This window comes from Vidua chalybeata, chromosome 1 (assembly GCF_026979565.1).
Source record: "Vidua chalybeata isolate OUT-0048 chromosome 1, bVidCha1 merged haplotype, whole genome shotgun sequence".
Classification (NCBI taxonomy): domain Eukaryota; kingdom Metazoa; phylum Chordata; class Aves; order Passeriformes; family Viduidae; genus Vidua; species Vidua chalybeata.
The window spans coordinates 129,913,669-129,984,640 of NC_071530.1; the positions used below are offsets into that span (position 1 = coordinate 129,913,669).

At 41.1% G+C, this 70,972-nt stretch overlaps 2 protein-coding genes and 1 long non-coding RNA gene across 10 annotated transcripts; 2 read left to right on the top strand and 1 right to left on the bottom strand.

Annotated features, from left to right (window-relative positions):
* Positions 1 to 5,135: 5,135 nt before the first annotated feature.
* Positions 5,136 to 22,763, top strand: NDUFAF6 (NADH:ubiquinone oxidoreductase complex assembly factor 6). 3 transcript variants are annotated; one of them, XM_053958369.1, is made up of 9 exons: positions 5,136 to 5,275; positions 8,720 to 8,819; positions 9,731 to 9,853; positions 11,878 to 11,934; positions 13,500 to 13,602; positions 16,096 to 16,229; positions 18,011 to 18,112; positions 22,051 to 22,107; positions 22,609 to 22,763. In XM_053958369.1, exons 1-9 carry the CDS (start codon positions 5,136 to 5,138, stop codon positions 22,735 to 22,737), a joined length of 945 nt encoding a protein of 314 aa, XP_053814344.1. In that variant the 3' UTR covers positions 22,738 to 22,763. The 3 variants fall into 3 exon arrangements, with proteins under 3 accessions (XP_053814344.1, XP_053814353.1, XP_053814361.1); XM_053958378.1 differs by lacking the exon at positions 5,136 to 5,275 and having other exon boundaries at positions 8,725 to 8,823; XM_053958386.1 differs by lacking the exons at positions 5,136 to 5,275; positions 22,051 to 22,107 and having other exon boundaries at positions 8,725 to 8,823.
* An 8,526-nt stretch (positions 22,764 to 31,289) lies between these two features.
* LOC128792857 (uncharacterized) lies at positions 31,290 to 37,986 on the bottom strand. The gene is made up of 2 exons (XR_008432580.1): positions 37,900 to 37,986; positions 31,290 to 33,140 (listed from the first exon to the last, which is right to left on the bottom strand). It is a non-coding gene; the product is annotated as an uncharacterized LOC128792857 (long non-coding RNA).
* On the top strand, positions 37,292 to 58,280 carry PLEKHF2 (pleckstrin homology and FYVE domain containing 2). Of its 6 annotated transcripts, none has more exons than XM_053951680.1 (2): positions 37,292 to 37,631; positions 54,898 to 58,280. In XM_053951680.1, the coding sequence occupies exon 2, from the start codon at positions 54,912 to 54,914 to the stop codon at positions 55,659 to 55,661; it is 750 nt and encodes a 249-aa protein (XP_053807655.1). In that variant the 5' UTR covers positions 37,292 to 37,631; positions 54,898 to 54,911; the 3' UTR covers positions 55,662 to 58,280. The 6 variants fall into 6 exon arrangements, with proteins under 6 accessions (XP_053807655.1, XP_053807646.1, XP_053807637.1 ...); XM_053951671.1 differs by lacking the exon at positions 37,292 to 37,631 and adding an exon at positions 37,634 to 38,028; XM_053951662.1 differs by lacking the exon at positions 37,292 to 37,631 and adding an exon at positions 38,200 to 38,257.
* Positions 58,281 to 70,972: the final 12,692 nt, after the last annotated feature.

Genomic DNA, 70,972 nt, shown 5'->3' on the forward strand with positions numbered 1-70,972 from the left:
AAATGCCTGAGGCCTCTCTCACCATCCTGTATCTGCTGTCACTTCTTTCCAGGCTTGTCAGGGATAAGTCCTAGTGATGCAGTTTCTCATTACTCACCTTCCCTCCTTCAGAGTGCCAGTCTGGTTTGCAGGGCTCCAAGCAAAGAGATATAAACAAAAGCAGTGTACACAACAAATAGACCTGCCTTCAACACAGCAGACAGAACATTTAGGTCAATTTAGGTTCTGGTGAAGAAACATTCACTTGGTGAAATCATTGTTATATTTGCAGTTGACTTCATCTGCATGCCCCAAACAAGTTTGCATGCCCTCAGCTTCCTCTCTTTCTCTCTCTCATCTCCCTCCCAACAACTTCACAAGAATTTCAAAGGAAAGGCTGGCAACTTGTTGAAAGAACACAAAGACCCTGTCCTTGCTAGCCAGAGAGAAAGTGCTGGTACCTGTCTGTCAAGAACTTGTGGCTTTTCAGTTTGCATATTTCTTGCTAACACTGTTTATCCAGGTAGCACAGATGGAGCATATCATTTGGCAAGCTTACCCCTAAGCTTTTTACAAGGATGATAACAGGTGCAAGATAAGGGATACAGATGAAGCCAGGAGTTCATTACAAATACATTTGCATCCAAAGCAGCAGTAGAAGGACTTGGCTTTACTTTATCTTAAAAGCACACACTTTGTGAATTCCATTCAAATCTTCACTGTATTTGCATTTGATACTGTAAGTGTGTCACACCAGACAACAACATGGGACCAAACTGTGTTTGTGTGGGCTTACACTCCTGTGCAAGGATGGCCAAGTAAGTAATCTCTTCTCATGGCAATATGGAAGTTTTACAATGGGTGCTGAAAAACTAGAGAAAAAATTCTGAGGAGAGTACATGGTCTCCCAGAGAGCAGGATTTTTGAAGGAACTTGTTAGATTAAAAGCAAAGGCTTCTTAAGTCTGATGGTCCTATTTTGATCCCAAAGTTGAAACTGGGCAGTTACGATGCATGAAACACTTGAAAACTTGGCCTCAAGCTCTGCATCCATGTGTTTGTGTGTTCAAAGAACGTGTCACAGCTATGGAGAGGCTCCTGATCAGAAATGGTCAGTAACCTACAGCAAGGAGAAGGACTAAGTTGATTAGCTGAAGCTATTCCTTATTCTGAACTACTCTTTGTAGAAGTCCTATTTTAGTCTGCTATCTGAAAAGAGATGAGACTAACCTAACAAAAGATAGGTATCAAAATGTTGCATAAGATGCTGTTTCACTCACAAGTCTGCATGCAGTCTGAATCAGAAGTAATTGGAAGTCGGTAATATCTGGCTTTTACTTGATGGTGTATGTAAAGTGTGTTGATAGATCCATCCGTTTCATGGGAGTATACCTGAATCCCAGGTAAAACCCCAGGAGGCTTGAGAATATCAGATGAGCAGCCATTCCTATTGAAAGCAGTGGCATATGCCCACGGTTGGCAAAGGTGCCAGTGGATAAGGAAAAATTGCTGTTTCCTTTCCCTCTGTAGGACAGTTGCTCCAGTCCAGTCTTGCAGCACAAAGCCAAGGAAGCTTGCACTGGTTCTCACTCTCGGTAAATCACTGAGACCTTTGTCTCCCACTGCTTTTTGCATACTACCTTGTACAACCTCATTTGTGCTTGAAACTGGCAAGTGAAAGAGCACAATAATAACAAGAAATAAACAAAGGTTTACCAGCAATTCTTCTACAGAGAAACATACCAAAATTTAAAAATGCAGCAGCAAACGAAGATGAAACCCCTTCACTGCAACATCCTTTGGGACAGCTTTTCATCTTCTTCATAATTAAAGATTGAGATGTTTAAAGCACAAAAAATTGAGAAAATGTGTTTAAAAGTGGCCCAGTATTTATTAGCACACACATTAATGTATTATTCTTTGGCCAGGACTTAAATGACTGCCATTAAACTAATTTTCTTAGTGTTCTCCTTAAACAAAGATTTTTGGTTGAATACTTTTAGTAGTTCAGGTAAAAATAACTGCATATACCTGTTCACTGTGGCATGGAACTCGACAGGAAACACTATCGTTAGTACACATGGATTTTTCCTTAACTCTGATATTGGAATTAATCCAGGATTATTCAGAAAAGGAAAATGAGAGAGAGGGAGAATATATCCTTGGCCATGTGAGTGTAGAGAACTGTCAGATCACTTTCTGCTCTCATTGCTAGAGACGAGAGACCCCAGTGACTGTCCCCCATATCCCAGTTAACATCCCAACCTCCAGTCACTGGATATTCTGTGGGAGATCTCTCTCCTCCCTGCTCTGTTCTCTGCATGAAGACTTTTGTGTCTACATGAGTATATGTAGACTTCCTAAACTTCAGCCTCTGTTTGGCCAATGGGACAGCTGAGGGGCTCTTTTCTCATTTCTCTGTTGACAAATTGAATCTGGATGCTGTTATAACAAAGGTGAGCTATAGCTGATCAGTATTTCCTTGACACAGAACTTGGGTTTTTTTCCAGAAATGCCAAGTTAGAGTAATAACTGAACTATTCTCTGCCTAAACTAGCCATTGCTGACACTAGCACCGCTGCCCAAGGATTTCAGAGTTTTGTCTGAGAAGTCAGTGGGACAAAATATTCTGTAGGAAGTACACATCAGAGAGGTGGTCACCTTTCAGCTTCTGAGAGAAGTATTAAAAAAGGTGATGGAATGTACTTATAACACAGTGAGATAATGAAAAGTAAGTTTAGGGATGACTCTTACAAAGCGTCAATTTTCATCTACAGTGTTAAAAACTTGCTAAAACATTAAGCCAAATCATTACTCCAACTGAGCTGCTGGCACAAAAAACTAACTTACTAGAATCTGTACAATCTTGAGGAAGATTTTCAATAATTACACATGACACTTAAAATATTTGTTTAAAGAAAAAAGAAGTACTTTAATAAGAACAGTAAAAGTACAGAAAAATAAGAAACAAATGACTGAGAACAAGGTCAGGATTAATATTTTATATAAATGACCAGTTTATTCTTTTCTTAGTATGAGTTTAAATCAATTCAGCACCCTTTTTGTTCAGAGACTAAAAAAAAAAGGTTAATATTTTATAAGATTTATTTATAATACCCTTGAGGTTTAGAGTATGTTTATGTAACCCTTCTGCCAGGAATTGGCAGCAGCTGAAAGAGCTGCATTCGTTTATCTAGGGGTTCTCCCTGAAAACTTAAACAACAGCAGTTTCAGCCTCCACCCAAAGCTAAATGACCTTCTTTGGGTGCCCTGACAAACAATAAATCCTGCTCAATGCATAGCAAGGGTTTAAAACAAGGTTCAGAGTTTCAAGACAGAGAGAACTTTAGACATGAGAAAAAGGGAAGAAGAAAGGTTCAGAGTAAACCCACAAGGGCCATTAATCAATAAAATAAATAATGTTAAAGAGTGATCCCTAACCTCCTTCTCTCCCTCATCTCTCTGACACAGAATAAAGGCTTGCTCTGATTTCCAAATCAAATGCCTTGTCCCTTGACCATCACTGCCCACTCAAAACTGTCCCTGTGTTTGCTGCAGGGCTTCACTTTGCAGCTGAGCTAATGAACAAATGTATTACTGCCCACAACCCAGGAGAGCCCACCCTCTCCCCAGCCCACAGCCCCTTGCTCAGCTGACCATGCAGTGAACTAACTGAAGGCACCAAACGGGCAGGAAAGGAACTCATGAAAAACAAAGGTGAGCAGTGGATGTGTTTCTGCTGGTTTAACTCCCTGTACTATAAAATGAAGATCAAAGTTGGCACCAAGGAAGAGGATGGTACAGCTGGGGCTAGAAAGAAGAGCCAGACTGCTGTTGTGCCTCTTCTTGCAAGAGCTAGAATGAGCTAGTTACTAAGAGGTTGGGCTGGTGCAGTTTTAAGATGAAACTGCTTTTAAGCATAGTGCCATTTTTGTATGAATCTGCTGCCTTATTCTCATATAGGCCAAACTTTGAGGAAGCTGTTCTGTCCATGACTACATGGCTAACAGAGCCATTGTGTCTCTGGTTAAAATCCAGCCAGCCTGTATGGTGAGCAACCCCTCTGCCTGCTAAGAGGAGGAAATAGGGCTTCTGCTGCAAAGCTTAAACACATTTTACCAAGGATGGAGACCTGGGGCTAGTTTTGCTGCCTGGGCAGAACTGCTCTGCTTTTCTGCCTCACACAGCACACCAGCCTGAGGCTTTACCCAGTCCCACAGCAACTCCTATGCCCAAAACAGGGAGGCTTTTACAATTCAACTTCCTTGAGTTTTTTGGGCACCAGGTTTAAAAACTTAATCACAGAATCAATTAGGTTAGAAAAGACCTTTGAGATCATTGAGCCAAATCTGACCAAACACCACATCAACTAGATCAAGGCACTAAGTGCCATGTCCAGTCTTTCCTTAGATATCTCCACGGACAGTGACTCTATCACTTCTCTGGGCATCCCATTCCAATGTCTAATCACTTTTTCTGTGAAGAAATTCTTCCTAATGTCCAACCTAAACCTCCTCTCTCACAGCTTATGCCAATTTCCTCTTGTTGTGTCACTTGTCACCTGGGAGGCCAACCCCACCTGGCTACAACCTCCTCTCAATGCATAGAGCATTAAGGTCCCCCCGAATTCCTTTTTTCCTAAACGCCTTCATTTCCCTCAGCTGCTCCTAATCAGGCTTGTGCTTCAGACCCTTCACCAGCTCCACTGCCCTCCCCTGGACACGCTCCAGCACCTCAATGTCCTTCTTGTAGTAAGGAGCCCGGAACTGGACACAGCACTTGAGGTGTGGCCTCACCAGCGCCGAATACGCTCACTGCCCTGGTCCTGCTGGCCACCCCACTGCAGATACACGCCAGGATGCCCTTGGCCTTCTTGGCCACCCGGACACACGCTGGCTCATGTTCAGCCAGCTGCCGACCAACACCCCGAGCTCCTTTTCCGCTGGGCCTTTTCCAGCCACTGTGCCGGAGGAGCCTCGGGAGGCGCTGGAGGCCGAGGCGCGGGCGGCCCGTGCCGGGCGCCATCCGCAGCGCACAAAGGCCCGCGCGCCCCCGCAGCGTCCCGGCCGCGGGCGCCCCCTGCCGGCGGCCCGCGCGCGGCGCGGGGCGGGGCGGCGCGGCGGGGCCACGGCCATGGCGGGCACCATGGCGGGCGCCATGGCGCGGGCAGCGCTGCGGCGCGGTGCGCTCGGCCGCCGCCTGGCGCGGCCGCCGGCGCTCGGCGGGAGGACGGCGGCGGCGGGCTGGAACGGCCCGGCGGCCGGAGGAGCGGTGCAGTACTGCGCCGAGCTGGTGCGGTGAGTGCCCGCCGCGGGGGGCTGCAGGCGCGGGGGTGCGCGCTCCGCAGAGCGGGGCGGCGAGTCCGGCCTGGGAAAGCTCGGCAGCGCTTCCCACCCGACGGGAACGCTGACGAGTTCCCGGAAAGGATGACTGGGACTGCCCACTCCGCCCTCGGGCTCTCCTACCCCCGAAAATAGCCCGTGTGGCCGGCGGCGGTGGGCCGGCGGGACCACGCCGTGTCGGGAGCATGGAAGCCAGGCGCATATTTAGGCTGTGTGAATGATTCAGCCTGCACACAGAATCACTGATTAGTTTGTGTTGGAAGGGACCTTAGGAGATACCCGGTCCAAACCCCCGCCCAGGCAGGGTCACCTAGAGCAGGTTACACAGGAACGTGTCCAGGCGGTGCTGAATGTGCCCAAAGAGGGACGCTCCCCCACCACCTTCCTGAGCAGCCTCCCACGGCAATACCCTCCCCTTCCTCCCGGCCCTTCGTGGCTGCGTTTCTTCAGAAGTACTGAACGTTCTTGTTTCCTTGTATCGGTGTTTTGGAGAGCGAAATCACCGAAGTGGATGTTTAAAAACATTGGGTGTTTTCAGATCTTGGCTACTGAGAACTAGCCATGCTTCCTGAGTGCTCCTTGGAAAAATGGGCCAAAGGACATCTGACAGCTGGAGCAGCTCAGTACCTTCTCTATCCTAAACGCAACAGGAAGGCTATGTTTCCAAAGCATCTTTTTTTTTTTTTTTTTTTTTTTTTTTTGTCAAAACCAAAATGCTCTAAGAGGAGCAAGAGTGCAGTCAGACACTTCGAGGTCAGGTCACTTTTTGTTCTTGGATTCTGGGCCGTAAACAATGTGTAGGGCCCCTTGGCTGCTTTGGAGTTCCCAGGAATTCAGTTCTTTGTAAAGTAAGATGTTAAACAAGTCTCTTAGTAAAGACCTAGGTAATTTCTCTTTGGATACTGTTGTTCCAGATGATTGACAAAAGCTGGGAGGAGGGTTCCATGTGTGTATAGAAAGAGTGGAACAGGATTATCTTCTTCAAACTGGTGCTTGTAAAAAGACAGAAAGGTGTGTGTGGTCTTCAGTAATGTCTGAGGTAGGGAAACCGAGGGAAAGAAATGGGACAATCTTAAATGTTCAGTGCAACACTAAGAAGCTGAGCTGTACATATACACCAGAATGGATAGCCACATTGCATTTTTCATGATTTTCAGAATACAGCTTTCTTTTCCTAGTCATTCTACCCAGGATTTGTTTCCCTGATACTCAGGAGACCAGAGGCTGTGTGTACAGCCAATATACAGGTAAAGTTAACATCTGCAGGTGAAATGTTTCCAGTAACAAGCAATTGTGAACAGAATAGTTAGATTCCAATGAGATGGTTGAATTAATACTTTTTTTTATATGCATTTTTGTTAAATGATAAAAGGACTAATTAGAAAAATATATAAGCATTCAGAATAGTAAAATGAAAGGTGGTTATGCTTTTGGCATTATTTAATTGAAGCTGCTGTTCCCAGTAGTTCAGCTATTGCATGGAAATAATAACTACAAAAAGAAGTGGAAGGAATTGTTATTCAAACAGAAATAAAACACTTGGGGCTATGCAAGTGTCAGCAACTCCCTATTGCTGAATTTGATTCTCCAGCACATTAGGAAATACAACTGAGTTGTGCTTTAATAATGTATGTTTGTTTTTGCAATATGGAAGATGCTTTTTCTCTTCAGTCTTCCTTTTTCTTAAACAACTAAACTCACTTCAAGCTATTTGACTAAAAAATGTTTTCCTTCTAGGTATGTTTTATGTCTTTTACTGTCAAGGATGCCTGTTCTCAAAGACAAGCTTGTGGATTGATAGCTTTATTATAAATTCATTATATGGAAAGTCCAGTTATGACCATTACTAATTTTTCTTCTGTCTGTGGGTTCATATATAGGCTCATACTTATTTTAAAAAATTCAATTATTTATCAAAAAACTCAATACTTGACTTAAGGTCATTCCCTCCTTTCTACATTCCTTACACTAATACATGAAGAAGGTTGGGGTGGAACATGATCTCCAGCAATATCAATTTTATTTTACTGAGGTGTAATGGATTTGCTGCGCTAAATTTTTAAGCTTGGAATAATTGAAAAAAAAAAAACAACCAAAATCCCACCATGTCAACAGCATTACCAGAGGGAAGACAATTTTCTCTGTTGTGTTGCTGTGTAGTTTGTGTAATGTATTTCTTTGTTTCCTTTCTGAAAGTAGAGGTGGTTCTGGGTTGTGTGAACAACACAGACAGACTGGAACTGGGAAAATGTGGCTGTAAACCATGCAGCTCTGTCTAGGGTGGACAATAATGGGTGTTTCTACAATTAATCTTGAAAAAAATACTAGGTTTTGAGCTGATAATACTTTTCAAAAAGTGTCTTAACTGAGGGAGGTTTAATGTATCTGTTCTGTATTATGAATGTGTCCTTTAAAGCCTACTACAGCTCAAAAATGTAAATTTTTTTTGGTTGATATTTCTGTATTTGCATCAAGGTCTAAAAGAGTCTGACAACAGTTGTGGAAACAAAGCATTTGCTAGTTTTCAGCTGCTGTGTACTGTAGGGTTAAGCATCTCTGTTAAACTTCACTTCCTTTTTGTTTGATGCTAAAAGTAGCAACCCTAATAACCCTTGGGTTTAGTTTGGCTTTTTATTTAAGATCATATTCAAAAGAAATATGAGTACATGCAAGAACAGCAAACTTAATGAAAATGAGTACATGTGTTTTCCTTGACAACCTGCTTTCTCCACTCTCCAGGCCAAACTTGGGAGTTTGTCTTGTTCTAAGGAAGAGTCAGGTTTCAGGCTTATCAGAAAGTACACAAAAATGTTGTTCAAAACAAGCAGTTTAGCTTTTCAAAGGTGGTCAGGTGTTTTTGTTAGCTGGAGTGATTTTGTAGTTCATGATTCTGAGCACTGTGTTTTTAATTTTGTGGCACACCCACGTGGCCAAACGAAGGCACATCACTCCAGGTTGGCAAGGAGTTACCTGCAGCGAAACTGCCAACTCCCAGAGGTTTTTGAATATAGTTGCCAGTAAACAAAAACTTAATCAAGCACTATTCTGCCAAGCTCCAAAGCACAGTCTTTTAAAGAAATGTGGTTTCGTGTTTGGAACAGAAATCTGCAAGTCGGACAGTCTGGATTCTGTTTGCAGTTCTGCCGCAGCCTTGCTCCATGCCTTTAGCCAGATATCTTGAGATGTAGATTTCAGAGGTGCACTGAGAGTTCAGACAGCCTGCCTTCTCACTTGGAGTTAGTCTTACTTTAAAACAAGCCTAAAAACTGCTACTTCTGCAAAGTCAGAGTTTTGAGCTATAACTTACTGCAACCCTTTCAGGAGTTTAGTGCTAAGGAATAGCACATCCAATTGACTTAGAGCTATAAATAACAAATGTGCATTTTGATTCTTTTATAGGAAGCGTGACTATGAAGGGTTTCTGTGTTCTCTGCTGTTGCCTGTGGAATCTCGAACCTCTGCTTTTGCCTTGAGAGCCTTTAATGTGGAACTGGCTCAGGCAGGTATTAAAATACATTTGTGAATTCTGGAAATTTAAAATAACAATTTTGATATTCTAAATTACACTTGTAAGTACTCTTTCTGTAATTGGTGGTGTTTTGCCAAGGTCAACTTTTATACAGTCAAGGGCCATGAATAAATAGTGCAGTAAAAACCTCCAGTTTTGAATGGCCCATGGAAACGACCCAGCCTGCCCTATTATTTTGTTTATGTGTATAGTTTTTTATGACTTTTTTCTTTATGCATTTTAAAATCAAATTATAGTAAACAGTCAGTGGTTCTTGATACTGTTATGTGATTGCATCTAAATCCTGGTTTCACGTGCAGTTAATGGGTAAAGTGCAGCTAAATCCTAACTGTGGAAGGTTGGTCAAAAAACGGGATGCTATAATCAGGACCAAGTCTTTGTTGGGAGAAGCAAGGTGACGAAAAGGCTGCAGGAGGGAAGTTTGTTATTAGAGAGCTGTGGGAGAGGAGTCTCTCCAATTTGCGAGGTGGCCAGAAACTGCCAGTGCAACCAGGAAAGTTGGCAGTGCTTGCCAGAAAGGAGTGATCCAGAAAATGAGCTGACCAGGCAAAACCCCTGACCAGCTTCTGTAGGCTGTGCTTCTGGCAACCCATGGTGTGCCCTCCCTCGCTGCTGTCACCACTGCTTTTATTCCTTCAGGGAAGAAAGCTAAAGTGAGGGTTGCCCAGCACTTAATCTCTGTGGGTTTTTAAATCAGGTTGTGGTGAAGATTTTTTTATTTGCTCTGTGTAGTGTTCCTAAGCTTTATGAGGAATAAATATCAATTCAGAACTGAGCTCTTTCTCTGCTGAGTTTGACTGTGCTCTGTGTCTGTCTTTTCAGCATAGATAGGCTAAGTGTCCTAAGGACACTGAATTTCACTCCAGATGTATCCTTTCCAGATTAAAGACTCCATAACTCAGAAGATGACAGGTTTGATGCGGATGCAGTTCTGGAGGGATGCTGTGGAGGACATATACAGCGATAACCCACCACATCAGCCCGTTGCTACAGAGCTGTGGAGGGTAAAATATACCTTTCTTGTCCTAAAATTTGCTTTAATATTACTGTGGGAGGTAATGTCAGTATTTTGTGTGTGCTGTGCTGCATCCATTCTAACCAACAACACTTTTTCCAGCACAAATCCAGAACACAGCACCATAAAAGTGCTGTGAAGAAAATTAACTCTATCCCAGCCAAAACCAGTAGAGTATTCAGATAGAAGTAATTCTGACTCCGGGATACCAATTGCAACCCTCTCCAGCAGCTAAGAATGCCAGATGTACTCCTTTCTCACAGAACAGAAAATTGGTTTTGAAGTGGAAGAAGAATGGTCTTTGGTGAGATTTCACCTCAGGTATGATTCCTATAAAGGAAGACCAATATAATACAATCCAAACAAAACTGCTTGCAAAATAAGATGATGAAAAATAATTCAGAAAGTATTTTTAGGAGCTCTGATAGCTCTGAGCACTGCAGAACACTGGAGTGAACTAACAATTCAATGTGACTTGGTGACTTTTGCAGTCAAGATGGGATTTTATTTCCATATTTCAGCAAATACCCCAAGAGTGACCTATTTGAAGCCCATGACTTCACAAATGTCCAAGAATGTCATTGCAATTCTTAAAGAAAAAGGATTTGGAAAGACACCTGAACTCACAAGTACTGCAGAGCTGTTAATAGAATTAATGTGTCTTTGCACAGCATATTCTATGTATATTCCTTTGTTGCTGTTGAGTTTATATGAGGACAGTGTGGTTTTCCAGAATAAATGTATGTTATGATATTTAAATGTGTTCCTGAAGTTTTGTATATCCCAGAACACTTGCATTTGGGATCCAAATTTTTATGCACTAGTAAAGAAGATAAATAGCCTTTAATAGTATTTCTAGAATTATTAATAGCTCAGCTCTTGGTGACTATAATATAAACTTACACAGCAACTGTATGATGCGTGATCTTTTCTCTTTATTTTGAATGTGTGGAAAGTGAGACCTAATTCTCTGTTCATTTCTGTGGAAGAAGCCAATTTTTTCAGACTTTGGAGAAATGAGGACCCATGTGTTTGAATGGATGTAATGTAAAAATAGGGTAATTTAGCATAGTTGAGTTTGGTCCTTTAAGTCTTGACCTGTTAGTATTTCAAGGTTTTCATTTACAAAATGATTCTTGAGACGAACAAGTGAGACTAAAAACTGACATTTGTAGTTATAACTTAAAATTTGCCTTTTCATATACCAAGTACTGTCTCAAGCAGAATTTATAGAATCAACGAGATCTGGTCTTGTCAAAACTTGAAAAAATACGTACTAATATGATGGATGTGAAGAAGAATTTGAAAGTGAGCAATAAGGACTAAATTGTGAGAAATCTGCTCCGTAAATTTTGTTTATAGATGTTTTTACGTGTGGTTGTAGCCTTTCTGAAAATGTGTTCTGAAAAATTCAAAGTATGGAATTAAGAGGATTGAAGGTAAGATGATAGAATGAAATGGCACAGGAAGGAAGTCAAATATAAGACAAGAACCAAAAGAAGAATGCGTGAATATGAGATGCTGTGCGATATTTTTTTAAACAAACCCATAATATTAATTGTATTGCTTTGTTAGCATTATGTCTTTACAGTATGTATTGGTATGTTGTACTGACATTTTCTTGAGAATTTACAGGGGAAATATTTTTATTGCTAGACAATGGAGGAACCTTTGTTCTTTTTGGAAAGTGAACATAGTTATCTGCAAATATTTTGTGGGAACATATGACTCCAAGAATAAATTAATTTTATAGACATTTTTAAAGAAATGCTTTTAGTTTGCTGGCGTGATGTCTGGTATTTCATTTTCTGTATGCAGCTAGTTGCAGTAAATGCCAGTTGAAAATTTTTGCATTTGAAGAAGATTCTCATTTTCCACTGACTTACCACTTTGATTTAACCCAGTGAATACAATTCTTGTATTAAATACCTAAAATGTATTTCAGCCTTCGGAATGCAGTACTACCATCACTTTGTATATATTAACGTGGAGGTTTTATTTAATAATTTTCAGGCTGTCAAGAGGCATAACCTGACTAAAATGTGGTTCACAAAGATCATAGATGAAAGAGTAAGTATTTACCCTTCAGAGTCTGATTCTAACTTTAGTCATATTTGGATTTTCTTTTCCTTATTTTTATAGGTTTGCATGTAAAACAAAAGCTTATGTAATTTTCCAGACGGTAGTATTTCTCTTTAAAAATGATACTGCTACATTTTTTAAAATTCTTCCTTGATGCTACTCTTCATTGTTTCTATTCTTTCTGGCAAAAATGCTAATAGAATCCTTTGTTTATTTTTGTCTTAAATTGATGTAATTTGTGGATATAAAAATCTCAAAAATTAAATTACCTATCTGAACCCTTCTGCCACACTTTCATGCTACTCCTTATCATGGCTGTGGAGTTTTTTCTAAGCAGTGGTGTAAACTGAAGCAATCAATTACATGAAGTTTAAAATAGCCACCTTTTTTCCTGGGAAAAAACAAGCTTAAGAACATCACTGGCACAGTAATGTTGCTACACTCTGACACAAGGACAAGAATGAAAAGCAGAGTGCAGGAATCTCCTAAGCTAAATTTGCTGCTAAAGTAAGCGTCTCGTGAAGCTATGAATTGACCAGATTGATGGTCACTTACTTGCAGAGGGTCATTACTATGAAAGACTTCAGACTTCCTTAATGTTAAGCCTTTTTTAGTCTTTAAGAGTGGTATGTTTCAACAGAAACCACTAGGACAGGAGGAATGCTGGAGGATGTTATAGTTTTGGGTGTATTTCATTATTTTGGGTGTATTATTTATTATCAACAATAAGTTGTTCAGAGGGCTGGAACACCTCTCCTCTAAAGAAAGGCTGAGAGATTTGGGGAAGAGAAGGCTCTGGGGAGACCTTAGAGCATCTTCCAGTACCTAGAAGGGGCTTACAAGAGCTGGAGAGGGACTTTTGATAAGGGCATGTAGTGATAGGACAAGGGAGAATGGCCTTGAGATGAAGAAGGGTATGTTTAGATTCTGAGAAAGAAATTGTTTACTGTGGGGATGGACAACAAAGTTTGTGTGCTCTCTATGAGGTGTTTAGAGGTTGGGTGGACCTCTGAGTACGTGGTCTGGTAGAAGGTTTTCACGTCCATGGCAGAGAACTTGGAGCTAGATGATCTTTAAAGTCCCTTCCAACCCAAACCATTCTATGATTCTGTGAATCATAGAGCTTTTCACATGACTTTAACACTTCTGTGCATTTCATAATTTATATTATGTTTTTAAAAAATACATTCCTATTTATCTAAATTTCTCTGCTTCACATGCAAATTAAATATTAAAATTGACAACCCTATAATGTAAGAATACCATATAATGTTTTGGTTTTGCTGTTTCTTTTTTTTATGGAGAATTCTAATTTCATATTATTGCAGAAGGTTGTATTTGCTCCTTGGCTGCAGTTGAGCATAGTTATTTGTTAGGCTTGCTATTATGAGCTTTAATGACTGCTTCTATCTGAGTTTATACTCTCTCTCTGTCTCTCAATTTTGTCCTTTTTTGTTTTCAGTAGTGCACTGGATTGACATGACTGTAGTAATAAGCCTGTAGGAACAGCAGTTATGTTTGCGTTCTACTGAAGCTCCGTGTTTATGTTCCAGGAGAAGAATTTGGATGATAGGGCGTACCGTAACATCCAGGAGCTCGAAACATACGCTGAGAACACTCAGAGTGCTCTCTTGTACCTCACCTTGGAAACGCTGGGTAGGTGTTTTCCCCTTTCTAGGTTTGACTCATTAGTGCAAGTACAATATTTACTGATATTTCAAAAAGCCCTTTCTTTTCCCACTGGAGTTTAATTTCAGTAAAAGTTGTCCTAGGTAGAACTTCAGATATCTTTTGAATGCTGAACCATAAATGTGGAATTGTACTGCAGCTCTCCTAGAATTCTGTGCTTTCCTTGGAAGCTGCTCAGTGCAGAGCTCACTGAAGTGCAATTTCCTACTGTTCTTTGTTCCTTTGTTTTCTCTGTTCTTGCTCCTCTTACAGATTGTGGAAGATTCAGCTCTTCACTGTGTTTTGATTGTCCTACTTGTCAGAATACAAAGTGCTGTAGATATCCTGCAGCTGTTGTTCTATATTGCAGTGATGGACACTGATTATCTTGAAACAGCCAGCCTTTGGTAGTGTTGTAAATTTGGGTCTGAATCCTCTCCTCTTCCTAGAAGTAGGTTAACTATCAGTAATTGAAGAGCTAGAAAGAAATGCAACAAAGATGATCCCTGTGAGCAAGAGCTACTGTCTGTGTCATGTCTAGTGTAAGAACCACAGATTGGGAAAGAACTGTTCATTTGTAGTGAAGAAAAGGGTAATTTTCATATAGGTGTCTAATGCATTATGGAAGTATTCCTAATATGAGCTCTGATTGAAAAAAAGGGTGAAAAATATTATTATTATTTAGTGTTTAGTATTGTAGTAGCAATATTTTCCTCTTGCTTATTAGACTAATCTGATCAAAGGCAAATACTGATGTTAAAATTAAAAAAAAATAGAAAAAAAGAGAAGTAAAAAGAGAGAGATGGTGAGTACATTCTTTGGAAGAATTGAGGAACTTATTTCTTAATATCTGATGTTTGCTTCCTCAGTAGGAAATCGGTGAAATGTTGCAAATGTCTTTCTGAACCTCTTACTGAAGAAATGTAGGAGTATGAGAAATGTCAGTGTCTTCCATTCTGAGAAATCCTGAATAAGTTCAGTCATGCTTGGATCACTCACTCCTCGTACAAATCAGATAAAACTGTCTTTGAAAATCTGTATGGAGACTCTGGATATTCTAAGCGTTCTATTGTCATATTTAACTTCTCTTAAATATACAAAGGTAACAAAATACCTAAGCAAAAGTCTCCTTCACTGTGTATTAAACAGTTAACTTTTGTTATTAATTTTTCCTCACAAATTGAGAAACAAATCAAATACAGCCCCTTTCTTGGTGTTGCCCATCAGCAGTGTTTTCTAGACTAGGTGGACCTGGTTTCATTCAGGTCATGTTTGCTAAATTTCTTGTGCTTTTTAAACTCTTATTCCTGACCAGTCTCCTGTTGTATCTCTCCCATTGTGTACTCTCCCAGTCCTAGTGCTGTTTTATTCTTGCTGATTGCAGGTTATTTCTTTTGTCAAGGTCATTTTGGCTGGTAATCCTGTCATCTGAGGTCCTGATACTTTCTCTCAACTCCTGTCATTTAAAAATAATAATATTTGTGCTCTCTAACTAATTACCTAAGTAGTTAGTAAATAATATCCGTTGATTCCTCCAAGCCACACTTTGCTTTCTGCTGCCATTGCCAAAATCAGTCCCTCTAGTGTGGGTGTGGTCACTCTTTCACAGAGGATTCTGAGACCCACTGAAGACCCAGACAGGCTTCTGCAGTGAATCTGCTACCCCCAGTGTTACTTCCAGATGTCAGTTAGCCCCATTGATCTGTAATTGCTGTATCCTCATTTCTTTCTTTGTAGAATGATGTTTCTGTTAAGAGTTTTTATAAATTTTAATTTAAATTTTCATTTTATCCTGGTTCAGCTTTATAATCAGTCTAAGCCAAGCTTGTATGATCTTTCCATGAAGAGCGATGGTGCTACTCGGCCCCACTCATCTCCCTCTTTCAGTTCTCACAGTTATGTGACTGTGCAGTAACTAACATTAGTTTTCTGTTGTTTTGGTGATCTGATTCAGTTTGCCTCATTGCTCCTGACAGCACAAGGGAGGGGGCAGAAATATGGGTTTGGGGGGGTGAAGCACAGGATCATTCTCTTTGACTTCACTACACTGATGAATCAGTTGCAGCTAATCATGAAACCACACTGTAAGCATTAATGCTTGTCAGGAATCTCACACTTGAATGACTTTCTGGCAGGAAAAGCAGTTCTTGGAATACTGTTGTCCTGGGAGAGGATATGCCAATGAATGCAAGTTTGTGTACCAGTGTGTTATATCTGAATAGGTGCTGCTCTGCTAAGTATACCATTTGCAGATACTGCAACAAGAGGCATCTTGCTCCTGGATGTGGAAATGAATGAATTTTCCTGCTGTTTTGCACCTCTGAGATGAGCTCTCAAGGCAGGTTATGCACATGGAGAGTTCTATCATGGACCAATGCACTTAGCTTTCCTAAAGCATGACTGTGATAGGCATCAGAAAAGACCGTATCTCTCAAAAGGCCTGACTGCATGTTTCTAAACGTATTGTTTCTGTAATTTTAGGTGTGAGGGACATCCATGCTGACCATGCAGCCAGTCACATTGGGAAGGCACAAGGCATAGTTACCTGTTTAAGAGCAACTCCGTATCACTGTACAAGACGAAAGGTTTTTCTTCCCATGGACATTTGTATGTTGGTAAGAGAAGCAGATAGTCTGAAATTGAACAGTATAGTTTTTCTAACTCTGTTTCTCAAGGCTAGGTATGAGATCCTAATTTATTGTGCCAGAAATAAACGGTATGTTTTTTCTTTATTTTTACTCGTTCTGCTGTGGCTTGCTAATTGTCATGGTTTTATATCTTTTGGGAAGTGAGAGGAGTGATCTTCAATAAACTTCAGGAAACTCTAGATTTCCCTTTGGGGTTTGTTTGTTATTATTAAATGTATTAATATTTTAGGTTTCAGGAATTTTTCCAATAATGTATAAAAATGCATGTACAGAATGGGTCCTGGGGGTTTGTGTTTTGGGGTTGGGTGTGGGTTTTTTTCTTTTTTTTTTTCTTTTCCTATCACCGTAAAGGAAGCACTGTGAGGAATTTTACTTTGTGTGTTTCTTTTTATTACCTTTTCATAATGTGCTGGTGGTTTGTGGTTTTTTTCTGTTCCATATTTTACAGTTATAGGCCTATATTCCATACATTTCTGTAGGAGACGGTATGGCCCTCCAATTTAAACTGTACCTCAAATTTGCACTGCAATTTAGCAGATCTTTCAGTTTAGGTAAAATGAGATTAGAGCTCAGAATTTTTCATTAATGTTTCATGGGTTAATCTGTAGGCATCTCAGCTGTTAGTCCTTAATTTCCAGTCTTTATTTTTAAATGTTAATGCTGTTATTTTTCAACTTAACCAAAATGTATGCAATTAGGGTGATGCCTAAGCTGGTTGTGCTAGTATTTTCTGAATATAATTTCAATAGAGTTAAAGGTTTGGATTGGAAGTTTAGTAATGTAAGTAGCTGCAAAAAATGTAGATATTAATATATGTCAGGGTTATAAGACTGCAGAAAGGAATTGCACTCTCCTTGCAGCCCTTCTGGGACTGCATGTTATGGGAGGCCTTCCAGGTTTTCAGCTTTTCAAACATAGCCTGAAAATTCAGTCATTCCTTGCCATGGAAGATGTTCTGCAGTGAAACTGTAAAAACAGCTTGTATCCCTTCTGTGCAGACAGTCTTGTAAGCGTTTCAGCTGCTGGCAAGAAGTGTGGAATTCTCCTGAGTCTGTACCTCCTGTGAAGCCTTTCTGTCCACCTCCATACAGCTCTCACATGCCTGAGTGTTGTTGAGAGGAGTGGGCAACTGGTGCAATTCTGAATATGCCATATTTTGTCTTAACATTGGTCACTGTAGTCAAAGAATAAATTTGGAGCTGGCTTGTTGGGGTTTGGAAGGGCTCTTTTTCTGGTGCTTCTGGGGTTGGTTGGTTGGTTTTTGGAGACGGCTTTGTTTGATGGTTTGTTGGTTGATTGGTTTTTTTCTGAGCCTGGGATGTGCACACCAATCCCAAGATTCAAAAGTCAGCATGGCTTCTGTGGTAGCTGTTACTGGCTTGCTTCTCTTAATATTGATTCTTCAATTATGGTTTTAAAAATTGTCTATCTAAACTGATCTAAATCCCCCAAACTTTGAAATCTGACTTTGTTATCTTACTGACCACAAAATTTTAGGAAACAAACTTGTGCAGATAGTCTGTACCAACTGTTCTCTTTGTTCTCTGGATTTTTTTTTCCAAGTGTCTGACCAAAAGAAAGGGAATTAAAAAAATGAGAGAGCAGTGGTAGAACACTTAGGCTGTTTTAGTTTTTAGTCCTTAGCTTTGTTGCTGGGACAGGTTTTTGAGAAGCAAATACGGAAACTTGATATTCTTAGAGGTTTTTTTTTTTCTCCTTTTGATTTTGGTTTTCCTTCCTATGTCTAGCATGGAGTTTCACAAGAGGATTTCATAAGAGGCAAGCAAGAAAAAAATGTGAGAGATGTAATTTATGACATCGCCAGCCAGGCCCATATTCATCTAGAACATGTGAGATTCCTTTCCTTTTATTTATCTAAATAAACATAACTGATGCTAGTCTTCACAAAGCATTTGTTGTTAGAAGACTTAAAGCTGCATACTTAATTTCAAATATTTTGCCTTTTATTATTTTGAGAGTTTACATTAAAAAAAAATCCCACCATGCTAAAGATTCAAATATTACAACTACTTCTGTATTAATATTATCTTAATGTACAGGAGACAGTTTACTCACAGCCAGGTCCAACTTCATGTATATAAATGCTGCCTAAAATAATTATTACTGGAACAGAAACTTTAAGTAGACTTCTGTAAATGCAGCTATGTGCCAGCATGGGATGAGCACCATGGAAAGAACATCTGCATATGGTATTTCACAGCACAGTGGAATGGCTGCCAGGAAAACAGAGAATGTTGCCTTTAACTGCTGGTTCGTGTGTGTGGGAGGGGGGATTCATTCCCTGACATGACCAGCCATGCCCAAAGCTATGTTGAGAAAGGTGCTTTCTGTTTATTTCTTTTCTGGCATGCAGCCAAGTCAATTAGGAAAGTCTGTTTGGTTGGAACAGTGGATGATGAGCCCTGAAGAACTGCAGAGTCCTACTCTATTTTTTCTTACATGCTTTTATTCTAGTAGCATTATGAGATGCTTGCCTAGTGCACAGTACAAAAGCAGAAGAATGTTTTATTGGCAATGCTTTGTCTTCTTCTAGCTGGAAAACAAAGCACTACAAAGAGTTTCCTATGTCTACAAGTACATGTACACTTTGAGTATTGCGCCCAGTGGTTCCAGTCAAGGTAGTCTGGAAAGATACCACTTCACAGTAAAGAAATGCCAGATTTATCTCTGCATTTGCACTATTCAATTACAACATTACCTGTGGTCACAATATCTTATGCAATCAGAGAGCCCTTCATCTTTTTTCTGAAAGTCAAATGTGGCATCCCTGGTTTGTTCAGTCAGTGGCTACTAAGCTGATTAATGTTTTTGTTTTATGTTAATAATGTGTATATGTTACAACAGCCCTCCGATACCTAAAGGGAGCCTCCAACAAAGCCAGAGAGGGACTTTTTACAAGGGCATTAAGGACAAGGGGAAATGGCTTTAAACTGAATGACAGTGGGTTTAGATTAGATGTTAGGAAGGAATTCTTTATTATGAGGGTGGTGAGACACTGGCACAGGCTGCCCAGAGAAGCTGTAGATGCCTTATCCCTGTAAGTGTCCAAGGACAGGTTGGATGGGGATTTGAGCAGCCTGGTCTAGTGGGAAGTGTCCCTGCCCATGGCAGGAGGCTTGGAACCAGATGATCCCTTCCAGCCCAAACCATTCTATGATCCTTTGTACCCTTCAGCTTTATTTTTCATACACTAATTATAATTCATATTTAAGGCATTCCTGTTCATGTTGTTTAACCTGATGTTTCAGTTTTTGTGGTCACATGTCCAAGAAAACTGTTTATTCCATTTAGAAGCAGGGAACAGAGACAAAGTACAGCATCAAATCTGTCAATTATCTTTGTTCAAGCTGAAATATTTTGATTTTTTTTTTTTAAATTCACCACCCTTGAACCCATAATGTACAGTGTATAAAACCCATTGCCTTTGGCTAAGAAAAATGCCAAGTCTATGGCCTGAAATGCCTGATAACAGGGATGGGAGGCATGGAAAATGAGTAATGTGTATTTATTGTCCACATATTTAAATTTGGTTGCTGGTATTGTATGGAAACTTCGGGACAGAAGCAGGAAGAGAATTTGGTTCTTCAGAACCTTTCAGGCAATTTGATAATTCATAGTGCATTGGTCCCCTGGTTCCCAACATGAGCCTACCAACTTCTGAAGAAAACAGGCCTCCTTTCTTCCCACTTCATTCCTAGAGCCCTACCCATGTTATGCACTGGGAGGGTCCTGTGGAAAGTATGCAATCATGTGATCATGTAATTGGAGACTAAAGAGAAAATTATAAATACAAAGAAACCAGATTAGGGCAGCATTAGCATTTTATTCAACTGAATGTTAATCCTGGCACTTCTCCCATTTTTCTCCCCTCTTTGTATGTTTTTTAACGGGTGGGTCACATAATCTTAATTAAAATATAAAAAAATTCCTCTCTGAATACTTGCTTCTAGTCTCCCATCATCAGTGAATTGTTGACAGTGCAGGAACTGTAGAGTGTTCAAACCACTTGAACTGACCATAGCTGGCAGCAGTAACAGTGTATTGGCCTCCTTCATAATCAGATGGCCTCTGTTAATGCAAGGACCAGGATACTTTCTGCCTAATGGATGAAATGGGCTTTTGCTGGCAGCATTTGCTGGGTGTTTCAGGACCTTAGGTGAATCTAATGGGCTGGTGCCTTTAAATGCATCTGTTCTGCTGTATAAAATCACCATTTTGTTTTGCCTGAGGGTCTTCACAACCACTTACCCTTTGTTTTAGTTGGGATTACAGGGTAGGGTAAAGTTCAAACCTGCAGAGAGGTTTCAGCTATCTCAGCATTTGTTACACAAACCATATATTTTAGAGAATGAGGGTAACAATTACCACCCCCATTTCACAGCCAGAAGACATCTAAATCTGAAATGCTGAATGGAGTCTCAGCCATGTCACGTGAAGCATATTGTAGTCGTGTGGCCCTTTATCGTGAGAAAAAAGTTTCTGGAGTATGGTCAGGTCTTCCTGACACTGCAACTGCTGACCAGCAGGTGGCAAAATATGATAATGAAAATTGCAGTTTTCCTTAGGAATTGTGTGTTTTATCAGCATAAAAGCATATAACAAAATGATCTGTTGGTCCCCCAAAGTGTTCCCTTTGAAAGCCTACAAATACATTTACACATTCTCCCTCTTTTTCTTCAGCACCCCTTCCCCAATTCCTCTTGTGAAAAAGGGTCTCCCTTTTGGCTTTTTGCATTTGTCTCTTGTCCTACATTATTATGAGACTCAGTTTATCAAGGGAGATAAAATGCTTTCTGAATGACATGTGACCCATTCTGGGTTGTAAAGGTCAATAAAGACTACTTTATTTTTTCATATTACAATTAATAATAGAAGGGCAGAGCATTAGATCAGGGAAGAACATTTTTCTTTAGGTGTTATTATGTCTCAACATTTTAAAATAATTTGTCTTCTGAAAAGATTGATAATTTTTTCCTCCTAAAGTTTCAAGCTCATTTTCTCAGTTGTCTGGAAAGGTCAGTGAAAAACTAAACTTTACAAACTCAAAACATTCTTATCAGTATTTATAGAGAGTTAGTTTGTTTTAGGCTGTAAGAAAAGGCAACACAAGAAGGGATTTTTTAATAGACAGGCATTACAGGAAGACTTTTTCAGCTCTGTTAGATGTACTGACTTGAACATGAGTTTAAACTGCAGATTTGATGCAGCCGTGCTTTAGATTTTCATATGTAGATACTGAGGAACTGAGATAATTTCAATATCTCAGATACATAACCAAAGCATTTACAACAACTGGACTCCTGGGACTGATGGCAACGTTGAACCAAAAAAGATGCACTCAGAAAAATGCATTTCTGGTCTTCCATACCAGAATTTTCCCCAATTTCTGTCTATTGGGGGAAAAAAAAATGTTAAACTGTATTTACTAAACCAGATGCAGCTTGGGACTTTGTTGGAACAAGTCATGCTAATGCACCTTGCTTTATAGTATGTAGTCTTGAGGTCTGTCAAATCATGTAAGTATTTTTGCAGGCCACTCCCAGTATTACATACTGTTGTGTAACTACTTTTGTACACAGCTTTCATGGAATGAAATGTTACAATTTCAGGATGTCAAAATAAAAAGGGATAATGCTGGTAATACAGTGTGTTGCCTATAAGCATTATATAAAGTACTTGATGTTTAATCAGAAATGCTAAATTCTTCTGATAAGTACTTTTTTTTATGTTTTGTTTTTCCCTCCCACCTTACCCCATTTACTTTTAGGCTAGATCTTTCAGTAAGAAAGTTCCTGTGAAGGCGTATCCTGCTTTTTTCTGTACGGTGGGTGTGATATATACACTCTTTAAGTGATGGACTTATGACTGGGCTGATAAATTTGTGAAGATTATTCAAATTAAGCATGGTGAACAACCACTTCACGTGTCTTATTTTGGGAGGATGTAATACCTAAAACTCATAGAAATCATGTGTGCCTGACTGTAGAACCTTACAATTTTGATCAACACTTCTAATCCTTCTCTTTTAACTGCATCATTCCATCCAAGATGTCTATTTATTCATAGACTGCTGTTCTAATGCAAGAGCCCCAAAACCTGTCTATTTTCATAATTTGGTGTTTGGTCTACTAAAAGATAATACTTCTCTTCACAAAACTTGACTTTATATGTTTGGAATGTGATGATTACACTACCATTTAATAGCACAGGCAAACTGTCAAGCCTTTTTTGCAGTTTCTCATTCAGTTGCTCATACTGCTTTTTAAACTCAGTGCCTAATTACTTGTGTGCACCATGTGTATTAAGCTTTTTTCTTCTTTTCTAGGTTGCTTTAGATGATTATTTATATAACATGCGGAAAGTGGACTTCAATATATTTCATCCAAGCTTACAAAAGAAGAGTACATTATTACCATTGTATTTGTATATTAGATCTTGGAAAAAAACATATTAAAGTTTGCTTGGTTATTTTAATATGGATTCAGAGTGCTGAGTTTTTTTTCTTTAATGTCTTAACTTGCTAGAATTGCGAAGTGTCTGACTTCACACTTCTGCAAAATGCAGTTCCAGGGAAACAGCAGATGCACATGAATTGTAGCTGTCAGCTTGCTGGCAGTAGCTAAGTTTCTTCTTGGAATATTAGGCTGATATCTCTTTTTCACTTGTCTGCCAAGTCATATGTTCTTGTCTGAGATTGCTTTTCTTGTCTTTCCTGTAATAACAGCAGTATGACAGAATTTTTGGACAAATACTGTGCTAATGGATACTTCTGACAGTTCTGATTTTTTGCCGAGGAAAGGAAATAGAAAAAAGACTGCTTTGTTTGTGCCCAAAAGCAGTTACAGTAAATGCCCTATAAATCAGCTAAGTAGTTCTATTTAGTGCAAGGAGCAGGCTTCCTGCAAGTAGTGGTGATGCTTCAAAGTTGGAAGAATGAGCATGTATATTTGAATGCAAGAAAACTGTAAGGAAAAGCTTTAGCAGAAATTATTTAACTGTGTGTTGACATTGAGCATTGAAGTGATTAGAGGTAGTGGGAGGATAGCTTTGCAACCAAGGAAGAGAGCCCATACATTAAATGTATGGATTAGCATGGATCAAACAAAATACATGTATCTCTGGTATTTTCACTCTGCTCTTGGTTAGGCTGTGTCTTCCTCCTGGCCTTGTCTCTGTTGTTGCCTAGAGCTGTCATTGCAGTGGGTTCAACTGCCCCTTTGTTCAGTATTCACATGTCTCTCAGGACATACTCCTGTGTGGCTTCCCTGAATTTCTTTTCTTTGGTACTGTGAAAACATTCCTGAATGTTTCAGGTAATTTTAGTCCTCCCTCTCTCTAAAGATACTGGTCTGGGTTTTTTCATGGGAAATTACTAGTAGCTTTGTACTCAGCATCTCTTAGGATCAAGGTAAGTATTTCTGTTTGTTTTATGGTAAAACAATGCTTCCTAACATTCAGCTTGATTGAGTACAAATCCAGTAGTTTGTTCTGCCCTCATCCTTATTCTAGTAAATAGCTGCTTTTCCTAGAGATTTTTTTCCCCTTAAATCAGTGCTAATCACCCCAGATGCTTGGCTGTATAACAACATCCTGTATTTTTGTGTAAAATGCTACATAATGAATTTCTGTGAACAAGATTTGTGGCTTTTTTATCACAAACTGTCAGCGTGGTAGAAATCTTAGGAACCTGACATTAAGTTCTTCATTTGGTGATTTTGCTTTACATGTTTGAAGTTGGTTTGTGATACAGATCTTGGTTAATCTGCGGTTTTTTGTTCCTGAGTAAGACATTTCTCTTTGAATTTGTTCAGCTCAGGATTGTGGTTTCTTTACTAGAGGTGGAATAATCAAGGTGATGCAAACCAAGAAGAATCAGTATGTACTGGACTGGGAGCATACTGGCTGTTTTCTTAAGGTAAAATCTTTACAGGTTCTGTCCACTTTTCAGATCAGCTGCAGTATCATATCACTGGTGTTCCTGAATGTGGCAAAGAGGTCTGGTGAAAAGAAAATGTTTAATTCCTATGCAGGCACTGCAGCTCTTTGTGCCTCCTGTTGCTCTTTGTGCCTCCTTTCAGAGCAAAGGCTTAGGCTCTGTTGGTGCTACCAGGCCAGCTGCACATTCCCTCTGTTTATTTTGTGATCTGGAGCAAGCATTACAAACGCCTCTTTCTGCACTTGCTCACGTTTTGTTCCGAATGTGCTGAGTCAGGACAGTTGAGGCAGACCTGTCTGTCCTCTCAAAAGGAATCCCTCTCTTGTAAAGTCTTCTCCCAGGCAGCTAGCAACAAGGTAAGAGGACACAGCCTCAAGTTGTGCCAGGGGAGGTTTAGGCTGGACATCGGGAGGAATTTCTTTGTGGAAAGGGTTATTAAACATTGGAACAGGCTGCCCAGGGAAGTGGTGGCATCATCATCCCTGGAAGTGCTCAAGAAACGACTAGATGTGGCACTTGGTGCTATGGTTTAGTTTACAAGGTGGAGATCAGTCAAAGATTTGACTCAGTTTCAGAGGTCTTTTCTGACCTAAATGGTTCTGTGATTCTGTAATAGTTCCTTTCTCATCATGGCAGGTAAACAGCAGCCCTCCTATGCCTTGACCATCCTCCAGCTCTTCAACATAGCAATTTCCCAAATTTTCCTCATAGCAATATCCTCTTGGAGGCAGGTCCTTCTCCAACCTTTTCCAGTCCATGCAAAGCTGTAGCTAGGCCTGTTCTTGACCCTTTCCCCAGCTGTAGCCTAGGATGGCAGCTTCTTTCCTACAGGGGACTGGGGTAACCTTATAACACTGTGTATGCACAATTCTAACACTGGATTTGAAAGAATTTGAGAAAAGCAAGTATCAGTATTTTGTCCAGGATGAACTTCAGGTCACTAAACTTCACGTTTAAAGTCATCACTACTGAAATCAGTCCTTTTATGGTTCCTATACATAAAAATATGCAAACAGCAAACCAAAACAACCCCACCCCAATCCATCATAAAAACAGTTAAGACATTAATAGCCATCATTATTAGGAGGTTGTCAGTGGGCTATTTTAAAATGTAAAGAGCCCTTTTACATTAAAAATTAGGAAGAGAAACTAGTCTCCTTAAATTTAGTTTACTAAAAGCAAGAGGAACAGTCTACACCAGCTGTGGAAACAAGTCATAGTCCATTACAGGCTGAATTATTTCACAAGCTAAATATCCCTCCCATAATTGTTTGAATAGGCATTGGTTAACAACCAACTGAATTTGCAATGGTACAAGTATCAAGAAAATGTCCCACTTCAGTATTAATAAAATTGAAATCGGACTTTCTCTAAGCTCAGGGTAATCAAAAAATGCTCCCCATGTGTAAATTTTCTTTGCTTTCCCATCACATACTTGTGATTCTCCTTCTACCTGAGAATACCTTGCATGAGCCATAGGGTGTACCTGCAAATCTGCAGTGACACAAATGTCTTAAGTCAATATTTCTCTTTATTTGGAATACAGTATCAGTGAAGTATCCCATATCTGGAATAGGTATGTCTCTGAAAAAACAGAACTGTTAACCATTTTTTCACTAGGAAATGCTTGACCTTTACTTTCTGGCAAAAGTCACAGCTCCATAAAAACGAGAAACTTGGATACAAAAAAAAAACATGCACTAGGGGAAAATGTCATGTTGCCATTACAGCACTGTACGGTAGAACTCCAAGTAATTTAGGTTAGGAAAAACATTTTGCATTGCAAACTTTAGGACATAATTATTCTATTTCACATGTGACTCTGGGTCTACACTGCTTGAAGTACAACTTTTTTACCTTACACTGTTTATTACTGGGAAGCTACTCATAGAAGAAATGAAAGCCAAGAGATTATTTTTCAATTAGGTACTGTTTGAAAACCAAACTACAGAATCAAAAAAACCAGCAGCTGCTGAAAAACATGAGTTTGGCCTACATAACTAGAGGGGCAGCAGCATTATGCAAGAAACTGATGATTTGGGAGAGACACAACAGAAGTAACAATGGATTCAAGAAAGTAAAAACCTAATAAATACTGTAACTGTCTTTGGGAAGACAAAAGGAGCTAAAGGTCCAGTTTGACTTTCACTTGCTATTTGAACCTGCATCTTCAGAAGTTTGAGCTCAATCCAACATTTCCCTCTCCTTGCTTAGGTGTGACTGTTTAGGAGATGTGATACTCTTATTTCCAGAAAGAGACTTAGCCACAAGTATCACTTTCTTTCATTTTTTGGCGCATTTTTCAGTTGTCTTTGACATTTTAGTGTTCTTTCACATGAATATAGTGGGAGGATGCAAACTGAATTTTCCTGGGAAAAGAAGAATGAACACAGTTATCTGAACCATTTATATTGAGCTAAGAAGAAAATTCTGACTTGTTGAGGCAAGTATATTGTGTAATTCTCCTGACTCAGCTAACAGCAGGTAACAAACCACTTCTACACCACGAAGTAGCGCTCAGGAAAAAAAAAAAAAAAAACAAAAAACAACAAACCAGCTTTCACAGCTAAAGCTCCCCTCCCATACTCTTTTGGACAATTTGAGCTTAATAGCCTTTGAAAAAATAATTGCAGCAAAGCTTTTCATAAAAACTTAGTGTTTCATGAAAAAAACAATAAACCCCTTAATTTCAAAATTAGTTCAGTGACCATCCTCCAAAACTCATCTATAACATGTGATGAGGAAAAAGCAGAGGTACTTAATGCCACAATCTTTAACAGTAAGACCAGCAACCCCCAGGGTACCCAGCCTACTGCGTTGGAAAAAGGGAGCTATGTTCGTCCTTCTTTTCCAAGGAATTTTCCCCCTGGCAACATACAATGTTTCACTGGATGCTAAGACTGATGAAAAAAAAGACTGTTTATTAGAGGTACTGTAAAACAGTTTAATATATCCTGATAGTGCTGCTGCCTACACAGGTGTTTTAGGAATCTGTTGAGCATCATTACTTTCTGTCACTTCCCTACATGCCTGAGGGCCCCAGGTTGGATTTGACACCTGAGGTGCAGAGAAACTTGCAATGAGATGTGCAAGAAGTGGAGGGGTTGGTGATTAAACTGTTTTTACATGGATTTGAGCATGCCCTGCAGTCAGCTTTTATTTCTCACAGGCAGTTGCCATCCATTTGCGTTCATAATATGCTACAGTACTGCCTGTTGCTGCACAAAATAGTCTTCTAGAATTGCTTCCATGAATGATTCTATCATGTGAATAGGTACCTAACTTTGGTCTAGGCAAGGTAAGGTATATCTAAGGGAAAAGAGGGGAAAAATTTAATCATATCATTAAGTTGTGAATGTGACTGTTATCTGGTTTTCAGGTGAGAACTAGACTTGGTCATACTTGCACAAGACTTTGCTGGAGTCATGCCCTTCTCATTTTCCTGGGATAGAAACCCCATTAAATTGTATGACATAATAAGAAAATCTTTGAAAGCAATTTTTCTGTTCCTTCTCATGCCACCCATATCAAAGCATAGACATCTCTTCTGCCTTTTTCCCTCCCTCATTTATTTACTTTCTTTTCCTCAGCCTCTGATTGGCATCTCTCCTTTCTCCTCTGAAGACTCATTCAGGGCCAGCGTTAACCTGGACCTGCAGTCTTTCAGTTTAAATTTGCACTTCTGGCACAGTAACATAAAATATTCATACTGGTTTACTCTAGAGAGAAAAAAAAAAAAAAAACACGTCCATCCTCTTTGCCTCTTTTCTATCTTCCTTTTTGCCTCATGGTGATTTTGCTCATGTTTTCCAACAAACTCACTGACTGCCCCATGTCAGACACTCATCTCCTCCTATACTGTAATGATATTCTTCTTACTAAGTCCTAAATGCCTTTCAGGAAATTTGGCACCCAATAGAAATGGTGTTGATGTCTGACAAGATGTGACAGTTGAGTCAGGCTCTTGGCACACGTCTGGCTCTCTGCTATCAGCAGCCTATGCAAAATCATGGTGAAGTATGGGACAAAGTAATAATGAAAAAATCCACATCATTTGGTTTTTTTTTCTGCACTTGGCTACCGCATAATGGAAACACAGTGACAGTTCTGTTCAACTGAAGTTCAGAATCTCACTTTTAGACATATATTGTAGAAATAAAATAATTGGAAACAACTGACACCAGATCTGCAGAACAGTGTATCTTTTTAGACTTGTTAAACAGGAATTTTAGGGTTTTTTGGTGTTTGTCTTTGCAGACAGACTAGCTTGACTTGTTCCTGAATGCATTTTTGGCCTCTGATCATAATCTGAATTGATATAATTTCTTGCAGTAATAGCAAATAAATCAAACACTCTATTAGAAAGCCAGTGCAATTCAGGGAAAACAAAACATCAGAAAAATAAAACAAAAAACCAAAACAAGTGCATATTTAAGTCACAAGCCCTTGCTTTTGGCATGCTGTGGTCTTTTCAAAGTTTTCAAGTGGCTGCATGCAAAGAAAGGTTTGAGTTTTTTATGCTTTCTTTACTCACCTGAACGGCTAACTTTGTCCGTTCTTTCACACTAACTGTTTTTGATTACTTAGAAGCACAGAAGCTTGTCTGTTTGGTTTTTGTGTTTAGTTTTAGCTAATTCTGTATGCTTTGCATTGTTTACCTTGTAGGGTTTACCTAGTAGGCAAAAATCACAAAAGTAGTAAAAATCCCGTGTTTGTTTCACAGTATTTCCTTCATGGAAATATTCTTTGGGATGCCCTTTGCTTTTTTATTCTTATTATTTTTTACTAAAAGCTAGTTGTTTAATGACTAGATCTGGTGCCCTTACATGAAACTAGTCTGTATAAATGGTGATACTTAGAGAATAATGCATGTGCTGTGATGTGTTGAGAACATTGCATGCTGCAAGAATTGTGGTGTTCAGTGTGTGTGAGACAGTGCACATATGTGGCCAGAAAAATGGGTCAGTGCTTGTCTCCTGGACACCTTTATATGACTGCAGTTGTCTGGAAGAATTGATAATTAAAACCCATCCCATGTCCTTTGAGCTGCATGAAGTATTAAACACCAATTGAAGAGATGTCCTCTCAAAATATGTATTTTTCTCATTTTCTCCCAAATCAGGGAAAAGGAATTTAGCAGAATTTACTTAGAAGTTACTTACAGATTGGCTATATGATAATTTAAACATTATTAATGTATTTTTTATAACCATAGGACTTATTTGTGTACTCAATGGCATTGGCTGGTAACTGATTAGCTGAGAAGACTGAATGTTTCTATTGGCTGAAATAATGTTACCACAGTTCTACCATGAACTTTTTGGTTGGAGTGATGATCTTTATTTCCAATCTTTAGATGTATCAAATATGTTAGCTGAAAAGTTCCTTTACATTTTCTGTTTAGGTCAGATCTAGTCCCCTTCATTTGCTAGTCCCTGCTGAGCCTGCTGTCAGACTTGTAGTTACCAACACAGAAAAAGGACATATTTTTTTCATGGTTCTGAGTCCTGATGGGTTTTTCCACCTAAAAAAAATATGTAGATGGCATTGAGAGAAATCATGAATTCCTAGAGCCTTTGAAGCATAAGAGCCAGCCCTACCTGTAACCTCTATGATAATAACACTTTTCTAGGACTATAAACTAAATGCAAGTAACATGAATGATAAATTAATTTCTTAAATGTCTGCAGTTTTAGCAAGTAATAAATACATCCCATCTCCCACCCTCTCACAGTAGTCTCCTCTTGATGGACCATTTTATACCATTTACTGGCTTGAATTACTGACTTCTTTCCTAGCCAGTAACTTCACCCAGAGAGAAGTTAGTGGCTGAGGTGATGTGATAGAAAATATGAACCCATTGGACTTGGACCATTTCTTCGAGCAAAGATGTTCTGAAGACAGGCAGGGGAGGGTTAGAAATCCAAAAAGCCTCCATTTAAGTGGCAGTAGATGAGAAGGTGTTTGAGCTGCAGAGATGAGGCAGAGATGCCACTGTCAGTTGTCTCTGTATGATTTTCCAAGGATCCTCAACCAACAACCTGGTGAGGTGTTGTGAGCACACAATATTGTCCTGCAATTGAACCTGCAGGTTCAAGCCAACAACAGTAACAGCAAGGAAAGTTCATTTCTAGGTATCAAAAATTTTTTTTTTCTAGTCTGACCTACTTTCTTACATCTAGTGACCATCTGCAGAAAGAAAATTGTTGCCTCCTCCTTCTGGTGGTGTGGCTACAGAGAGAGATTTAGCCTTCAAAAATGTCAGTGTTTAGTTTAATTTGGAGTGTTTTGAAATGTGGTTTATTCTTTAACCTGGAGATTGGTGACTCTTCACTGTTCTAGAGAGTGGAAAAGAGACTGGTTGAAACATCAGATCCAGCCATCCCAACATCTTCAAAGATTTCACCAGTGAAATCCCCAAACCAGACAGTATTGTTGTGCACCAGAAACTTCTGGCACTGTTGAACATTTCTGGCACTACTGAACTTCATGCTCTCAATTCCAGATCGTGTTCACCCATGTTCACTTCCTTAGTTTGGCTAAAAACTAATTTATCAACAATGGCTCTAATTATTGACAGGTAATGGAACAGTGTTTCCTCCAATCATCCCTCTCTGCTGAAAAGACAAAGGGAGCTTTTCAGTGAGCAAATCTGCAGATTGGAAATATAAAAGACACACAAACGCTGAAGTCTTCCTCTTGAGCTTCTGTAACATTTCTATTGTCAGTATTCTGATCAGTCAGAGTCATCACCAGTAACACACAGTGCAGTGAGCATGCAGATTTGGACAATAAACAGTAAAAATGGGTGTCAGGTACCAGTAGGGGCCAGTATACACCAGTTGAAATCCATCAATAGGTCTGGTAGATCAGGGAGTGGAAGCAGACTGACCCTTCTGGTGTGCTTTACACACACAAAGCAGCAGCTGTCCTGCCTTCAAGCAGAACCTTTCACGTGTTGTCAGGCGTTATGTCAGCAGCTGAAAGAAGTTTTGGTGTAAGCATATGCAGAGGCAGAAAAAGAACCCAGAGCAAATTTGGGAGGAAAAGAAAAAAACAGGGAAAGGGTGACTGTTTGAATTAATGTAATTTATTTTGTGCGTGCAGATAAATGTAGCCTCAGCCTTTGCAGAGTCAAGCTGGAAGGCAGATTAGCAGTGCCAGTGCTGGAAAGTCAAGGCAGCAAGAAAAAGAGAAAGAAAAAGCAGCAGCAGCACAGACAGCAAAGCATTGGAAATGGAAAAGAACTGGAAAAGAGCTAAAACCACAAACATGGGGAAAAAACAGAAGAAGAGCAAAGAAAAAGAGAAATATGATCAACAGGTGAAATCTTGTCACTTTACAGAATGACAGATGATTTAAAAGTTACTCAGTTTCTCATTCATCAGTCCTTCCATCCCTGGAGATATGTCCTAGTTTTGAACATGCAGATCCATAGGAGACACAAACCCATCAAGACATAGGTGTGTTCTGACTGGACTCGACACCAAAGGACACAGAGCCAGTGCATGGGGACACTCAGGAAACACACATCCCTCTGGCATCAGTCCAGCATTTACTGATTAAGGCAGGGACACAGTGGTGGAACAGTGCTGGTTGAGTGGGGGGTCTCAGGAATGCTGGCTCAGCAGGCACAGGGTACTGGGATGAGCTTGCCAGGGTATGGCCCCCAAAGGGGTGTGTATATGGGGCAGTAGGTTGGAATGTAGCATGGGATTCCAGGGTCCCTGGGTTGGAATCAACATCCTTGGAGAAGCTCCTATGTCACCTTGTGTCTCCCTGGTTGCCTTCAGTCTCTCCCAGTCATTCCAGGACCATTCCATAGTGGTTTTTTAACACCATGCACTGTCTCTTCTTGTGGACAGGGAGGACAGGAATTGTCCCGGTCCAGGGACAGCTGGGGCTGGAGCACCTTGATCTAATTTCCAGCTTCTAGTGCTAGTTTCAGTCTAGTGTCCTCTCATGTGCTGCCTGAACATGACAGGATAGGACTGGAGCCATGAGGAGGCTGCAGGGACACCCCCTGACTCAGACCACCCTTGTTACTCCAGGCTTGCCCCCTGGAGCAGGCACTGAGTCCCAAGAGACACAGAGTGCTGGTGTGGGAAAGCTGGGGTGAGTGCAGATCTTCTTTATGGAAGAAATTGTGGGAATGAGAAATCCAGAAGTTGAAGAAAATTTGCAGTTGCAGGTGAGCTCCTGGAAGACACAACAGTGGGGCTCAGCAGGAAGTCCTGTATGGCACCGCTGCCGGAATAGGGTGTGCAGCAGGAGGCACTGAGGAGTGTGGGACAATTAAATTGCTTCTGATTTCTGCAATGAGTTTGAGCAAGCAAGAACGGACCCAAAACCAAGTAATTGCAACGTGGTGCTCCTCCATGAGTGTCATCCTCCATCTTGAAATGGCTCTGCCAGAATGGGATCTGATTATCACAACCTTTCTGCTGTCAAAGCCATCCATTAGTGCCAGAAGTGTTCCAACAACTGAGCTAACAGAAAAATACGATTTTCATTCACTGGTTTAGTAAATTTTCTTCAGTTCCACATAACCATTTCCACCGATCCCTCAAAAAGGACAAGCTTTTAATGAAAAGATGCTGATTTGCAAAAGACTCATTTTAAGACATTAAATACAGACAAGATAATACAGAGCTTGGGCTGATTTCAAGCTTCGTGAATTGTTTTCAATTCTCATTTAAAAATCATCTGAAATTCACTAGCACTGAATTACTACTTGTCAGGTTCAATGAAGGTGTCACAGCAAGTTAAATAGGTTGTAGTCTTCTTGATGACATGTCTTGGGACATGTCTTGATGACAAGACATGTCCCACCTATGAACCTGGTCTTGTTTACTGGCACATATGGGAGCAAGAGCATCGATCTCATCCAGGAAAACAATTGAAGGTTACATCTGGTAGGCCTACAATGAAAACACAGGAACACTGACATCAGGAAAACATCTCTGTTTGAAAGGGAAAATACATGAAAAACATTATGGTTACAAGAGCACTGGAACTGTTTAGTTTGGGGTTTTTTTTGAGGGGGATGGTGGTGCTTTGCAAAATTTTCTTGTTTGCATTATTAATATTTCCCAATACATCCCAAGATTTCAGACCCCCAAAACCCCACTGGAAAAGCAAACACTGACAGTCCCATTTCAGTGGAAGGACCTGACAAAACATGAAAAAGAATTTCTTCTTGACCACAGAAAATTAGTTACAACTCAGAACATATGGCACATTTCAATCTTATCTACTCAAATAATAAATAAAACTGTCATTCACATTCTCCTACCCATTCACTCAGGCAGTTGACACCATTTCTCATTAAAAAGATTACTCCCCCATCACCCTGGCTACATTCATTAGCAACTGCACAAGCTACCAGAGTCTTTCCAGTCTCTGGTGTACCATAGAACAGTAAGTCTCTGCAATTGAAAAAAAAAAAAAAATCACACAAGAAAACATCATAATGGAAAAGTGCCTATTATAACCCCCATCCCTAAACAACACACCTCTGCTCTCCTCAGCAAAACACTTCATGGATAACAAACACAGCGGTAACAGCTAAAGTGTGAGAAAAGTCAAAAAGGGCTCCTACACAATTCAACAAGGCAGCAAATTACATTAATAAAGAGGATAATGTTTATGTACAAAATATTGAGAAAAGATAGTAACATCCCAGAAGGACACATCCAAAAGCTGTGACATACCAACAGGGGTGGTTGCAACACAGTGGAGCCAAACAAACTTCCAGTGCAGAAGCTGAGACCAGGAAAACTCAGAAATCACCAGTTCTGCATATTCATTCTAGTTTTCACAAAAGACAAGATTTGAGAATAAAGCATTTAATTGCCCCTTAAATAGCTTTAAATTTCTGGGTTTGGTCTCCCTTTGCAGGTGATGAAGAAGTAATCTAAAGCTGGGAAGGTATTCTGCATTTCTGCATTTCCATCAGCTAGAAAAACCAAGATGCTGCTGCTTCAAAATGAATTTCATTTCATAATGAAGCAAAAGACAAATATTTTAATTGTTTGTAATACTTTTTAAAGTTACTGAAAGCAAAGCATTTTTTTGAATATAACATGACTGAATTTTGCTGACCAAGAATATATAATGTTAAAAATTAAATCTCTAGTAATTTCATTTTGTAACAGAACTCAGCTGTTACTCCTCTGTAAGAAGTGGACAGATTCTTATTTTAGTCCAAGCACAACAAAGACTGCAAGGTTCTAATTGCAAGTTCTATCGATTGTAAAACTGATGCTTGAGCATTTGAAAAAAAACCCCAGAGTCTGTGGAAGAGACAAGTGGACTTCCATGAAGCACACTACATTTGACTACCAGTAGGTAATTCATTGTACGTGAAACTCTAAAGGAAAAAATCTTCAACTCCATCTTTGAAAGGTACGACACTTTTAAAGGATAATCTCGCCTCACAGTAAGTCTCTGAGCCTACATAAATGCTAGTTTTTATGTGTTTTTTTTTTTTTTAATACTTTTTAATTTTCTTAAACCTACTTTTTACTACTGCTAAAAAAAACCCCATTCAACAGCGCTGAAAATTTTGGAGCATTTTTATATGTTAAAGAAAGCTACAACCTCAATAAGGTTCCATCAGAATTTCGATGTCAGCACAAAGGAAAGCTTCACAGCAATTTAATTGCTTGAGAGAAACCTGTAAGCCAAGGGGGTTGTAGACAGCCCATTATTGGAAGCTTTCATAAATAGTGTAAATGTCTCACTGACATGATGAAGTAAAAATCCTTACTGAAACAACTGTTTGCATTGGCTCAACACCAGACAGATTCGCTTCAATTTTCATGTGATCCCTGTGAAGATTTGAAGTGAAAATGCAAGCGCTGGTACAGCTGTGTGCAAACAGTGTCCATTCAAAAATCATAAGGCAATTCAGGAAGCACAGTATAAGACATGTGTTGCAGCATATCACTGCTTTCATATTTTTTGAAGAAGACATTTCCTCCACCCTTAAAGCACAGCTCTGGCATAACTGACAGTAAGATTATAATTAGAGAGCAAAAATAAATGTCATTTTAGACTACACTATGCTTTGGAATAATTTTTTTTTCAGCTAAATTAAAATTACGATTAAATAATCACTCTATGTGAAATAGTAAAATAAATTAGTGTCTACTTCTTCCAGTAGAACACCTCATGATCTCCCATCCTTTCTCATCCTTTGCCTTCTATGGATCTTCTCTGTACAGCCAGTTTTTTACAAGATTGCTTCTGCAGTACTAAGATACAAATTTCACATGTAAGAGCAAAGATAGATAAATACAAAAAACCCCCATTGAAACTGACACACATGATCTGTATGACATTTCAATATAGTGAACACAAAGCAAGAATTACTGGCACTTAGCCAAGTTTTTCAAAACTACTTAAAAATTAGGTCAAGTGTTTATTTTTTTATAGATACTTAGGAAGAAGTGTTTGCGGATTTGCAAACAAACCATTTTCATATTTATTTTCCACTCTTGCTAAACAGAGTAAAAAAAGAATTCTGAAGATATAGGAAGTTAACAGAAAAAAATTATGGCAGGCTTTCACAGCACTGAAGTTGCTTTGCATGATAACATTGTCACATTTAGTTCCCAGCCTTCCTCAGACAAGAGGTTACTTATTCTCTTAACCCAAGTTAAGGTCTTGTGCTGATTTTCCATGACTACACATGGTAGGAAAAACATCTCACTGCTGTTAGTTACACTTTGTAAACCTTTCAGAAAACAATGTCAGTTTGCACTTCATGAAGAGAATTAAAACACAGACACACAGGCAGAAACACTAGGACTGCTTCACTTCGCCTGTATCCAACTTCCTGCTGCATCTTAACTCGACTGGGTGTTATAAAATTATTTGTAAGCATGAAAGAAAAGTTAATTACCCACAAAGCTGCTTCTGATGCCAAGAAAATTGATTTAGACAACAAGTTAAATCTACAGAAGTTTACAATACAAAGAGAAAGGTTCACAGCAATTTTCTTTTTGGTTCACAAGAACCATTCCAGCCCATACATAAAAGATCCTCTGGCATGAAGAGCTCTGTGCAACTGGCAGCTGCAAAATGAAGACACCTGTGGCCAATTTAAATATTGTCTGTGACCGAATTCTTTACACATGAAGCACCGGCCAAACACACCCTGCTGCACACAATCTGAGATTTGTGGCTTAAGCCACAAGCACCTGTTTCCAAAAAACTCATGTTAAACGGCTTGGCCCACACCTTATATAAATCAGTGCATTAAGAGTAATTACATGACAGCTCAGGCTGACACACTGGATGGAGTTGAGGGAGAAGTGGGAGACCAGATTGTCGTGCTGTAGGGTGCTCGGACCTCCACGTCCTGCTCCCTATTCCCTCTCCTGTGTGCCTCTTCCACAGCAGGAGAAACCCAGCTCAGTGATGTGGCTCTTGCCTATCTCTGTCCCTGTCTCAGCTGCAATAGAAAATTCAGCTGAAAGTCAGAAAGTTCAGCAGTTTCATGATTTCTACTGGAAAGCCCCACTACCTATTTTTAATCTGCAGAAAAGCCAACCATATTATTGCTCAATAATGTGAAATTTGAAAAATGAAACTACCATATAGCATGTTAAAAAAAACAAAAACAAAAAAACAAAAAAAAAAACCAAAAAAAAAACCAAAAACCAAAAAAAACCACCCATTGGGCCATTTTCTAGCGCAGAGCTTGGCATCAGAGCAACACCATCGAAGTTAATGGTGCTGTACTCTTCAGAACCTTCCCAGCCACCCTTCCCCTCTGACAGCATCCATCAACGGCTGGAAATCCTGGAGGATCAGGTGAGTTGCCGAGCAGCCGGCTAGATTTGGAAAATACTGCTCTGGATGACTCGATGTGTACACACAAAAAATTCTGACACAGAAGGTGGAAGGGGCTCCTTGTGTTGATAGTGTTTCTGGTGGGAGCCCTTCTGCCATAGTTTCTCTAGGCTGACCAGCAACTCTTCAGACTGAAACATGTTACTAATTCCCTTCTGTGTGCTGCGTAGAGAGAAGCGCTTAAAAACGTGCCTATCCTGAATTACCTCTGGGCGAGCATACTTAGAGCCACAGGCGCGAACACAGACCCGCGATCGTCCACAAAGGACTTCTCTTAAAAAAACCCCACGAGGCAGGTCTCGTGCCTGCAGTGTCCCGCTTCCACGAGGTGCCACTCGTGGGTCGGGATCGGCCGAGCCGCCCCGGCCCTCCCTCCCCGCTCAGGGCGGCTCTCCGGGCACCTCGGAGCCCAGGCTCTGTTCCTTCCCGCCCAAGATGGCGGCGGCCCCGCCCCGCCGGGCGGTGTCGCGGAGCCCGTCCCCCGGCGCGGGGTGTATGACCGCGGCCGTGCGGCGAATAGGGCAGGCGGCGGCTGGAGCGGGGTGTACCGGGTGAGCAGCGCTGTCCGGCCGCGTTCTGGGCGGTCGGGAATCGGCTTGAGTCGGGGCCGGCCGGGGGGCGAGAGAGAAACTTTCCTCGCGGAGCCCTTCTCCGCCAGGACTCCGGCCGCTCTCCCGCGGCCATGTTGGGAACCGGGGGCTGCCTGGGGGGGAAGGAGCGCCCCGGTGGGAGGCGGCGCTGGGCTCCGCTGTCCCGCCGCGGGGCTGGGGCAGCGCCGCGTCCCGCCGGCAGGGAGGGAGGCGGCGGGGCGGGCAGGACTTGGGGAAGGAAGCGACGGCGGCGGGTGCTGGCTTGTCCCAGGGCACTGAGAGAGTTGGGGTGTCTCGGAAACGAGTTCGTCTTCGGGAAAGGGGAGAAACAACAACGGCGGCGGCCCCGCGGCGTTACGTAAGTGCCCGAAACTCCTCGACTCGTGACTCCGCCGAGGCGCCTTGAGGCGGCGGGACGGGCGGGCGGAGGGCGCTTCCTCCCCGGCGGCCTGGCGGGGCCGCGCTCCCCCCGACCCTTCGCTCGCCCGGTGAAACTCCGTGTCGATCTCGGAGCGAGTCGCCTGAAAAGTGTTGACACTGTTGTGAAAAAACAGCGGAACCGCGAGTCGTGCGGCTGTGAACATAAGGTGCTATTTTTTTTTTTTTTCCTCTATGAAGTTCACCTATTTTGCGGGGAATGTAACTGGTCTGCCAGAGAAACGTATGGCTTATAAGCTGTTTTCTGAAAGTAGCTCGGGAAAAGATAGCTGCATGTTTTTCCTCTCGCCTCATTCGAAATACTTATGTTCATAGGCACCCGTGTTTATTAATTTGCAAAATTGCTCATCACGGCAAGAAGATGATGGGTGATTCTGCTGAGCAGCACGTCCTGGCATCGGCTTTGTCCCGGCATCGGCTTTGTCCCTGCTAAGGGAAATAGCTGTAACTCGAGTTTTGACATAAAGCATCAGTGCAATGGTTGTTGATAACCAAAAGGACCTTTTATATCCTTAACCAGAGATCAGGAGTCGTCTTTTGGCTGAATTGATGCAAATGGTTCCAGAAGCATCATTAAGTTCTAATTCAGGCTGTCCTCAGGCTGTGCTAAGAGTTTCTGAAAGGGTTGGTGCTTATTTGAGAAACACTCTATCTGAAGATTCAATGTGCCTAACAGCTTAAGGTCAGATGAGGTTAATACAGTAGGCAAAGTGACTCTATAAACCAGACCCACAACACAGGAGTCTGTTTCAGAACTGAGACTGCAAATTCCTCTTTCTCTCCTGAAATAAGGAGAACTTAAATATCCAGATCTTAAGTTCTGATACTTGTATATTGAATTATTTTAGGGATGCTCATCTGAAAGAAGGGAAGTATTTAAAGACAGCAGTGTAATCGGTGCTGAGATCCTGCAGATTAATTGCTTTGTGTGCAGTCATCAGCATGCAGAATGGAATCGGTTCTTTAGCACAGAAGGCAGTGCTCTTGCTTTTAGCCTCTAATCTAAAAACTGTTGACTAATCCCAGTGGGTAATAGGAATCCCAGTGTTGTAAAATACCTTTTATATTAGCTCAGTTTCTTAAATAATACATTTCCAAGAGTTTTAGTGCCACCAGTTTTGTTGAAAACAACAGTGAAAGTGAAGTGTTGTATGCCTGAGTCCCAAATTCTTCCTTCTGAATGCAAATCAGCTGTGTGCTGTTTGATGTGTCTGAGTTTTGCTCTACATACAAACCCACATAGAGGAAGTCCCTTAAAAACTAAATGAAAACTTATGTAGAAATTTTTAGTTGGAGAAGCTGATTCAGTTTCCTCTGTTGTATTCTGTGGAATACAACATCTTTTCACCTGAAAAGCAAGTTTTCATTAGATGCAGTGATGAAATATTTTTTCAGCTAGAGCTTTGTTCTGTTACCCTTAAATCAAGGGCTGAGCTTTAACCATAGTAATTAGACATGTCCCCAGAGTGACAGAAGGATCTATCCATAGTATCTTAAAGCCCTGTAGTTTACAAAAATTACCATTGGCAAAATGTTTGCTATACTCAAAAGGTATGGTGACTTCTAAGTTTCTCTGTTGTGCTTAGTGGACGCAGGATAGTTTCAGAGCCGTAAACAGATGGAACTGCAATTTCAGGTGAGGCATAAAATGTGACAGTGCATTGCCAAAAGCCCCGTGAGAGCAGTTATGGCAGAATACAAGCACTGGTTTCATACACTTAGAGCATTTTTAGTGGCTTGTCTTCACCAAAGAGGGTTAGAGGTGTTTAAGTGAAAGCTTAGGGTCAAGGCATGGCACATAGATAAGGAAGAGTTGAATTTTTTAGTACTTGCAGACCTCATTTTCTGAAAATGTGTGTTAGAATAAAATGTTGGAAGTGGTGTCCTAGCAAACTAATGGCATGCCAGTTTTTGTTCTTAAAGTGCACTTATTAATGGGTGGTGTCAAATAAGGCAATCCCAGTACTAACAACTAATATGATTCTTAGATGATGATAGGTAAAAATAAAAATTTTTGATTTTGTACTAGGAAATGAAACCTTATTCTTTACAGCTTCAAATGGTAAAAGTACGTTTGTGACTTATTTCAAACTGTGTTCATATTCAAGCTTACTTTTTTCCATTTAATTTTTGGGGTTTTTGTAAGTTACAGATCATGCTTATATATGTATGTTTTACTACTTTCCTGAATTAATTCAGTATTTGGATAAAAGTATGATATTCCAAAAGAGAATACATACAGGCAAATATGGATTTCTGAAATAGAAAAACGTATTTAAAACTTTCTCCCTAATCCAGCAAGTGCCAAGTTTGCTGTTGTAGGATAACTTTTGTCTTCATGATTCATTGGAGGACTTGTTTCTATAGTTGAGGCAGGTGAAAAACTACTCTATAGATAGGTGTGGTAGAATATGTTTACTAAAGATTATTTTATTGTTGTTGTGAACTGTAAGATATGATTATGTTAGCAAGTAGAGTCCTGCAAATTCAGGGCTGCAAGAGTAGTCCAGTTGAAATAAAAGAGTCATGAGAAGTGGCTTGATTGAGACTTGTAAGTGTCGTGGTTTGACAGGGAAGTGAATTTTCTCAAGTAGTTGGGGTCAAACCAATCAGTGGTCAGGTTTGGATACTGTTGCTTGGAGTGACCACTGAAGGTCAAACCATGACATGGGACAAATATTCTCCTTTTATGAAAATAAATTTTTTTGTGCAGAAGTGTTACTGAACAGAAGAGTACAGCCTGCCACTTTAATGCTACACAGTCAAAAATGCACACATGTTGACTTTAGTTGCATTCATAGGTAAGAGTACTGCTTCTTTGGACATAATAATTTTTTTTGTTCATTTGGTTGGTTTTTTTAGCTTATTAATGTAAATAATCTTAGGACTTTAAAAATAATGTGGGAGTGATTTTCTGTTTTTTCTCTTTGCATCGTTTTATTTTACAGTAAAACAGTGTTAAGCGTATTGTGTATGTAATGTAGCAGGATTTTGGCATTTGTCAGACTGTAAAAGAAGAAAAAAAAAACAGTTGAAAGTTAAGGATTTCAAATACAGGAATGTTGTTGCTGCATCACCCTGCCCTCCAATCCCCAGTGTAATGGGGGTTGTAAGAATGTGGGTGAATGTAATAAGATGATATGCAAGTAGTTAGTTACTGTGTGGAGAGGCAATCTCTTGAGAAATTTTACTGATTCAAACAGGGAGCTGCTAAATAGTGATAAATATGATTTTTGTATCAGCATCTTTAGCTTTCTTTAAGTGCTTCTTATGCTTCCAGTATATAATCTAGAGGTAACTGTTTTGCTTTTAAGCGCTTAGTATGCCTTCTGAAGAAGGAAAAGTTACAGCATGTTCTTTAACATCTGCATTTCTAAAGTGTACACAATTTGCTAACCAAATTAACAGTGTACCATACATGCAGCAGTTCAGGTTGTCAGCATCTTCCTTGTGCAGGTTAACTTCAGTGCAAACCTTTGTGCAGTTTTCCAATTGTCCTCTATATAGTCTGTACTCCAGTTGCTTTCATGTAACTAAAATAAATCAAACACATCTGACAAGCAGTGAAAGGGAAAAGGGCCAGTGAATGCATTTCCCAGGAAGGCCATCACCTACAGTAAGCTGCTGTGATTAAGGGGTTCTTTCAGGAAATAACTCCTTGTTTTAACCCTTCTCCTCCTGCTTTAAATTTCTCCTGCCTTAGCTGTCAATACTTGATAATGTAAAACTTCTGAGAGTGATTTTCAGTGTACTTCTGTTCTGAAAGCTGTGTGTGACAGTGATTAGTTCCCTCTCTACTCCTGTCTCTGATCTAGGTTAACAGCGTTGAGGCAAGTGAACTGCCCTTTTAACACACAGGTTATGTTTGAAAAGCTGGTTACATTGAAGATTGACTAATTTTATTTATGGTATCATTGTTATAGCTTTCCTTTTGGCTTTTATTAATAGCTGTCAGATGTTGGTGTTCTAGACCTTCATCATTCATCCATGTGTCACCAGGTAGCGTAAGGCATTGACGTAAGAAAGGTCTTATGTCCCTTGCTCAGAAAGAGAATTCAACCCTTGCCATATTGGCTTACATGTTTTTAAGTAATGCTGGATAAATATATTTTAAATACGGCTGGGGATCAGCATTGACAGGTCCATGATTGCAGCACTTCAGTGTTGTCAAGCTTTCTGAAGATCACATGTAGTTTGATTCTAAGCCCTAAGCTGTGTTTTGGCTGCCTGCACCTCTGGGATGTCCCAGTGCCAGCTCTGCACATGGTTACTGGGGTGTGAGCCATTTTTGGTACCAATTTGGGCAACTTGTTTCAGTTGTTTTAAGTAGTAGGAAAAGGATTCCCTGCAAGCAGTTGTACTTGTCCTTAGTCCGTTCTTGCTGGTGAACTAGTGGTAGAAGTTACTTGGAGCTTTTTTAATTAAGCAGTGAAGAATTTGAAAGAGTTCAGTATGTCTCTATGTTCTGTTTTTCCTACTGTAATATTGAAAATGTGCTCCAGCAGTGTTTTTTCTGATCCTGTTAGGTCAGTGATCAGCTGCCTGGCCTCCTGAAGGTATTTCTACAGTATAATATATTATTAGGGTTACCTCTTAAAGCAGAAATTTCTTAGCTTAGGTAGGTCAGGACCAGGAGAAAGTTGAGGTGATTGGACCTGCTCAGAGAAGAGAAGGTTGAGTGTTGTTACTTGGCTTGTCTTGTTTAGTTTTGTGGAAACGCTTAAAATGACTGAGCTCATAAAAGAAACCTTTTTGTTGTGCAAGTTCTTTTCCTATAACAGGATTCAAAGAACACATGCAGATGAAAAAAATTGATATAATAAAAATGAAATAGCAATGATGTTATGTTGCTGTGCTTGTAAATTGTGAGACTCCATGGGAAAACTTTGCTCTCTTTTAAAACTTGGCTTGCTAAAAGTGGAAGTCCTTTTGTATTGCAGTACTTTGTAGAAAATTAATGGCTCTGACTACTTGGTAACTCTCTCTAGTGTGGTCATGCTGTGAATTATTACCTGTCCTCTAGTCCTTGGTAGACTGTTAGTGAAGTCAGTAACTTCTCTCATAATGGTAATGGAAGTGAACTGAAGAAAACCTAAAAGAGAAAACTTTTTTTTTTAAAACACTATCTTGTTTAAGTACCTGTGCCTAATAAAAATATGTGAGCCACTGAACAGGCTGGTGTGTCACAGGTTTGCATTTGTGGGAAAAAAAAAGGAAAAATAAATTCTGTGAATCTGATAAAGGTCTTTGGAATATGTAGCTGGTCTGGTAGCTCTCAGGTGCTGAAACAAGCAGGTGCCCTGAGATCCAGGAGGTGCTATTTTGAATTGTCTGTGTCTTACAGATGCATAACGATCTTTCTGTAAATGTTCTGTACTTGTCAGTTAAAGTTGCTGTCAGAAGCATGCTGAAAAATACAGTTTATTTCAGTCACTGGAAACCAAATCCTCTTTTTCACATTGACCGTGAGACGGTCTGGGTAGCCATTAACAAGTTACCTCCATGTGTGCTGTAATAATCCATAACAACAACAAACCACACAGCCAATCTGGTTTCGGAAAATTGCTTGCAAGATGGATTTGGCAATAGTTCTTGTAGAACAGCTGCATCTGCATCTGTGTTTTTCTATACTAATGATGCTGTGTCCCCTCCTCAAAAGAATTTAAATAGGTCTTTTCTAAAATTTAAAATGTTAATGCAGCGTGTTCTCTTTGTTATGCTGGGTTGATAAAGCTGAAGTAGGATCTGGCTTACTCAGAAATTGGTCAGGTCTTTTTGACTGTTTTTTTGGGTTTTTTTTAATGTCACTCACCCAATGTCCATTTAATATTAAGTGTGTATATCTGTCAAGTAATTTGCTAGCCCAGCTGTCCAGATATGTGGCCCGGTGCTGCCGAAGTGGGCTATCACCAGTTCAGCTGTTCCTTGAAAAGCAGTGTATCGGATGGGAGGGGCACACCCGGAGCCTGTCCAGGCAGCCTGGAAGGGAGGGGTGAGTCCCTGCTGCCAATCTGGAGAGTAACATTTTGTGGGAGAGACTCTCCAAACAGCTAAACAGTTGGAGTAGGGAAACATTAAATTGTAAACAGAAAAATACATCCCAGTGTTTGGTGTAGCTGCCTGGTCAAGTGATCTTTTAGGCACCAACCCAGCAGATGGGGTTTGTGTCTCCTGGAGCTTCTTGAGGTGGAGCAGGATCCCAGGCTGCTGTCCTCTGCCCTTGACTCTTCAGGCACATTTCAAAAGTGTTGATCTGTTGTCTGATGTCTTTTATCCACTTAGAACTGTGGAAAACTTCAGAACAAATTTCAGCTTTTTGGAACTTCAGCTCTGTGGAAATTGATTTTGAAACTATACTCTGGTGTATGTCCCCAGTGCTTTGGTTAAGATGAAAGATGCAGTTTGCTAGCACCAGAAGTTAAGGTAAACCACATTTAGTGCTCCTAAATGGCAAGTCAAAATACAAAGGTGTTTTCCCATGACAACAAAAACTTGATCTGAATACTGGACTTTTTTAGTCAGTTGTTTGTTAATTAATTTTAAATGGCACACTTGTGTCACGTAGCTTATTAATACATAACTTTTTGGTATACAAAATATCAGGCTTTTCGCTTATCATTGTTTTAGGATGCTGACAGCTGCAAGTATTTGCTGTGCCTGTAGTTGCGCGGATCTTGCTTTCTGTGCTTTGAGAGATGAGTTTGTTAAAGTTGAGCATTATTCATGGTGGATCAGACCTGCCTGATCCAAGAAAATTCAAGCCTTCAGGGTTTTTTGCTGTGTGCTGTGGTTTGGGGTTTTTTGGTGTATATTTTTGGTTGGTTACTTTTATAATAATTCCTTTAATTCTAGCTATTTCACATGGTTGTGCTAGCAACCTCCTCTTTCACATCTTGGACAGTGTTAAGAATTTCTTCATCTAAATGTGGCAGCATCTCAGCTCTCGAAGTGCTGCTCAAAGCAAGTAAGCCTGTGTAGGTGCTTGGAAAATGCTCAGCTTATCAAGAGCTGGGTAAGGACACAGAGAAGGTAGTTTAGATAGCTGCTCTGTTTGCTCCAACCCCTGACTACCAGGTGGGGGATGGAGAATTATGTGTTTCTTCCCAGCAGCAGCTCTGTCTCTATCATGCCAGAAAACAAAAACAGTACCAGCTACCATGGTTTATTGTAAATAGAAGCCTGACAGTGGTAATAAGCAGCTGACTTAATTAAAAAGTTGGACATCTTACAAGAATGTTCCTCCTGGACTTCTGCAGTGAGGTATCTTCTCCCTTAAGAGGCATTCAGGGATGACTTGCTGTGCTGCAGGGGACAGAAGGGAAATACAACCCCTACCAATTGGTCTAGGAGCGCATTGAGGCCTCCTGATCATGTACTTCCCTGTGGTACAAACCCTTCAGTACTGCTTGCATTTCATTAAAAAGTTGGACCTCTTACAAGAATGTTCCTCCTTTCATGTTTTCTCCAAGCAGGAGAAGATAGTGGGAGCAGCTCTTAATGCAGTAATTCTCTGTTTCTTTCATGGGTGCCACATGTTTCTTGCTTGCAGCAGGGGTGCTGCTATTCCTGCACGTGGCCTTGTGGCCAAGGTGGTTCTTCTCATCCTTCGTGCAGGGCAGGTTTAAAACAGGCCAGACATGTCTGGTGGGACAGCCCTCTTCCGCGTGCCTTTATTTTCTTTGTGTCTCCTCTATGATTACTTAGAATTCTAACTCTGGATGTGGGAGTTGGACTTTCTGTTTACAAGCAGTTTAAGTTGGTGTTCTATTTCCAGCTGAGGTTTATGGTGTTAAATACCAAACCTTGTGAGCAGCTAATGTGCAGAACTTAGACAGTTTTGCCTGCATTCAGCAGCTCAAGGAGTGTGGTAATTGTTCAGCAGAGTAACCTGGATAGTAAAACAGCGTTGCTCTGCTCTTACTATGCTAATACATATGCTGCTTGGCAAAAATAAATAGTCTTTTGCTAAAAATAGCTTTCTGTACCCAAATGAGCTTCTGAGTGGGACAGGGACTATAAGGTCATACATCTTGAAAGATCTCCCTAGAAATTATCTCTGTCCTGAAGATAGAATTGGCATTTCTAGGCAGTCTTAACTCAGGAATCCCCAACTTATTTGGGTAATGCAAACTTGAAAAGCGATGCATTTGCCATGCATGATTGATAATAAGGTGAGGTTTTTTGTTGTTATGCATTTAGAATTATTTACATTATATGAGCAATTATTACACAACTGGTCAACTGAAGTGAAAGAGCAGTCCTTGCTTGTAAGATAGAAAATAGATTATACAAAAATTAACTGTAATTTGCAGAAAGAATTACTAAACTATGTCAGCCAGTTAAAACAAAAATTTCTACACTGTACTTTCAAGAAGAATTTTAGTGGGATTTGCTTTGTGACAGTCATGTGCAGAAGTTAAAAACAAAACAGTTAATTATAGTTTGTATGAACTGTCATTTGGATCATTATAGTAATTACAGGTTTATGATAACATCCAACCAGACAAATGGATGGATTTGCTTTCATGACTTTCATGATGTAGTTGGACATGACTGTATGCTGGTCTCAGAAATAATCTGAAGGTTTCTAAAGTTTTGTCAAGGCAGAGTGTTCACAGGCTGCACAGTATGAAGTAATGTGGTTGCTGTTACCATATTTCCGGCATGGTTTCTGCGGTTGATGCCACACCATTGGCCAACAGGTTGAGACAAATGAAGGGTTAAGATTGCTGGGTCATACTGGATATACCAGTAAGTGGGTGAGTTAGCTAATCTGTGTTTCCCCACACTGGAGCCATTGCTCCACAGGCTTGCACAATACAGGAAGATGTGTCTTCATGGCGGGAAGAAAAAAAATGCATTTATATAGAAAATCCTAAAAATCATGAGAATTATAAAATGAGACTTGGGAGAGGTCCACAGTAGCACCCTCTTTCCTGCCAGCGTGCTACTGATTGCTGCTTACACTGTTTCTTTATAGTGTTCAGAATAAAATGTTGCAAGCATCTTTGCATCTGTAATCTGAAGAAGCCTTAGTGTTGCCATCATCTTTTCTAGTGTTTTATCTTGCAGCTTTTTTGCCTTTATTAAATACCAGTATTTATTAAGAGTGTGGGAAATGGTTTGAAGATTCAACAGCTTACATTGCCATAAGGAAGAGGTTATTTGGTTGTTTTTTTGTCTGTAAATCAAGTCAAAGTTTCTGTACCACTATCAGTACCTTTCTGAACACTGCAGTCATTAACCAGGTCATTCAGAAATTATTATCTGGATAAAGACTATGCTGAAGTTCAGAGGGATCTTATTGCCTCATTTCCTGCTATCATCTCTTACCTTGATAAAGTCTCTTTAATATCTCTGCTCTTCTTTCTTTTCAGTATTGCAATGAAGCTTTTTGTTGTACTTGATACATCTTTGATATTTTATCAGGATTATCCTCTATATTCTTACCAGCTGGTTATGATAATGATAGCAAGATTGTTAAATACAACAATTTGGAGAATACTTTTTTGAAGAGAATCATTAAGAGAACTGCTTGTTAGAAGGCTGTATTTCTCTTTAAGTGACAGTTGCCTTATGTTTTAAATAGCATCCACCTAGCTCCAGCACAGGACAGGCATTTAGTTGTTGCTGTCATGTCAGCTTTTAGCAGTGATAAGACCTTTAGAAAATATTTGTCATACTCATATCTCCTATCAACATAATATTTTTGTAGGTGAAATTTTTTTTATTTGACTTTATGCACAGATTGGTCTTTATGCTATTTAATAAAAAGAAACTGGTGAATAATGCAAATATATAATTAATACTAAAAAAGCCATCAGTTAATTGTTACAGATGTATTTATGTAACTGTAGATAATTGAATGAAATACTAATACATTAAAAATGGGTTGATGGATACTTAATGCCTAATTTTCCTCAGTATTTTATTTTACATGCTTAATTATAGAAATAAAGTTTAATGAAATGCCTCTTTTTATATTATGTTTAATCCAGCTGTTGTTATTTGCCCTAACTGTCAAGGACCATAAAGGTGGCTTGTGCATTGGATTCTGATTACAGCTGATGAGATCCAAGTCCATAGAAAATGTAATTTTGCCAGTCAGGACAAGCATCAATATCATCCTTCTCTGGATGTACTGAAGGATGCAGGGTAGGAGGTGTAACTAGTGAGGCTGAAGTAAGATTTAAAACACAGTGATTTGTCTTCTCACTTGTATCAGATCTGCTGTGCATGTTTTTAGTTCAGCAATTTTCCACACTAAAACTATTTTCAGTGCATTAAACATGGATAAGTTTCCTTAAACAGATTGCACTTCAGAAATTTACACTTGTGTTTTACCTGACAGTAGTGCAAAATGTCAAATGTTGCTCTTAAGAGTAATATATATACTATTGATAGAGGTCACCATACTGTTTTACAGTACTGAGATGCCTTTATAGCTGGAAGTTTGTCCACAAAAAGTAGTGATATTACTGTTTCAGACAGAACTTTAAGTGAGGGATGTATGATGGTTCTGAGTACCTTAATTGTTGGTGTTTATGCAACTATAACTCAAATTAGCCTGTCTTCCTTGCATAGGTAAACTGCAAGAGGAAAATTGTATGAGTCTGAAGTGATAATATAATATATAATGATTACTTGAAACTTTTTACTAAAATACTTCCATGTACCTAAATGACTGATTCTGCCTGATGAACTCCTTTTAGGAAGAGTGTGATATTTTCCTCTGTGGATCCATATAATGAGTCATCTTACAAAACAGTAATTTAATGCACATTAGATTTCTGGTCTGCAAATAGTTCTTGTCTGTCTTTGGTTTACAATTTACTTGTTTCTGTCTCGCAAAATTTGTTTGTTGTTCTTCTGTACCTTTCCTATATGTTTAAGTTGTGTGATTAAAGTATAATGAAGCAAAATGAATTTCTGTTTGAAATTTCTGTTGTATTTGGAACCTTCAAGTTGGGGAGTCAAACATGATAAAACTTTTGCCTGCTATTAATAGACTTAGAAACTTTTATGAAGCATGTATGTTACCCTTAGGTAAGAAGGAGAATTGGTTAATTTGAATGTATGTGGTATAGCATAGTTGCTATGTATGTGCAGGTGTGAGAACAAGGGCTCTCTGTGACAACTGGATAATTATTTAGAAGTTTATTGGGTGGCAAGGTATAGCATGCTTTGATATAGATCTGCTGTTTCTGCCTTTTCTGTCTTTATTCCTTTTTGTACTCCTCCCTTTCTGACCCTTTTCTATTCCCTACATTTGCTTCAGTGCACCCATATCTATCTAGATTTCGCTTGGCCATTCTGATGGTGTGGTTAGTGACACTTTTTTATTGGACTTGTGTTACTGAATCTGGCTTTGAAACATCCAGGATCCTGCTGTAGTTTTAGGACTGGATGGGCCTCTTTGTGATTAGTTCTGAGCTCTTGTGCTTTTTGCAGCAGCTTAAATATGCTTCTTTTTCTTTAAAGCTGTCACCTTAACTATGAGTATTCATAGGAGTGGATAAACTGCCTGTGTCCTGATACCATGGCTCTGAGAAATACAGACTGCCTGGTTTGTATTAATGCAGTGTGTTAAATGTAGTTGTTAACAGCCTCTAATAGCTAATTGCAAAGATGATGATAGATGAACTGACAGTTATAACAAGACCAGTAATATTTTTCTCCCTTGAAGGAGTGTTGAAGAAAAAGAATGCTAAAATTAGATGCTTATTAATTAACATTTGTTAGCAGGGACTGTACACTGGACTTGATTTGTTCTTGCCCAAGACAGAAGTAATGGAACACTGCCAGTTCTGCTGTCTTGCTGGAGAAACTTGGGAATTTGGGTTGTGTCTCTCTCCTGCACACCCTCTGTGCCTGTCCAACAGCCTGAAGGGAGTGCTGGTTGTGGTGGTAGCATGCACTGAGCTGGGGTGAGGAAATGTTTTTGTGCTGAGCTGTATTCAGTCTGCATCACTGTGCCATGACAGCTTTTTCATCACATTTCTCCCCTCCAGCACCTTTGTTATTTGTGGTTCTGCTTATGGTGCTAATGCTAACTGCTACAGTGCTAATGTACTGGTAGTGAATTGGGTGTAACTATGTTAGTCAGGGTTGCATTATTTTTGGTTGATTCCTTATGTCTGTCCTCAGCTGCAGCAATTCTGTGCAGTTTAGTCTGGCCACTATCACAAGCAGAGCTAACATATAAAATAAACATTCTATTTTAAATGAGATCTGTAGAAGCATTGAGTGCTGGGAGATCATTGGTTTGGTCTCCAGGATACAGTGGCAGGAAATAAAAATTATGTGGAAAGTGACTTGTCAGTGCACAGCAACCCTAATAGAATTATTTTCCTGCTGCAGTAGTTTGGAATGTTAATAACTGTAGTAAGTGCATGACTTCCTCAGCGTGGATTGTGTTTTAGGTAACTGGATAACTTGTTAGTTCTTCAAAAATTTCAGTCTATTGTTTGATCACATTGAAGGTGGTTGTTCTCATCAACAGGATCCAAGTGTAAAACTGGACTGAAATAGAGGAGCAAGAAGATCTTTATCTTGATAACAGAATTGTTCTTTCTCTAGAAGCTTCTTGTGAATAAAAGGGGGAATAACTTAAATGTCAAAACCAGTTCTTTATATTGTAGAAGAGTTGGGGCTTTCTGTGTCCTGAAATATTTTGTCACCTTTAAATAGCATATTATGCTATGGAAATGAAAGCCTTTGCCCAGTATTTTCATCATGAAAGGTACTAAGAGTGTGTGTGTGAGAGGGACAAACAGAAGATGCTGCAGCATTTTGAGAGTTGAGATTTATTTGGAAAGGCTGCTAAACCCTGCTTATGAAGCAGCTCTTTGTAGCTACTTTTCTTACAAAGTGACCTGTTTGTGTTCTTTCGGTTTGTTTGGGGGCGGGTTTTGTAATGTTTTGATGAGCAGCTAGTATTGTGCTGCCGTCTGAACACATGAATCTGGTGTCTGTGAGGACCATCAGTCCATCACAAATGGATCTACCCTGCATAAAGGCCTCAGGACTTCTAGGAGTTTAGGAGTTTGTGTGCCAGAAGTGAGAAATTAGTCACATATGATAGAAGTCTGAATGATTTCACAGTATCCATAAACTGAGACTATGTGTAAGACACTCTCCCCTTAAGTAGGGCTGTCTAACTTTTTATTTTGAAGCCTGGTTTATTCCTCACTTGCTTGAGGAAGGATTTGGGCATGTTTTCAGCAGTTTGCCATCCATCAGGAATCACTTTGTTTGCTCAGATCTTGAGATCTTGCCTCTTCAGGGCAGTAATCCAGTGTCTGCTTCTCATGGTGGCCAGCAGTAGAAACTTCACAATAAGTTTTAGCTGGAAGAGAGGAGGATATTGCCACCCAGTTCCAGGGCATGATGATCTGCTATCTCTTACAAGAGATCTGAATATGCTTTAAGACAAAATTGTAATTTTTAAAGACTGGTAATTGATAACTTTGCTTTTGGACTGTGACATCTTGGGGTTAAAAGTTCCTTTGTGTGTCCAGACAATATTTAAATCTCCTTGGTCACTGTGCTCATGAGGGGAAGAGTTGCACTTCTTGTAACTTTAGCTCCTGTCAGTTAGGGATGTCTTCTCTTGTATTTCTGGTCTATTTTGGTCACGTTTCATGATTATTTGTAATCAGGATGTATTTTAGGTAGTTTTCCATCCGTTTCTGAACTTACTTCCTTTCTTAGAAAAGGCTAGTGAAAGTGTATGAGCATTAGTGTGCATAGGATTTCAGATGGATTTTTAATTTTTAGTTCTTTAAAAACTCAAGGGAAAAATATCTGAATGCTTATTCTAAAAAGTACAATCTCTTAATGAGGGAAAATACAAATAATGCCTTGGAAAGGTGGAATTGGCAGCAGCAGTCTCTGGTATTTATGGCCTTGAGGCTGGCAGGTGGTAATGTTTATCCATCACAGAAAAAAGTTTCAATCTAGAAGAGATGCAATTTATCTTGTCTTTCGTAATAGTCCTTAACTTTCCCAGGATTCTTGCTTAAGGTCCAGTTAGGGATTATTTTCACAACAAGCTCAAAATAGTCTTCAGCACAAATTCTGGAGCCGCATCTCTTGATTTCAAGCCATGATGATTATTAAATGATTTTGGTTGGAGTTGTTTTCTCTTAAATTGTCCTAGGGAACAGTTAATTAAAACCTTTAGATTTTTTTCTGCTCTTGTTTTCTTCTCACAGTGACTTGTATTTTGAAAGCTTTTGCAGTGGCCTTGAACTGAGTTAGCAGTTTATTTGTGGGTAGTGCAGTGGCTGAGTTGGAGCTGTGGAGCAGCGACTGCTTCGTACAGGTGGCTGTGACTTCACACCAAGAGCTTGCTTCACTGAAACCCATCAATATGGTTGTGTTTGTGGGGGTGGGGTGGGAGTAGTGTTCCCCCCTGTGGGCTACCGAAGGCATTTAACTTGCTGTAACTTGTAGATAATTTGTATAAAAGTGTAAGTTCATGAATGGTGCATATTGATTTGTACCTGCAGAAAAATGTATTTTCTGGGCTGTCCACTTTGCATTCTGATGACAGATGTCCTTTCCCACTTCATAGAGAACTTTAGACTGACCCTGTGACTGAGGCCTTGCTTTTTAAGTCTGAAGGGCTGTTGGTTCCGTTTTAATGTCTGCAAAGGCTGTTGATTTCTCTTATGTTGTTAAATGGGAATGGTTATTTGGCAGTTAATGGCAATTAACTGTCATTCCAGATCCTGGGCTTCAGCATTCAGGCACCTGAATTTGATTTTGGAGCCTAGGACAGCAGCAAGTACGCATACAAAGGCTCCTAGTTTATTTTCCATTCCCTTCTTACTGCTTTTTACTTGGCAGTTTGTATTTTGTCTTCACCTTCTGCAGATCAAAATTGTTTTGTATTTGGTGGGTTTATAATTCTCTTAACCATGAAACCAGTTAACACAATACTCATGCATTGTAACTAATGCTGTGACACATGTAAAGAAAATTCAAAAACAGTGCTGAGAAATAACTTTTAGAGGTTTTTCTGTCTTGAGTGTCAGACTTTGATACAAGATAATGTGTGCAGAGCTTAAAAAAGGTAGTTGTATCTGTGCAAGCTGACTTGTCAAACTACTTGAGTGTGAAACTAATTACACTTTAAAAGCAGTAATTGAGAATAAAATCTGTGTGTTCACAGGTAACATACTTATTTAGATGAGGCCTGGTGAGATGTTTCATCCCTAATTTGTAAGGAAGTATCTGTGCTTTGATTCATAGGAGGAAGATTGCCTGGATCAGGTTGTAGCAGAGCGATGGAGTCTGCATCAAATCTGAGCCTTGTTTCAACCCAGTTTCCTCTTGGTTGTAGGCTGAGGCTGTATTGATGGCAGGAAATGCAGATTAAAGAAGAAGTAGGTGATGTAGAGGACTTTCCAACCTGGGATCATGTTGTGAAGCACAGGTAGAAGGCACTGGAGTATTTGCTGCTCTGCTCTTCTTCACCATTCAAAGCCATGGCTGTAGCAAGGGGTGTTGAGAGCATCAGCCCTGTGCGAGGCATGGGGGAGCATCTTCTGCGTGCTGAGAAAAACTCTGTCCATAGCACTTGCCTCTGCCAGATGTCTCACTGCTCCATCAAGCACAACAGTTCAGGTTCATGGCTGTACTCACAAGGGATTTGAAGGGAGCAGATCTGGATTAGGCTGGCAGGATTTGCCTTTGCCAGACTTCTGCTTGGGAATCTGGGGCAAAAGAGGCTAAAGAATGGTTTGTCAAGGTATGAATCTCTATAGTGACTTCTTAATTTTAGTTCCCTGTTGGATGCCTTAGCTATCTCACACAAGAAAAAAAATCTTATTTTCTACTTGGGGAACAACAAGGTGGGGCTTTCATCTAAAATTGGAGCATACAGTTCATGAGCAGTTCCTGAAATAAAAAGTAATCTTTTTTAAACTTTGAGCTCATGCAGGTCACTTAGTGTTTCTCAGGAGCAATTGTGAGCTCTGTGGCTTATCCTCTGTGTAGGTTGCCTGAATGTGATAGATGCAGATTGGTTCATGTAGGTGAGGAGGGAGGGGCTGTGGGACTCCTGCAAAATGAAGGCAGCAGCAAGCAGGTGATGAGCCACCAGCCATGACTCACTCCCTGTTCCTGGCTCAAGAGTTTGCCATGAAAGCAGGTGTAGTGGGGCATGCAGGCTGTGGCCTGTACAAAATGTTTCCAGCAGGTAGATTCATGGTTTTGGCCCATGATTTGAGGTTTACATACTGGAAAAAATGAGCAGTAGTGAGCTAGCGTGGGGTGTGTGGTTTCCTATGTGAACAGCAATTATATAATTTGTTTGTTGTGTTAAAACTAATGTGGATCTCCAGGCTGCTCAGTTAACTCGATGTTTTTATAGCATTAGAATTTGAAATGATGGATGGTGATGCTTCCTGTTGCTATCTGGAGTAGGTGCAGGAGGATATACAGAGAAATATGAGCATTAAACCAGGATGCAGTAGCCTTACTAGAGAGGAACTAGTTTGTTGTTGGAGGCTCCCAAATGCAATGCTGTAGGTGCTGTCTTGTGTGATAAAGATAGCTGTCAGCTGCATAGAACATTATTACTTTTGGAAAAAAGACTAATCGGTTGCTAAAAATTCTTAGGTGTTAATACTTACTTAAATCTAGCCCAAGTCAATGCCTCTCAGCCAGCATGTCCTGTTAGATATTTTAAGAAATGTGGGGTTGGTACCTTCCTTGAGGAAGGCTGCTTGCTGTTGAATTCAGTCCTCTTCTAATAACAAACTTTTTTTTCTGATTTTAGGATACTTGTGAAAGATGGTGGATCGCTTGGCAAACAGCGAGGCAAATACTAGAAGAATAAGTATAGTGGAAAACTGCTTTGGAGCAGCTGGTCAACCCCTGACTATTCCTGGCCGTGTTCTGATTGGAGAGGGAGTCCTAACAAAACTGTGTAGGAAGAAGCCCAAAGCAAGGCAGTTCTTCCTGTTCAATGACATTCTTGTTTATGGTAACATTGTCATCCAGAAGAAGAAGTACAACAAACAGCACATAATCCCACTGGAAAACGTCACTATTGATTCCATCCAGGATGAGGGAGACTTACGGAATGGGTGGCTTATCAAGACACCAACAAAGTCTTTTGCAGTTTATGCTGCCACTGCTACAGAGAAGTCGGAGTGGATGAACCACATAAATAAGTGTGTTTCTGATTTGCTTTCCAAAAGTGGGAAGACCCCTAGCAATGAACACGCAGCTGTGTGGGTACCGGACTCGGAAGCCAGCGTGTGCATGCGCTGTCAGAAAGCCAAGTTTACGCCTGTCAACCGTCGTCACCACTGCCGCAAGTGCGGCTTTGTCGTGTGCGGGCCTTGCTCGGAAAAGAGGTTCCTGCTCCCGAGCCAGTCTTCCAAGCCAGTGAGAATCTGCGACTTCTGCTATGATCTTCTTTCTACGGGGGAGATGACTGCTTGTCAGTCCACTAGGTCAGACTCCTACAGCCAGTCACCTAAGTCGTCTCTAAATGATGTATCTGATGATGATGATGATGAAGACAGTAGCGATTAAGGACCAAATGTTTTTTCATGTGTTGCAAGTTGTGTTTCAAACCATATGGAGCTGCTTTTGGGGAAGTCTGTAGTGAGATTCCTCAGAGAAATCCTGTTCTAGCCATGAAATATGCCTGAATATCTTCAACTGCAATGTGCCTCAATCTATGAATTCTCTAGACAATAGTTGGTTTTTTTTCCTCCTCTGCAGGGATAGACTGGTGCAAATGTTATTAGAATATTTTCCAACTTCATTTACTTGAGTTGTGTCTAGGTTAGACTTTTGTGGAAGATTGGAGAATGGAATGTACTTTCTTAATTTAACAACCCATACTTTCTAGTGTTTCACATTGGTATGTTATGTGGGATTTTTTCAGAACAAGGGAGGAAAACTGTGAGCATGCACGGGATGGTGATGTTTTTGTTAATCCTGTAGACTGTCTTATTTTTCTAGCCATGGTATATAATTAATTACAAGGTCATCCAATGCACAAACCTAAATGTCACAAAACTTGGAAACTCTTGTTTTGCTGTTACTTATGACTTCCTATGCCAAGCAGTGCCTTGTACCAATTGTGCTGATTCAGGAAGAAACAAACCCTATTTTATGTCTGTATTTGCCTAAATGCTGGTATCTGAGAGATTGTTGGTGCTATTGAAAATAACTGCTGTGTTCAAAGTGGAGCTTTGACAAGGTCATAACTGCACCCTGTAGTGGATGATGGAGTCCCAAATGGTACGTCCTCACCTGTGCAGGCAGGCCTGAAGACTCTGCAGATTCTCACAGGCTTCAGCAACTTTCTCCTTGCAGAAGTTGTGTTGTAGGTTGGGATCTTGAGATGAGAAACTTAGGGAGATTCTTCATGGGGATTTATATACTTTATTTTCAGAACAGTTTCTAAGTTTTAAATTTGGTAAATGCATACAGAAATTTTAGTTGGGTGATACAGCATTTGGGTGTGCTAGCCTACATATTTTTAGAAGTAATTCCCAAAGATGTCACTAATTTTTTTTCTTAAAACACTGGTGAGAGTACTGGGTTTTTTCTTTCCCCCAGGAGTTTTATTGGCTTGTTTAAAAATAACCTCATATTTTGAACAAGAAGCCTGCAAGTATCCTTGTAAAACTAGCTTTCCTTTTTACACAGCTGACCTCAGGATAAATGTGAGATGCAACTTCATTTTAAATGTATACCCAGGACCAAGAAAGATGTATCTAAGGACTACCATGAAATTGTCAGTGCAGAAAATGTCTCTATCATAGTGTTCACTTTAATTTCTTGAATACAGAACTGTCATGTTCCCTTATAAATGCAGAATTTACACTTGAAAAGACATGTTAAACCCCCAAATATAAATTTCTGTATTTTTAGAATGATAACCTCAATTTTGAAGCAGAAAAACCTCTTTGAAATAGTTGTATGGATATAGTAGCAACTGACTTTATACAAAAAAGTGTTAAACCTTTGTATCTATAAATGACAATTTCTGCACTGTTTGCCTTGGTTGGCAATAATTGGGTTAAGTATTTATTGAATAAACAATCAATGCTGCATGTTGCACTAGTCTCCCATTCTGTATGCTGAAAGTGTCAGTCTTGTTTTGTTATAAAATTTAGCAGAGTACTTCAGAGCTGTATCCCTCCATAAGATTTCTGGTAGCTAAAGATGCACTTAGCATCTATAGAGAGGCACTCTACATTCATACTTTGCAAGACATTGCTTCAGGTGAAAATTGCATCAGTATTTTTAGCCTAGGCAATTTCTCCAAATAAGGCTTTCTTTAGAAGCACTGAAGAGTATTTGCTCTACTTGGAAATAAATACACAAAGGGAAAAACACTTTGATACAGACTTGGGACCAGGAAGATTCTGTAAAATTGCCAGATTGTATATGTTTAAAGACTAGTGATAATAAAGAGTTGCATATACTTTTTCCTTGAAAGATGAGGGAGTGGTGACCCTGCAGCAGGGAAAATGGGCTGTTCTGAGAAGGCATTTTGCGTTAATAGTGCTTACTTTTTGTACCTTTTGGTATTTCTATTTTGGGAGTGGAGACTTGCTAGCTTCAGTTTTTCTATAGAATCAAAGTCCAAACCTCTCTCATACATACTTTCCAATGACTAACAATCATTTTCTTCCTTATCCCATTGTTTCCTCTTTCTTAAACTGTCAAATATTAACTTGTCTTATTAAAGAGTCCATCTCCTTGTGTACTTTCCCCTTGGTTTCCATATGTTTTGCTTTTCAGCACCTTTTGGTGGTGGGAAAAGGGTTTCTGAGAGTTAGATCACATCCTGTATTTTGAGAATGTACTTGTATCCTACTTCATATATCTTTTTATCTGTGAATGAAACTTGCACTGTGCTGCACTGACCCCTGAAGCTGTAACCAAACCAATGCGTGTGTGTGGAATTTTTCATCTGAAATTGTTGTATATGGTCCAAGCTTTTTTAAAAAGCATTAAAAAATGTGTTTTATGGAAATATCCTATTTCTCAGTGATACTTGTTTAAAACTTTACAGAATGGACTGAACGTTGACTTCTCTTGTAGTTAAAACATTCTGAAAGGGCTCATTTCATACTTTGTAATCTTGTTCTGTCAAGTTATTTTATTTACAAATACATGGTATAGCTTTAAGTCTGTGTTTTTAATTTTTTTTTAACTGTGGGCCTTCAAAGGTGAGAGAAAATAGGGCAGCTGGTTTTTATATTGACATGTTGTTTAACAGCAGGCTTATTCACTGTCAGGAGATGCCAATAAACTGGGAGCATAAACCTGCAGAAGAAGTTTCAGGACTAATTTTGAAGTAAGTGTGGTTATGGATGTAGAAGCCACTTATGCACTTAAGGAATGATTTAAAAGAAGTATGACCAAGCACATTGCGAAGTTTGGGTTTTGTTGGACTGGTGTTGGTTGCTGGAACTGTCAGTTCCAGTCACTGGAAGAAGCTGCACTTGGAGTGGCCCAGCTCTAATGCTACAGGTGTCTGTTCTTGGTCCTGTCAGACCACCCCTGGGGGTAAGACTTCTTGGGGTATCAAACAGGAGAGAAACTTGGTACTTTTCCCAAAACTTGTGCACTCTCCAGACCATAAAATAGTGATTACGTATGGGCAGTCATTGTATTTTATGTACTTTTTGGTTGTGGTAGTTTTAATTTTTTTTTTCCAAATTCAGTGAAATAAAAGCAACAGCATGCATGTCTCTTGCAAGGCTCTGCAGTCAGTTTCTGCTTTGTTGAAGATTCTGTACTGGAAAAAGAAATGTTTGCTTTAGCTGAGTTCACAATTTTTCTCTTTACCAGTGCTTCATAGTTCATTTACTGGAAATATTAAAGGAAAGGGAAAAGTCTTTATTTTGAAGATTTTAATTGAACACTAATAGTTTTAGCTTTTGCACCTAAACTGCCATTAAGATAAATTCAGCTGTTCTCCGTTCAGATTTGATACAGTTGAATTTGCTGTTGCTGTAATCTGAGGGTCAAGCACTGCTACTCAGTTGAAACAAAGTTTAACAAAATGGGAGAGTGGATTAATGAGTGCTGAGCATGCAGTGGGGCTTTTAAGGTCCTGCCTCTAACAGGCAGATTATGAAAATCACATTCAGAAACCTTGTATTTATGTGAGGCTTTTCCCCCCAGGGGACACGCTTAAACTAATCTCTTAATGCAAATGAAATGGTGGTTGTCGTAGTTGCTGGTTAATGTTTGTGTGGAAGCAGATTATGGATTGTATTGTGATTTTTGTATTTTCCTCTAAGCCCTGAACTGAGAGAAGCATGCCTGGTTCTGTTAGCAGATACAGTCAGAAAAGAGAGTATTGATGTCCCCCCTTTCCCCTCCAATAGCAAATTATTGTAGTAAATACTGGAAAGTCTTTTGGCTCTCTATTGCATTTCGTTTGATGAAATCTGAGCTACTTGTTTGTGCCTGCAGCCGGTCTCTTGCCAGAGCTGGCTCCTGTGACTCGTTGGGTCTCTCCCAGCACTGGGAAGAATCTCTGCTCTGTTCCCTTGCCGTGATGGAGTTGGGAGCTGCTCAGGAGCGCAGCACTGGGTCTGCTGTACTGCACCGACCTGAACATTCTCTGAAACTCATTAATGAGTAAGAAATTTGAACCTCAGACTTTGGAATAGAGTTTAGTTGCTATGTAAGTTTTTTATTGTCTGTGAAATACTACATGTGCCAAGAGTAAAAACCAAAATGTTTCAACTGTACTTGGACACATTTAGGATAAAAACTAACAGAGTGAATCAGTTGAGTTGACAGTGAAATAATATGCTAAGGAGCAGAAGGCTCCTTAGTCACTTAGTGCATCTAACTGGTCCTATCTAAGTGAATGAATCTGTCCCTTTGAGATGTTTTACATTTATGAAACTCACAGTTACTTATACATAGTATTTTTAAAAGCTCCATCTCAGGTTAATTTCTGCAAACGTGGAAGGCTAGCACATAACAGTAGCAGCAGCAAAGGCCAAGGTGATGCCAAGAGGCCTGATTGCATTCACAGCCTCTTCCCCTGCCCTGTTCAGGTTCATTCTCACTTACACAGAAGGTAACTGGATTAAATTGTAAGAACTTCTCTGAAAGGAGCCTCCTTTACAAATCCTTTTAGACAAGATGATACCCCCAGACTAAATAAGTGTTCAGGCAGAAAGCAGGAGATTATTTTATTCAGATATTCTGAGGCATAATGCTAATGAGTTCAAGGGCTTAAATCTTTCAACAGCCAAATCTTCAAGAGCATTTGTTGACATTTCTTAGGTAGTCTTTTTTGCTGATGAAAAGTAGATGTGGTCAGCTCTATCACAGGTGTGAGTGTCTTGCTGCTGATTCATTTTAGCATCTGGCTGCTAGACTTACTATTTAGATTTTTGTCTCCAAAAGCTGTTGCCTTTATGCAAATTTAATCATAGGCTGTGTTGTAATAAGAGTTAGGGCTTGCTGGCTATTTTATTTATAGAGCCTGGTGCTACTGTTGAGCACTTCTAACCTCTGGGCTTGAAACAGATTTGCATAACATCAGCAGTCTCTGAGAAATGTGCCTAGCAGCAAAGGAAGGGAATGTTCTTCGTCTGTTGGAAATAGCAGTCAGTTCCTTCTGGTACCTGTTTGCCCCACTCCAGGCTTGTGCTCTCTCCAGAATGACAACTCCAAAATGAGTTGGGATATCTGGTTCCATCTGTGTAAATATATGGGTAATTTCCTGCCTTCCCTACCTGGCTTGCTGCATACTTGCTTTATCAGGGTATTGCCCTAGAAGATAAATGACTGAGGGCTGAGCCTGCCTCTCCGGTGTGACTGGGACAATGTGAGTGCTCCTGTGGCAGGTTGTGGGATGTGTACACTGTGCTGGGAATGAGGAAGACAACTGAGCTAAGTGCTACAGTGAGAAAACAAACACTGTCTGTCAGGAAAGACCTCTCAGTCTACTGAGAGCATGTAAAATGCTGTGGTGCTTACTGCCAGATGCAGAAGGAAAGACAACCAGCTTCAGTGGGAATGGGCTTTGGAGGGTCTGCAGTCTGGAAACTAAAGTTACTATTAAAAGTAAAAAAAAAGTCTGTAATAGGTCTGTGAAAGTATTACTTGTATGCTTCTGACCTGAAAGTTACTTATAATAACTTGACTTTTTGAATAGATGGGCTTTAAGGTTGGAAGGATCAACCTGGCTTTCAAACAAGAGTGTTGTGTAATGTTGACAGCACTGAAACAAGAGCATATGAGAGGAGGAGCACATGAAAAAGTCTATTTTGAATACTACTCTCTTTGGCTTTTAGTGATGCATATAGTTTGTCTCACATGAGACAATTGGAAGCAGAGGAAATTTGCCTTCTGTTGAGGTACTTCCTAGTGCATGTGTTATTTCCCTTGATGGAAGTTAAATGTTGTAAATCCAAGAAAATCTTATCTTTCTGTGAATAAACTAATCTATCTGACTTGTTGCAGGGAATATTATTGCAAACCCATGAGCATAGTGCAGTTCTGCTCATTCCTAAAACAAAGTCTTGATGTGCTACATCTTGGTGGCTTCAGGTTTACAGGTGCTGACAGCAGGTCTTGAGCAGTACATGAGTACAGTGTTAACATGGACTGTCCTTGTCACCCTTTTGCAAGGGACAGGAACAATTTGGAAAGGAAAACCTTGTTGCTGTTGCTGGTCAACATGTAGAGATTAATGCTGGCAAGTTCAGTGTGTGATTCTTAGTGGCTGCAAATGCCTGAGGATCCTTTGGTGCAGTTTTGGAGACAAGTACTTTCCTGCCGTGCTGTCCCAAAACCACACATGGGGAAGGAATGTGCCTTATCGGAAGTGCCCTGTGCCTGTCTGCCCTGGAGAAGGGTGCCCAGCATTGTTGGGTGCTCTACAGCACCTCTCCAAAAATGCAGTCAACCCTTGCTGCCCAGCTGTGCCCCTACAGTCTTCAGCTGAGCAGGCTGGGTAACTCAGAGCTGGTTAGGGGGTGTGGGGAGGATCACCCCAGGATGCAGGTGGGTTTGGTGAAGTTTGCAGTTGGTAGTACAGCAAGTGCAGAGACCGCAGTCTGCTTATAGCACAAGCGTCAGCATGTCTTGTGCCTGTCACTTGGCTCTGTCAGGTAGGTGCGGCTCAGCAATGAATACCTGGCACTGGAGCTGCTGGCTGAGGAGCTTTATCTGCAGTTTCTGTCTTGGATCTGGTGTTCTTTGTTGGTACCCATGTTAAGAGGCTGTTTTGGTTGTCAGAAGAGCGTCAGGCATGCAGGCAGTTGTCCTGCTTGTGCAAGCGTCAGTGCTGGTGTACGGGTGACTAATGCCTGGGGCCAGCTTCTGCCCTGCTGCATTTCTGGCTGCTGCTGTTCACCACAGCACGCAGTGGCAACCTGAGTGGGGTTAAAAGGAAGCTTGTTGGTCCACAGAATAAATACAGCACAACTGCTGCCAGGAGCAAGGGACCAACAGTGCAGGAGCAAGGTCTCTTCTGCTTCTCTGTCCTGGGTGCTGTCAGACCAGTGACATGAGGCCCAGACTGACTCAACTCTTCGGCTGAAGAAAAATCTGTGACCTATTCTCTTGGTCTTCTTGTACCTGTGTAAACTGGGAGGAGAAGGAAAAAGGTGTCTGTCTGCTGCTTCCTGTGGGAAGTCATGGGACAGCTGAGGCTGGTAGGACCTCTGGAGGTTGTCTGAACTAACCCCCTGCTCAAGCAGGGCCACCTGGAGCTGGTTGCCCAGGAATATGTCCTCGTGGCTTTTTAATATCCCCAAGGATAGAGACTACACCATCTCTCTGGGCAATGTGTTCAGTGCTCAGTTGTCCTCACAGTGAAAAAATGTTTCCTGACATTCAGAGAGAACCTCCTGTGTTTCAGGGTGTGCCCATAGCCTCTGGTCCTGTCACTGGGCACCACTGGAAAGAGCCTAGCTGCCTCCTCGTTGTACCCTTCCTTCAGGTATTTATACACATTGATAAGGTTCTCCTTGAGCCTACTCTTCTCCAGGCTGAACTTTTCCAGCTAGCTCAGCCTTTCTTCATAGGAGAGATGCTCCAGTCATTTATGGAGTGATCCTTGTGAAATGATCCTTGTGGCCCTTCATTGGATGCTCTCTAGTATGTCCATGTCTCTTTTCTACTAGAGAGCCCACATCTGGACTGGATTCAGGTGTGGCCTCACTAGTGCCAAGTAGAGGGGAGGAATCACCTCTCTCTTTGCTGGCAATTTTTACTCATGTAGCTGATGATACTGTTTGCTGCTGCCTTTGCTGCAAGGGCATAAATTGGATCATGAAGTGCTGGGCACATCTATAAACTTCTGCTAACTTGATTTTTTATTTCAGGTTTGCTAGTCCCACCTGTGTAGTTGTGTTCCTTTGTCCTCCTCCCCCCAACTCCCCCCTGCCCCCCCAAAAAGTTACATTTTTATGTGTTTTGAAAGAGGAAGGAAGAAATTTTTAAAGTTGCTGGTATTTTTTTTTATTTGTGCCCACATTTTCCACACAAGTATATTTACCCTGTTGCCATCCCTTTGCTCTGCCATGCATTCTCACCCATACCATATTTCTAGGTGGGAGAACTATTACCCAACCTCTTAAATACTTCTCTGTTTTCCAGCAGAAGAACTGACACTGTTTTGATTTGGCCTTCCCAACATAGTGCGAGGATTTGATTTGCTCCAGCCAGGAGTTCCCATGCCAAACATCTTGGCTGTGTTTGGGATGGTTACATCCCAGATGACGCATGGCCGCTGCCGCACCTGTGGGCCTGCCTGTGACTAAAATAGCACATCTGTGGGTGTTGGTTCCATGACAGCCTGTGGCAGTGGGGGCAGGACTTCCCTCACCTTCAGTGTGTTTGTCCTCAATGCCCAAAGCAGCTTCGTGCGGGCAGAGGTGTGGTAGCTGCTGCACTTCCAGCCATGCAGAAGGTGGGGAGAGGATGTGGAGCTCCGAGCAAAGTGGGGTGGGCATTGGCCTTGGCGTTAAACACTCGTGCCTGCCCTGGAGAAGAAGCGTGTCCTGGTGCAGGCATGGAGCAGGGAGGCTGAGGGCCAGGGAGGTGAGGAGCAGGGAGCGGCGCTTCTCCGCCTCTGTTAGGCAACACCCCAGCCCGGCTGTTAAAGAAACAGCCCTGCATCCCTGCTGAGATAAGAGCTCCTTTGTTGCTTCACTTCGTAGGAATGCCGAAACCTGCCTTCTCTAACAAGCTTGGAAGAAAAAAGGGCAGATAAAGGGGAAGAGGAATATGAGTCACAGAGAAACAACTGGTTCAGGGCAACTCGAGAGAAGCTCAGGGCAGGGTTTGAAGACTGCTGTGCTGTCTTCCTCTTGATTCACTTTCTCTGCTGTGTGCAGTTTTTTCTCTTCTTCAATCAGAGATTTGGTAATCAAGCCTGACCCCACATTTCCCACTCAAGCAGCACTCTCAGCTTTCTCAAGGGAAGGGAGGACAGTGCTGGGCTTCTGTGTGGAAATCCATCTCGCCCATAGCATGCTTGTGCACTGGGAGCACCCTCAACACTGATGGGGCTCCAGAAAGGTTGCGGTGGACTCCTCTTTGCCCCAGTCCTTCACTGTACAAAGTGCATGACCCATACAATGGTGCTATCTGGATGTTAAGAGCTGTATTTTTGTGGGTATTGAGATGTGGGGAGGAGGCAGTGGGTACCTGTTAGTGACCAAGCAACCAGAGCTGTCTTTATGCATGGAAAAGTCAAAGCACAACTACAGGCAAGTTTTTCATGTAAGGACAGGAGAGGAGCTGAACCAAGGTTAAATAATAAAGAAATGCTGCAGGTTGGATTTTCCTTTTACAATTTGTGTAAATTTTCCTTTTTTGTACAATTTTCCTTTTACAAAATGTGTAACTGCTTGTGCTGGGAATTGCAAAGGCCATGGTGGGAAGGAGAGGGTTTCCCATGCTGTGCCTGCCTTGCAGGCAGCAGCTGCCAGGGCTGTTATAGCAGGTGGATGCAAGGGTGCAGCTTATGCTCTGCAAAGCTCTAACTGGGCTAAATCCCTCCTGCGTCAGAGCCTGCCTGTCTCCAGCATGTGCCCGGCTCAGCCGCCTGCTCGGCAGTGGCCCTGTCACCGGGTCGGGCATGGGCCACTCCCCGGGATGTGACTGGCATTCAGTGGAGCCTAGTTCACAGTGCAGTGTGCGATGCAGCCTTCAAGGAAGCTATTCAGGGCCTTCAGAAAGCTTCCCCCAAATCTTTGAGTCCCCTGCTCTGCTCAGATTCATTCCTCTGTCAAAGACGCCATTGATCTTCCTTTCCCCTCGCAAATGCTGCAGTTCCCTGTGCCTTTGCTCCGCACTGTCAATAACTTGAGCTGTGCTTGGTAGATTTCCAGTGCAGCCTGATTTAAGAGCAAGGTGGGGTAATGGGTGCTGTAAGAGCTGCTCTGGTCAGCCCTGTGAAGGGGGGAGCTCCCTGGAGAAGGCACTACAGCCACTTTCTGTCCTTTCCTATGCCGAGGCAGGGGCTGTGCAGAGCTGCTTCGATGCGCTCCACTGAGGAGAAGGCATGAACCTCCTTGTAACTGTGAGGGAGGGCAACTCTTCCAACCCAGAGAACAACCACAGACAAGGGAACACTTGAATCTGATACAAAGATGGAGGCTTCTTCCCAAGGGGTTCACAGTGGAACACCTGTGAAAGAAAGTTGGCTGCTCTTTTCTCTCCCCCTAGCATGCTGTGGTGAAAAGCAGGAAAGGTATGGAGGGGAATGGAAAGGCAGCCAGTTTCTGCTGTTTGCCTATAAACTGAGGACAAAGAGGAAACCCTCAGTTTTTAGGTGTTGCCAATTGTTTTTGCAACACAATTCTTAGTACAAGTAATAATCAAAGGAACCCTTATCCTTGTGGGTCCAACAGCAAACTAATGTGCAGATGGATGCACAATTCACTGGGAATCTTAGAGGTCTTTTACAACCTTAATGATTGTATGAAACTCATGAATATGAGCTCCCCCCTGATAAAATGCTTAGGGTAAGTGACTGTCAGTTGTTATGTGTCCCATGGGGAAGCTGTTTGGTGACCTGGTGTTACCAGGGGATGCCAAGCTGTTAGTGACACCCAGCTCTGGGCTGTGTTTCTCCACCAATCACTGTTGTCACTAATACTTGGTGGGCGGCCAAGCCTGTGCATAGCAGCATGTGGTTACTTGGGGTTTGTGTGTCAAGTTTCAACTCTTCACAGACAAGAAGCTTTAAGATGTCATTTGTGTTTTGGATTTGCTGCTTGCAACAAAGGACTGCTCCAAACAGAGCAGCGCTGCTTAGCCCCAAATATGTGCCATTCACAGGTCTGGGTTTCTCACTCTTATAAGTTTCCATACCTGAAGAAAAGTCAAGTAACTTTCCAGCAGTCCCAAAGCACTTTGCAGAGCATGCTGGGTATTATTTTGCTCAGGATGGGGACATCAATGAAGTTATGACTTGTTGAATGTCAGGCTGAGGGCTGGACACAAACCTTTTCTGCTGTTTTGCATGCAGATGTTTTACATGATGGATTGTGTCCCTCCTTTGGTGAAATGATGCCAGCAGTAGGGGACAGTTTACCTCCCCTTTCCAAGAGCCACTGCCTTGCTCTGCAGAAGGGGCTCCCAAACCCATGGTGGTATGCAGAAACAGTTGGACATTGGCTTCTGGTTGATCCTCAGGTTACATCCTACTCTGGGACTGGCACTCACTTTTGCAGAATCCACAACCTTTGCAGAATCCACAACCAGGAAAAAGGATGTATCCCATATTCCTTCTTTCCTCTCTCTGTTTTAAGCCTGGACTTTTCAGCCATGGTCTCTCTAGAGATTTTCTCTAGTCTGAGTCTGTATGCATGTGGCCCTTCCACTTGGTGGGGAAGGACAGGAGATGGCATCCATCTCCTCTCCTGGCCAGAGACAGCTCAGGCAGCCCATGCTGCCATGCCAATGAGCTGGGTTGGAGGGCAGAACTAAAGAGCAAGTGCAGAAGAGGAGCCAGACCTCAGCAGGCATCTGGCTCTTTCCCAGCACATTACCATGGTATGCAGTGGCGCAGCTGCCTCGCCTGTTTTTTGTAAAGTACAGAACTGGTAGCTGCTTATTTATCTCATGAGCTGAGGGAAGTGCTAAGAGAGCAATCTTTTCCCCTGCAGGCTGCATGTGTGGGTTTTTGCTTTTAACAGGGAGAGAAGAAAGATTTAAAGATATTTGATCTGCAATCTAGCTCTGAGTTGGTTGAATATTTATTTTGTTGTACGTGCAGTTAGTTATTGAAAGTCTTATAGTGGAAGCAAATCGGACATGGTTCAAACCCAGGAGGCACCCAGACATAGAGAACGTTACAAGGAGGCCATGCCACATGCAGAGAAACCTGCTCATTGCCATACTCTCGCCTATGTCAGGTTTTCCATGGAGCAAAGGGCAGCTCATGGTGCAGAGTCACCGTGTCCTCCGGGCCCTTTCTGTATGGAACCCCCCAGCCTGCGGGTAGCGAGGGCGGCCCAGGTGCCAGAGCCCCTGTTTGCTGTGGGAAGCTGCTGCCACACAGGACAAGAGAAATGTTGCATGTGTTTCTGAAACGCTGTAACTGCCCAAAGCAGGAGTTCTACAGAAGCCCTGTAGATGGGCAGCTGTGTGAGCCAGTAGAGATGGCGTTCTGTTGTGGGATTCCCTGATGCCTGCTGCAGGCTGGCTTCCTTTATCAGCCTATTCTGCCATGAGGGTGATGGCAAGATTTTTATTTACTATTTCTATCTTCACAAGATTTCTGCAGGCTTCAAGGCTTCTAATTTTTTTTTTCCTCATTATGTTAAAATATGGTGGGCAGATTCAAAACCTGTTTAAGCATGTTAAACAGGAGAGAAGGACTGCTTTCCTCAGATGACCTGGCTAAAATTGTAGTTCTGAGTCTTGCAACACAAACTGGATAAGAAACCAAGAATGAGCAGAGCTCTTGGAGTAGACAAGAATTTGGCTGGAAGCTATGCATGGGGAGACCCCCAACAGCAGTGTGAATTCATTTTTGGGTACAATACAGTGCTCTTTACCTGACACAGAGCGGGGCTGGATGCCTGTCTGCAGGTGGGCAGGACAGTGCTGTATTTACCCAGGGTGAAGACAGTGTGCTGCTTCAGCAATGCCTCCCAAAAAGCAGTGGGGAGTGAATGACGTGGTTGGTTATTAATTTTCTTCTCAACCAGATTCTGCCCCTCTCATGTTTTGCTGTCATTTTTTTTTTTTTTTGGGGGGGTTGGTAAGACTACACAGCATTCCTCTTCAGCAGAGAAGTCAGGATGGTTAATTTGCTCCAGCAGCCCATGGAAGAGGAATCCTTTTACTGTCTATTAGAATGGCAGCTGGCTGCAGAGGGCCATGAAAAAGGTGCTGCTGGCTCTTGATGGATTTGGTGTTTTACTTAAAGCTCCACCTTCCCAGAGTAATATGAAGTACATCAAAATGTCAGGTTTCATTATGCAGTTAGTGGTTAGGGAGGAAAACTGAAACACAACCCTAAAGGCTCCCAATCTGAGGGAGAAGCCAAGTGCATTATATGTAAACTCCTGCTTTTTAAGCATTAAATTCTGACCTTTACATTCTCCACAGTTGGCACCTATGCTGCTCCTGCTTTTTGTCTTTTGTTTGGCAGTTTTGGTGTGTTTCCTGGTTAAGCCACGGCGTAGCTTCATGGCTTAGGGGCTTTGATGTGCTTTCCAAAGCCTGATACCGCTGCCTTGGGTGCATCTCCACTCTCTACCCCTTGGTTCTCCCTGCATCAATTCCTCACCCTTGGCTTCCTACAGCAAATAGTACAACGGTCTAAAAGTACAAACACTTTAGGGAAGGTAGCCCCCTCTTCTTACTAATTTAGGAGGATCTTTCATTGCTAAAGCTCTGTCAGTGAAGAGCTGGGGCTAGCATGGGCAAACCCAGCCTCTCCCTTCCAGGTGTGATTGCTGCTGGAGGCACTGCCTGGGCTCCTGCCAAGGTCCAGGAAAGTGTCAGCTGCTGTCTGCTTGGATGGAAACAGGGAAGAGCTGTGAGCCTGCACCTAAGCTTGTAAGACAAGAGTTTCAGGAGGGCTCCTGAGGCTGTCATCTGCACTGCTGAGTACTGGCAGCCATGTCTAGGGGTGATGATTTACCCTGCAATGCTGCAAGAAGGGAGGGGAAGACAGCTGGAGAAGGGGCTACAAAAGAAAAGCAGGGAGAGAAAGGCCTGGAAGTGAGATAAGACAGAAGAGTGAAAGATAGATCAAAAAACAATAAAGTAAAATGGACTAGAAAAAAGAAGAACTGGGATTTGAGATGTGGTCAGGCTGGTCTAGGATGACTCTTGTCCATCTGGACATTTCTTTTGGTGGGGTACATGCCAGTGCCTGGCCAACCTTGGGCCAGGAGCTGCTGCTCGGACCAAGCCCTTTGCTGATGAGGTGATGACAGAGAGAGGCAGTTTGGGATGGAGTGGACATGGATTTACTGATGTGCACAGCCCCTGGGGATGAAAGGTGCAGGAGAGGGGAGAAAGCACTGTCCACCCCTTGGAGAGGCCAAGGTTGCTTTCATGCCACCATCTGTGGGATAAAATACCAATGAGTCCTTTGGCCAAGCAAATTATCTGCTGCAAAAACTTGTCTCTCAGAAGAGGTTGCAGGGCTGAGCTGTCTCCAGAGTTTACAACAGTATAGCAGGATAATGAGGTAGAAATTGCTTAAAGGTTTTGGGTTTTGTAGCCTTTCACACTACAAAATCATCTATTTCACCCCTCAGCACAGGGCTATCCCCAGTCTTGCACTGCCAACAGAGAAAATTGGGCTTTAGATGACACCTGCACCTGAGAAAGGGGGAAGATGCCCAAGAATAATGAATGTGACATTAGCTGCACCTCAGAGAAAGAATCTGAGTCAGCATTAGTGTATGATAAACCACCCCCACCCACTTTAAAACTACCAGTTGTGTTTGTAGTTTGCTTTTGAGGTTTTTTTAAAACATAAAGACATTGTTGCTGGTGGTGTGGCAGAGTGTAGGGAATCAAAATATAATTTTTAACATCTGGGCCTGACTTAGCCTCATTCTTAGGGGTCTGATCACTAATGAAGGGCAAGCTGGTGCATGGCTAAACATCCAATAACCTTTCAGCACCCCTGAGTGTCTACAGCCTGTTTTGCACAGCTGCTTGTCCAGGTTTTGAGTAGGGAGGTAAGAAGCAAAATGACTGCTTGAGGCCATGGCCATGAAGCAGCTGACCTTTAACAAGGCAAAGCTAGATGTGGGTTATCATGCCCAGCAGTCCTCTACCTGATTGCAATCTTCTTGAAGTTAAAAGGAGTATTGAGTGTGTAAAACCAGGGATCTGGTTCCAAAAAGTGTCATCTTTCATGGCACATCTTTCAAAATTCTGGAGAGCAGAGGACTGCTGCAAAGAGCAGCTCCATGGGGACGGTCCCCACATGCTGCCTCCGGGTAGTGGTGACACCTCACAAGACTGAACATGGGGAGGGTCAGGGTCTCTGCTGTGGTCATGCAGCTGTGAGGCTTTTTAAATTTTGCATCCATGGCTGGACCCCCACAAGTTGTACTGTTGCTACACAAGTACATCATCAGCAGGGAGCAAAAGCAGATGGAGCAGAACTTGCTTCTCTCTTAGGACAGCCAGAAGCACTTGAGCATGATGAGACTGTCCCAGTGGGGAAGGAGAGCCAGACCTAACCCAAGGACCCTGCATTGCCTCCTGCTCCTGGCTGAGCTTGTTTGCCCCCAGCCTGGTAACTCCATATTGAGGGGTGAAGTGCAGGTGGCTGCTGAGAGAGGAGGGGTGGGACAGGGATGCTCCAGCACCTAGCGGGGTAGGGACAGTGCTGCCATGCAGTGACACAG

What these genes read in the sequence shown, in the direction of transcription:
- NDUFAF6 (XM_053958369.1), top strand. Translation starts at nt 5,136, where the DNA reads ATGGCGCGGGCAGCGCTGCGGCGCGGTGCGCTCGGCCGCCGCCTGGCG. An exon ending in TTAATGTGGAACTGGCTCAG is followed by an intron (nt 8,820 to 9,730) that starts GCAGGTATTAAA and finishes TATCCTTTCCAG; the next exon opens with ATTAAAGACTCCATAACTCA. An exon ending in TTGCTACAGAGCTGTGGAGG is followed by an intron (nt 9,854 to 11,877) that starts GTAAAATATACC and finishes AATAATTTTCAG; the next exon opens with GCTGTCAAGAGGCATAACCT.
- PLEKHF2 (XM_053951680.1), top strand. Translation starts at nt 54,912, where the DNA reads ATGGTGGATCGCTTGGCAAACAGCGAGGCAAATACTAGAAGAATAAGT.